The 72,089-nt window shown below is 35.7% G+C and overlaps 3 protein-coding genes across 6 annotated transcripts; 2 read left to right on the top strand and 1 right to left on the bottom strand.

Moving 5' to 3' along the window:
• Positions 1–31,069: 31,069 nt before the first annotated feature.
• On the top strand, positions 31,070–35,249 carry LOC140881413 (probable LRR receptor-like serine/threonine-protein kinase IRK). The gene is made up of 2 exons (XM_073286704.1): positions 31,070–33,168; positions 33,595–35,249. Exons 1-2 carry the CDS (start codon positions 31,709–31,711, stop codon positions 35,042–35,044), a joined length of 2,910 nt encoding a protein of 969 aa, XP_073142805.1. The 5' UTR covers positions 31,070–31,708; the 3' UTR covers positions 35,045–35,249.
• Positions 35,250–49,085: 13,836 nt separating this feature from the next.
• LOC140881240 (U-box domain-containing protein 62) lies at positions 49,086–56,134 on the top strand. Of its 4 annotated transcripts, none has more exons than XM_073286393.1 (8): positions 49,086–49,604; positions 49,707–49,962; positions 52,679–52,760; positions 53,538–53,595; positions 54,015–54,115; positions 54,349–54,444; positions 54,560–54,630; positions 55,792–56,134. In XM_073286393.1, the coding sequence occupies exons 1-8, from the start codon at positions 49,175–49,177 to the stop codon at positions 55,901–55,903; spliced, it is 1,206 nt and encodes a 401-aa protein (XP_073142494.1). In that variant the 5' UTR covers positions 49,086–49,174; the 3' UTR covers positions 55,904–56,134. The 4 variants fall into 4 exon arrangements, with proteins under 4 accessions (XP_073142494.1, XP_073142496.1, XP_073142493.1 ...); XM_073286395.1 differs by having other exon boundaries at positions 54,015–54,103; positions 55,792–56,133; XM_073286392.1 differs by having other exon boundaries at positions 49,704–49,962; positions 55,792–56,132.
• A 647-nt stretch (positions 56,135–56,781) lies between these two features.
• On the bottom strand, positions 56,782–59,179 carry LOC140885504 (B3 domain-containing protein Os02g0598200-like). Its single transcript, XM_073292487.1, has 4 exons — positions 59,070–59,179; positions 58,303–58,636; positions 57,176–57,238; positions 56,782–56,881 (listed from the first exon to the last, which is right to left on the bottom strand). Exons 1-4 carry the CDS (start codon positions 59,097–59,099, stop codon positions 56,865–56,867), a joined length of 444 nt encoding a protein of 147 aa, XP_073148588.1. The 5' UTR covers positions 59,100–59,179; the 3' UTR covers positions 56,782–56,864.
• Between the last annotated feature and the right edge of the window lie 12,910 nt (positions 59,180–72,089).

The following is a 72,089-nucleotide window of genomic DNA, read 5'->3' as shown; positions in this document are numbered from 1 at the left end:
TTATTCCAGAACCTCTATTATAACCGATAGGGCCCTCAAGTGTATATCTCACACTATATAACTGAAGAAGGAAACTCGGGAATTCGTAATTGAAAATGAACTCTGAACGGCCCTATTTATAGCCAAATTTCTCGGCCAGGATCGGAACTTCCGATTTCGGGATCGGAGCTTCCGATCCAGCTCATTGCGTGCATGTCTGCCACGCCAGGATCGGAACTTCCGATCTATGATCGGAACTTTCGATCTGCTCTATGACCGACACTTGTCAAAACTCGCGACTGAGTCATCGATCATTTTTGACAACTGGGGATCGGAACTTCCGTTCCAGGATCGGAGCTTCCGTTCCGATCGGAGCTTACTATCCGGGATCGGAGCTTACTATCCGGCCCAAAATGAAAAAGCCCAAATTTTACTTCTGAAGTCCAATAACACTCCGAAATTGGTTAAATACCAACCCTTAATCATGTTTAACATATTATTATCTTAAAATGGTATCTGGGTTACTACAGCACTACTTTGGAAAATGTAGAAGATGAATGCATTATTCATTATTAAATTATATCACATATGGTGATATTATTCATTGTACAATGACTACAATTACATAACTATATGACATTATAAACTTTAAAGATTGTTGAATATAATATTTAGACATTGATGCTTGATTAGTAAGATTAAACTTATATTTGAACTTCACTATTAAAAGAACATATCTTAACATGTTGTTTGGCACAACACATGAACAATAAGAGTACAAATACAGCTGTGAACAATAAGAGTACAAATACAGCCTAATTCAGCATAAATTATTCTACTTATCAGGATAAAATTTTATACCACCAAGACCAACCTTGCCATGTAAAAATAAATTAAGATAAAATTATCTCGTATTCAGAATCATTCCGTATTAATTTGGAATAATCTCAAACATTTACGGTATAAACAAAGAAATAATTGGGGTATGAGAGAGACTCATTCTCCGCACACACATTCGAAGATGTTATGATTTTGTGCATAACACATATTATACTGTTTACAATAAGTTTTTATTGTCGTATGAATTGTCATAAAATTACGTTGGTGTTAGTCATATAATATCATGTACACTAATTTGGTAAATGTACAAGATGAATGCATTGTTCATTATTCAATTAGATCACATATGGTGATATTATTCATTGTACAAAGACATTAAATTAATGCTAGCTCTTAAATCACAAAGTGCTTTATTAAAATTAGAAGAACCAATAGTGCAAAGAATCGTAAAACTCCCTGGATCTTTTAGTTTTTGTGGTTTCTTCTTTTGAAGGATAACACTACATTCCTCAGTCAGGTTCACTGTATCGGGCTCCTCCAATTTCCACTTCTTAGACATTACATCTTTCAATAATTTGACATAGTTCGGCATTTGCACCAAAGTATAGGCGAATGGGATATTGATATGAAATTTCTTGAAGATCTTAAGAAATTTGCAAACTGTTCATCCAACGCTTTATTCTTGAATCTCTGCGGATAAACATTAGTTATGCAATTTTATAATGAATAATAGCATCATATGTGATATCATTCAATAATGAACAATGTATTCATCTTCTACATTTGTCATAGTAGTGCACATGATATTATATGACTAACACTTATGTAGTTTGACGACAATTCTCAGGACAATGAAAATATATTATAAACATTATAATATGTGTTATGCAGAAAATCATAACATCTTCATGTGTGTGTGTAAGGCCCGGGATTATTTAATTTTAATCCAAGAATATTTAATTTGGGAATATTTAGAGTTTAGAATTAAATTCTAATATTCTTAAATGAATAAGGATTGAAATTGAATTACATCGCTTTTCCGGGGACTGAATTGCAAATAGCCAAATGTTCAGGGACTAAACTGCAAATATGCTTATATTTATCTCTTATACACATGAATCATCAGATTAAAACGAAAGGAAAGGCAGAGAACACGGCTGAAGGGTTCCCAACGCCATTTTCATATTTTTCATTCCGCAAAAGCTTCGATATCTTGCGTTCCGGTTGTCAGAAATTCGAAAAAAATATATATCTGCGATCACCGCTCCGAGACCTTTGTTTTGGTACAAGTTTCATTCATCTTTCTCAGATTTTATTTTTATGTTGAAGATGGAAATTTATGATTTTAAGATATATGCGTATATCAGCTATACCGATCGTGTATTCACAGACGGTTCGAAAAAAGACTATCATTTGGATTTCTTATGAATTTAAGAAGCAAAATTCGAAACCTTTCTAATTCTGAATGTGCTGAACGTGTATGTATGTTATTGATATGGGAAAGAATTATGTTGGATATGATTGATATCTTGTTTTGGATATTGTTTCGGTTGCCGGTTTTTAGCCGTTATGCCGCCGATTCGCAAATTGTCAAGATTTTGCTATTATTGATTGAACAAAGCATGATTAGAGTTGGAATTTGATATGGTTAGATTGTATCTACTATCTTTCAGATTTTATCAAAGTGTTTCCGAACTCGAGATTGTCGATTCGAATCGAGAAAGATTTAGAAGGTTTGAAGTTCTTTAGTTGAAATTTTGTTATGCTTTGGAACAAATTTTGATAGATGTTTTTACTATGATGTTTTCAGACTTGAAGTACTGTCAGTCACGACATCGAAAGGTATAAATGACAGTTATCCAGATGGGATAGAACCCTCGAGATAGCTATTATTCTCGAGTAAATCACATACGTTCTTGCTATTGTTTTGTTATGTGCTACTATGTGATTTATGTGAGTGTTGATGCTTTGTTTGATTATGTGATTACATGTTCAAGATATTTTATAGTCTTTAATGCATACAACTTATGTTGCATTCATCTTGAACTCCATCCTGTAAAGCATAAGGGCAGATTAGCCTAGAGTGCGAAATGACATTTGGAGAATTATAGTTGAGTGGCATGGATTGCAGCCTTCGCTTCCAGAGCCAGAATACTCTCTATAATTGCACCAAAGTCGAAGGATTAAAATTCTTGATGTCGCCTCAATTGGGAGTGTCGGCGGTTTGATAGTTATTTTATTCCTCGGGATCCCAAAGAACCAAACTTTATTGATATCAGCTTTGATAGCCTATTCTTCAAACATGCATTGCATTTATTTTATAGCATTAGATTAGATGCTATTGTTATTCCATGTTTTGTTATTTATACTGGGATTTTATTCTCACCGAAAGTATCCGGCTATTGCTTTGTTTTGTATGTGTGCATGACAATAGGTGGGGCAGGAGCTAGTCAGAAAAGGCAAGGATAGCTCGAGATAGAATCATAGCAAGTGAGGACACGGGTTTAGCAGCAAGACTTGTATTTTGAGTTGATAAATCATGCTAGAATTGATACAAGATCTTTGTATATTAATGTTGAACACATGCTAGTTTATGTATCTTGTATTTGGAAGTTGATAAGAGGTTATGAAACAACATGTATTTGATTTGGTAGCAGTTATAAGAGTTTTGTTTGGTTTTTCATTCTTTGACAGCAAAATTTTAGCAGCATAATTTTCTGCATTTAGAGCTCGCTCGATCGATAGAAGTTCATCGATCGAGCGAGGCCATTATTTGGCTAGGCAGAGAAAGCGAGATTTGTTCTCGCTCGATCGGTAGAAGTTCACCGATCGAGCGAGACCTTGAATATGGAAACAGAACTTTTGAGCTTTTGAGCTCGCTCGATCGGCCAAGTTTCACCGATCGAGCGAGACCCTATTTAAAAAAAAAAAAAATTGGCTCTTGTTTCTATATTTCTTTTGAGTACTTGATTATTGTTATTTATAATTATTTGCCCTAAGATAAGATTAGCAACCCGGGTCCCCACAACAGATGGTATCAGAGCATAAGTTTTTGGATTGAGTTAGAAGTTGATGAGCGGGGTAGATTGAGTTTGTATGATTGTTTGATATTGCATGAGATTACATGTTGTATCTGATTATGTGCATTATATGCTAGCATGCTTATATATAGCAATAATTATGTGATTGCATGATTATGTGCTTTTATTGCTACCGCATGCTATATATGCAATTGTATTCCAGATTATCCTCAGTCAGAACCTGAATTCTCAGGAGAATGCATGAGAATTCTTATCAGAGAAGGATGGAATAAATTGCTGCATATGATATTGTTTATGCACTAATCTGTTTGACAATCAGATATGCCTCCCCGTAAAGCACCGGCCATCAGACAGCCATTAGTGGTTCCTCCAGCTGAACCATCACAAGTACCACCGCCAATTGTTGAACCCCAGAATGCACAGGGTAGTACATCTGCTGATCCTTTGGATCCTACTGCTACTCCAATGGAGACTTTGTTAAAGCGATTTCAGTCATTCAAACCGCCAAAATTGAAAGGAACAGAAAACTCAGTGGATTGTGAGAATTGGCTTGAAGATATAGAACAGCTGTTTGAATCACTCGATTATACAGATGATCGTCGTATCCGACTGGTAATACATCAACTTCATGAAGTTGCCAAAAGTTGGTGGATTACTACCAAACGTGCATTGGAACAACGAGGTACGATTATCACCTGGACTGTATTTAAAACTGAGCTCTATCAACGTTTCTTTCCAGTCTCCTACAGGAAGGATAAGGGTGCTGAATTTGACAATCTAAGGCAAGGCAACTTGAATATTGAAGAATATGTGGCCAAATTTTCAAGTCTTTTGAAGTTTGCACCACATATAGCAGCTACTGATGAAGCAATGGCAGATCAGTTTATCAATGGCCTTAATCCCGATGTGTTTACCTTGGTGAATAGTGGAAGACCAAATACTTTTGCTGACGCCTTGAATAAAGCTAAGGGAGCAGAAGCGGGGTTATTGCGACAAAGAGGAGCACCGTTCATTCTACAGCCAGTACCACAGCCTGTATCAGCATCACTTCCACAGAATCCGCCACAGTTTCAGCAACCATCTCTCAGATTTGAGGGAGGAAGCAGTGGCAGAAAGGATTCTCGTTTCAAGCCTAAAGGGAAACAGTTTAAGCGGGCAGGTAGTAGTTCTTCCAGTTCTAGTGGACAGAGACAGTTTGCTACAGGTCAGAGAACTGGTGAAACAGAAATGTTTTGTGGTAAGTGTGGTGGACGACATACTATCGATCAGTGCAAAGGTGTGTTAGGTAATTGCAATATTTGTCGCCAACCTGGTCACTATGCCAAAGTATGTCCCCAACGAGCAATTGGTGAAAGTTCTTCTCGACTAGAACTTCAATTAAGCAGAAAGGCAATCAGTGCATTCATTCCAGCCTCAGCAACAGCCCAGAGCAGGAGGAAGCCAGACTGTGACTCAACCTCCTAGACAACAGGCTCGAGTCTTTGCACTTACTGAGGAACAGGCTCAGGCAGCACCTGACGATGTCATAGCAGGTAACTGCTTTATTTATGGTTATCCTGCCTATGTTTTGATAGATACAGGTGCATCACATACATTCATATCTGAACAATTTGTTATGATGCATTCTTTATCGTCTGAGCCATTGCCTACTGTTGTTTCTATTTCATCACCTTTGGGTGAAGGTATTATATCTGTTCGAATGATTCGAAATTGTGCGTTGCAATATGACGGGAATGTGATTAATATAGATTGTATAGTACTTGGATTATCAGATTTCGATTGTATTGTTGGTATAGACATGTTAACCAAGTACAGGGCAACTGTAGATTGTTTCCAAAAAGTGGTTCGATTTAGACCAGAAATGGCATCTGAATGGAAATTCTACGGTAAGGGTTCTCGAGCCAAGATCCCTTTGATATCTGTGTTATCTATGACCCGTTTATTGCAGAGAGGGGCGGAAGGATTTTTTATTTATGCAGTCGATGTATTGAAATCCTGTCCAGTAGTAACAGATATTCCAGTTGTACATGAATTTGCTGATGTATTTCCTGATGAAATTCTTGGTTTACCTCCAGTTCGAGAGATAGATTTCAGTATTGATTTAATGCCAGGTACGCAACCAAAATCCAAAGCTCCTTACAGAATGGCACCTATTGAATTGAAGGAGTTGAAGGATCAACTGGAAGATTTGTTGGCTAAGGGGTACATTAGGCCAAGCGTTTCACCTTGGGGCGCTCCGGTACTATTTGTACGAAAGAAAGATGGTTCAATGCGATTATGCATCGATTATCGTCAATTGAGCAAGGTAACAATCAAGAATAAATATCCACTGCCTAGAATAGATTATTTGTTTGATCAACTACAGGGTTCGAGCATCTATTCTAAGATTGATTTGCGATTCGGATATCATCAGCTGAGAGTACGAGATGAAGATATTCCTAAAACTGCTTTCAGAACAAGGTATGAACATTATGAATTCATCGTCATGCCTTTTGGTTTAACCAATGCTCCTGCAGTATTTATGGGATTGATGAATCGGATATTTCAGAAATATTTGGATGACTTTGTCATTATTTTTATCGATGATATCTTGATCTATTCCAAGAATGTACATGAGCATGTTGAACATCTCAAAATCATTTTACAAACTTTGAGAAATGAGAAATTATATGCCAAGTTATCGAAATGTGAATTTTGGTTGCAGAAAGTTGTGTTTTTTGGGCATATTATTTCAGGTGATGGGATTTCAGTGGATCCAAGCAAGGTCGAGGCTGTATTGAATTGACCTAGGCCTACATCAGTGCCAAAAATACGGAGTTTTATGGGCTTGGCAGGTTATTATCGACGTTTTATCAGAGATTTCTCCAGCATTGCGAAGCCTATTACGCAATTGACTCAGAAAAATAAGCCGTATGTCTGGACTGAAGCCTGTGAAACTAGTTTCTTGGAGTTGAAGAAAAGGCTTACAAGTGCACCTGTCTTGACGATTCCATCAGGTACAGGTGATTTTGTTATATATTGTGATGCTTCTCATAAGGGTCTGGGTTGTGTGCTTATGCAGAGAGGGCATATTATTGCTTATGTTTCGAGACAGTTAAAGCCACACGAGACTCGATATCCTATCCATGATCTGGAGCTTGCCGCTATTGTCTTTGCATTGAAGATATGGCGACATTGTCTTTATGGTGAGAAGTTTGAAATCTTTTCGGATCACAAAAGTTTGAAATATCTGTTTTCGCAATCAGAATTGAATATGAGACAGCGTAGATGACTTGATTTATTGAAAGACTTCGATTGCGAGATTAAATATTATCCAGGAAAATCTAATGCAACTGCAGACGTCTTGAGTAGAAAGGTATGTTATTTATCCTTATCTACGATAGGTGTATCTCAATTGGTGGAAGATTGTTGTATTTCTGGATTAATATTTGAAACATATATGCAACCTATCCGTGTTTGTGCTATACGAGCTGAGCTAGAACTGTTAATGAGAATCAAAGAAGCACAGAAAGAGGATCATACTATTCAGAATTCGATTGCTATTGTCAGATCTGGACATCAATCTGAATATCAGGTCAGTGCTGATGATGTGTTATATGTGAATAACAGACTTGTTGTTCCAGATGTTTCAGACTTGAAACAGAAGATATTGAAAGAGGCTCACAACAGTCGATTCAGTATTAATCCTGGTGGCAGGAAAATGTATAATGATCTGAAGACACAGTATTGATGGAAACAGATGAAAGCAAATGTCACAAATTTTGTGTCTAAATGCTTGAATTGCCAACAGGTAAAAGCAGAAAGAAAGAAACCAGGTGGTCTATTGCAGAGTCTATCAGTTCCAGAATGGAAATGGGATCACATTTCCATGGATTTCGTTACACAGCTACCACTTTCATCCAGAGGGTATGATGCCATTTGGGTGATTATCGATCGTTTGACGAAATCAGCATGTTTTATTTCGTACAGAATGACGTATAGACATGATCAGATGGCAGAAATCTACGTCAGAGAAGTGGTAAGATTACATGGTGTGCCTAAATCTATCGTTTCAGATCGAGACCCTAGATTTACATCACACTTTTGGCATAGCTTGCAACAAGCTCTTGGTACTCAATTGCATCTGAGTACAGCTTATCATCCTCAAACAGACGGACAGTCAGAGCGGACTATCCAGACACTTGAGGATATGTTAAGAGCTGTAGTACTAGATTTTGGTACTAGTTGGCAAGATTCATTACCACTTGCAGAATTCTCTTATAATAACAGCTATCAGACGAGCATTGAGATGGCTCCTTTTGAAGCACTGTACGGAAAGAAATGCAGATCACCGTTGTATTGGGATGATATCTCAGACGTACCAGAGGTTGGGCCAGATATGATCCGAGAAATGACATAAAAAGTAAAGCTTATTCAGAAAATAATGAAAACAGCTCAAGACAGACAAGCAAAATATGCAAATATCAGACGACGACCTCTATCTTTTGATCAGGGAGACAGAGTTTTCTTGAAAATTTCTCCGTTTAGAGGTACAGTTAGATTTGGCAAGAGAGGAAAGTTATCTCCACGTTTTATTGGTCCATATGAGATTATCGAGAAGATAGGCGATCTTGCTTATCGACTCGCTCTTCCTCCATCTTTGTCTGGTATTCATGACGTATTCCATGTCTCCATGCTGCGGAAGTATCAGCCTGATCCTTTCCATATTCTTCAGCCTGATGAAGCTGAACTTGACGAGACTCTTAGTTATTTTGAGCAGCCTATTCAGATTCTTGATCGCAAAGATAAACAGCTCAGAAATAAGACAATTCAGCTAGTCAAGATTCAGTGGAGTCGACATGGCACTGAAGAAGCGACTTGGGAGACTGAGTCAGATATGAGACAGAGATTTCCAGAGTTGTTTCATTGATGTGAGTTCTTATTTTGTTTTCAGTTATTCATTCTCTTATGTGTATACAGATTATCTATACAGCTTGCTTATGATTTCGAGGACGAACTCATGTTTTAGTGGGGGAGAAATGTAAGGCCCGGGATTATTTAATTTTAATCCGAGAATATTTAATTTGGGAATATTTAGAGTTTAGAATTAAATTCTAATATTCTTAAATGAATAAGGATTGAAATTGAATTAAATCGCTTTTCCGAGGACTGAATTGCAAATAGCCAAACGTTCAGGGACTAAACTGCAAATATGCTTATATTTATCTCTTATACACATGAATCATCAGATTAAAACAAAAGGAAAGGCAGAGAACACGGCTGAAGGGTTCCCAACGCCATTTTCATATTTTTCATTCCGCAAAATCTTCGATATCTTGCGTTTCGGTTGTCAGAAATTCGAAAGAAATATATATCTGCGATCACCGCTCCGAGACCTTCGTTTTGGTACGAGTTTCATTCATCTTTCTCAGATTTTATTTTTATGTTGAAGATGAAAATTTATGATTTTAAGATATATGCATATATCAGCTATACCGATCGTGTATTCGCAGACGGTTCGAAAAAAGATTATCGTTTGGATTTCTTATGAATTTAAGAAGCAAAATTTGAAACCTTTCTAATTCTGAATGTGCTGAACGTGTATGTATGTTATTGATATGGGAAAGAATTATGTTGGATATGATTGATATCTTGTTTTGGATATTATTTCGGTTGCCGGTTTTTAGCCGTTATACCGCCGATTCGCAAATTGTCAAGATTTTGCTATTATTGATTGAACAAAGCATGATTAGAGTTGGAATTTGATATGGTTAGATTGTATCTACTATCTTTCAGATTTTATCAAAGTGTTTCCGAACTCGAGATTGTCGATTCGAATCGAGAAAGATTTAGAAGGTTTGAAGTTCTTTAGTTGAAATTTTGTTATGCTTTGGAACAGATTTTGATAGATGGTTTTACTATGATGTTTTCAGACTTGAAGTACTGTCAGACACGACATCGAAAAGTATAAATGACAGTTATCCAGATGGGATAGAACCCTCGAGATAGCTATTATTCTCGAGTAAATCACATACGTCCTTGCTATTGTTTTGTTATGTGCTACTATGTGATTTATATGAGTGTTGATGCTTTGTTTGATTATGTGATTACATGTTCAAGATATTTTACAGACTTTAATGCATACAGCTTATGTTGCATTCATCTTGAACTCCAGCCTGTAAAGCATAAGGGCAGATTAGCCTAGAGTGCGAAATGACGTTTGGAGAATTATAGTTGAGTGGCATGGATTGCAGCCTTCACTTTCAGAGCCAGAATACTCTCTATAATTGCACCAAAGTAGGAGGATTAAAATACTTGATGCCGCCTCGATTGGGAGTGTCGGCGGTTTGATAGTTATTTTATTCCTCGGGATCCCAAAGAACCAAGCTTTATTGATATCAGCTTTGATAGCCTATTCTTCAAACATGCATTGCATTTATTTTATAGCATTAGATTAGATGTTATTGTTATTGCATGTTTTGTTATTTATACTGGGATTTTATTCTCACCGGAAGTATCCGGCTATTGCTTTGTTTTGTATGTGTGCATGGCAATAGGTGGGGCAGGAGCTAGTCAGAATAGGCAAGGATAGCTCGAGATAGAATCATAGCAAGTGAGGACACGGGTTTAGCAGCAAGACTTGTATTTTGAGTTGATAAATCATGCTAGAATTGATACAAAATCTTTGTATATTAATGTTGAACACATGCTAGTTTATGTATCTTGTATTTGGAAGTTGATAAGAGGTTATGAAACAACATATATTTGATTTGGTAGCAGTTATAAGAGTTTTTTTTGGTTTTTCATTCTTTGACAGCAAAATTTTAGCGGTAGAATTTTCTGCATTTAGAGCTTGCTCGATCGGTAGAAGTTCACCGATCGAGCGAGACCATTATTTGGCTAGGCAGAGAAAGCGAGATTTGTTCTCGCTCGATCGGTAGAAGTTCACCGATCGAGCGAGGCCTTGAATATGGAAACAGAACTTTTGAGCTTTTGAGCTCGCTCGCACCCTATTTTTAAAAAAAAATAAAAAAATTGGCTCTTGTTTCTATATTTATTTTGAGTACTTGATTATTGTTATTTATAATTATTTGCCCTAAGATAAGATTAGCAACCCGGGTCCCCACAGTGTGTGTGTGTTTGTGTGTGTGTGCAGAGAACGAGTCTCTCTCATACCCAATTGTTTATTTGTTATGCCGTAAATATTCGAGATTGTTCCAAAATAATATGGAATGATTCTGAATCCGGAACAATTTGATCCTAATTTATTTTCACTTGGCAAGGTTGGTCTTGGTGGCCTAAAATTTTATCCCGGTAAGTAAACAATTTATGCTAAATTATGCCGCATTTGTACTCTTATTGTTCATGTGTTGTGCCAAATAACATTATCAAACATGCTCTTTTAATAGTTGATTTCATAAGTTTCGTCTTACTAATTAAGCTAATCAATGTCCAAATATTATATTTTACAATTTTTAAAGTTTATAATGACATCTAGTTATGCAATTGTAGTCATTATACAATAAATAATGTCACCAATATTGATCTCATTCAATAATGAACAATTCATTCATCTTCTTATTTACCAAAGTAGTGCACATGATATTATATGACCAACACCAATTTAATTTGACAAAAATTCATACGATAATGAAAACTTATTATAAACATTATAATACGTGTTATGCATAAAATCATAACATCTTTGTGTGTGTAGAGAATGAGTTTCTCTCATACTTAATTGTTTTTTTGTTTATACCAAGAATATTTGAGATTGTTCTAAATTGTCATCCAATTATATTTATGTTGGTCATTATAATCTATCATGTACACTAATTTGTCAAATGTAAGAGATGAATTCATTGTTCGTTATTCAATGAAATCACATATGGTGATATCGTTCATTGCTCAATGTCTACAATTGCATAATTAAATGTGATTCTGACTTTAAAAACTGTTGAATATGAAATTTTGGCATCGATTACCTCAATTTGTAATACGATACATGTATTTGAACTCTACTATTAAAATAATATGCGTGATCATGCGATCACAACACATGAACTAGAAGAGTACAAATGCATCTTACTTGAGCACATAATGTTCTACTTCTCAGGATAAAATTTCGAGCCATTATGATTGACCTTCTCAAGTGATAGTAAATTAGTTTCGAATTGTCTTTGATTTGAGATAATTTTAAATATATTTAGAACAATCTCGGATAATTTTTGGATAAGCAGATAGACAATTTGGAATATGATACTCATTCTTTACACATGCACAAACTTTGTCAAAATATACGAGACACATGCATTGTCCCTGATTTGGGATAATTTCAAATATATTTGGAATAATCTCATACATTTGTGGAATAAAACAATAGATAATTGAGAATAAAATACTCGTTTTTTTGGCAATATCACACTTTTATGATTCATTCTTTCGAGGCAGTATGAAACTCACTTTTTTGACACTATATGATTGATATTGCCGAGTTAAAATGAATTAAAATGTTCTAACGTGTCAAGTTCTAGGATATATAGACAGAGATCAGTCGCATAAGTGTTAATATGTGATACTCATAGTACGTACATTTAATACAAAAAGTCTATGTGATTTACAATCATAAAATTACATTTTACTCTCACAATACAAACAAAAAGTATCATCATTATGACATGCACCGCATCACCATATACGAAATGTGTCTTAATCAAAAATCAAACATCGATTGTGCCTCAAATCATAAATCAAATATTATAATTTAAATAAAAACTAAATTAAACAAGAAACACGTTTTATAAATTAATCACTGAAAGTACACATCATTCAAGTGTATATCATCATCCATAAACACATAAATATGTTACAACCAAAAAAATTCTAAGTAAACTACAACTTACGAAACAACTTCACCCAATACGACAACACAAAAGAACACGATACATAAGAGTACACTACAAACAAAAATCAAATTAATATAAAACAACAGTGTGTTCCACAAAATCATTAAAACAAACTAAACGAACAATGCTTCCACTGGAACGTGTATATCTCCTTGAAGGTAAGGTCGTGCTCGAGCCAACTTACAATAACCGCTTTCTCATGTGCAAGTGTAAAGATGGAGCATGCGTCGCTTTCTTGATTATGTAAGCCCAATATTTTTTGTTATCTCAGTGGTAATTTGTCAACACCTAAAATGAAAGCAAAATAATTTATATTGAGCTTAAAAATATAAAATCGTGTATGAAAATTTTAATAAAATTGGAGAATATTCACATTTATTTATGTAACACATTACACAAAAAAAAATCACATAATAACAAATTCAAGCAGTTCATTTTTATTTTAATGATAAAATTATCAATATTTAAGTCATAATGTAGAACTAAAATCATTATGATTAGGAATTAAATTGATATAATCAAGAACAAGGAATTTCAGCTACTATATCCCAAAATTGCAATAAATGAGCTTCATTTCCACTCACAGACCGAGAAACTAGAAATTGACCAATAATATGTACAATTCACACGATGACACGAAAATTTAATATAATCACTAAAACCAAGGCAAATCTCTAAATAATAGCTCAATTGCAAATGATAAAAACAATTAAACTACATGTTATTGTATTCATAACAACAAAAAGTGTAAGGTTGTAATAACCACTTTCAGATTTTATTTTATACATAATCAGTAAAAACATAACATACATTCAGTACAATAAGATCAAAAATAAAGATCATGACTTTATTCATAACCCATTCCGCAATAAAAAATATCACAAAATCACATTTCTAAGTAGCAAATTAAAATACTATAAAGACTATCTATATAATATTTATAATCAGTACTAAACTATAAAAATTGGCAATGAAATCGTTATAATCAAGAACAATAACTAATTTCAGGTAATCAATCTATAATTGGTTGAGATGAACCATAAACCCACATAGATACATAAAACCTAAATATTGCCTATCAAATATGTATAATTCAAACGATGTATGAAATTTCACTACACAATAAACACAACCCTCAAAGAATCACTCAATTGAAAAAGATTAAAAAAAGAAAAAATCACCAAAGAATCACTCAATTAAAAAAGATTAAAAAAATCATCAAGATGAAATTGCATCTAAAAAGTTTTTTAATTTTCCAGAAAAAAATAATTGTAATAATAATCATACCTTGAAGTTGTTTCGATGACAGTTCTTCACTTTCAAAATCCGACCATTCTTCACTTTGAACTCCTCTCGCCTCATTTTTTGGCACCTGAATTCAACTTAAATGTACAAATCATTGCTAGTTGCTATTATGGATCAAGTAGAATGAGGTTGGGGAGACGGCATATTGGGAGGTGGAAGAATTGTTATTAAAATATTATTTATTGTTCAAGTAGGCCTTAATGTGTTTTCATATTTTTTTATGGCAATTTCGTAATTTATCTTAAATGAAGAGTTTAAACACATGCAAGTGTTTTGTCAGGGAGTTGCAACACAACAATTTTGACAAGGAAACCGAGAGCAAATCTCAAATTTCTATTAGGGATTTATTGATAATTTCCCCTTAAATATAACAAAAAAATCGATGACAACAAAAAATTAGCTTTCGAAATGCTCATATAAACAAGACAAGAAACTCGCTCTCAGCTTTTCAATTAGGTCCCTGTAACTTTCATTTTCTTGATTGTGCGTGTTTCCCCCCTTTGTCATCATCATTTTCTTGATGTTAAAGGAAATGAAAAGATTTCCCATTAGTACCAAATATGATGAAATATTCCTGAAAAAAAACATCATGATGAAGCCCACATGCAAATGTGAAAGTTGTAATTCAATACGGGCATTTATAGTGCCCACTGCTTAGCACCAGCCCCCTACACTAATATATATTTATTAGGGATGGCAACGGGGCATTCAATTGGCCTGTTTTCGAGCCGTCTAAATCTAGTAAAACGGGTTGTGATGCGTAGAGCTGTCAGACGGATCAATCTATGGCGGGGTGGGTCGGCCCACCAAAAATCTACCTTTTGGCGGGTCGAGGACGGGCCGACCCACCATCTCGGCGGGCTAGAAATCCTCAACCCAACCCAACTCAATCCAAAGTGGGTTGTGGGTTAGACAGACCGGCCCGCGGGTTGTTCATTACAAATAAAAATATATAAAAATTATTAAAATTAATTATAAATATCATTTCATAAATAAAATATTAATAGAAACATATTAATAAAAATTTTAATTATTGATTTCATATATGTAAATTTTATATAAAGTAATTAATACAAAAAAATTCACAATTTTTATTAAAAAATACATTTATCGCAATAAAATTTAAAATAAAATATTAATTTTCCAGGTCAGCGGGCCAACCCGCGCGGATCACGGGCCTAGGTGGGTTGGCCCATCTAGCCCACCTTTTGTTGGGTTGAAAAAATTTCAACTCAACCCACTTAAATTGTATGGCGGGACGGGCCGATCCGACAGGTCTAACCCAAATTGACAGCTCTAGTGATGCGGGTCTACACCACCGACAAGTGGTATATGCTCAAATGTGTAAATTCTTAATGGGTTTACATGTCTAAATCGGATTGAACCTGCAATCTTTTGGGACGAGACGATGTTAGTCCATGTCCAAATTTTTTTTTGATGGGACGAGCCTTGAGATTGATTTAATTAACCTCCCTTATTGAGTTATTGTCATATCTATATACACGCCTACGTGAGGATGAATTGATGTACAGTGAAATGTGTATTATGAATTTATGAGATGTTTGTGTCTTAAAAGGGGAAGTGAGGGGAAAAAAGAAAGGAAGCCGAATAATTGGCTTCCCTCACACCAAATTTGTTGGGCCAAATCATATGTTTATAATCTTGGTGAAATATTAAAAAATAAATAAAAACCCCTTATGTAATTTTAAATTTTTGTTAAAATCCTATACTTTGAAGAGTCGGGTCGTATCTGCCCTATTTGGCTATTTCCATGGGTTTTTACATCGATTTTTTAAAGCACAAAGTTCCAAAAGACCATTGATTTCATGTAGAGGATTTATGAGTTTTTGGATGTTTCACACCAGTGAAAACTCATTTTATCATTAAGTAATATTACGAAGATGGTCTGTTAGATGCTACCTCATGGGGTAGGTGGCAATCACTGGTTAGTTCAAATCATGTGAGTCTCACTGAATTATATAAAGTCCACATAATTTGAACAAATAAAATACATACACCTGTCCATGGGATAATACCCATGGGGTAGGTTGAAATCTTCCCACAAGGATATATCTAAAGATAAACATCTCATCATTTCGATTATATAGACTTTATTTTTTAATTTAAATCGAGATCAATCATTGAAAAAGCAAAAACATACAAACTTCATATATATTTTACTTCTATTTACTTCATTCGAAAAATGATTACACGTTTTTAAATACCATTCAATGGAAGTATATTAAAAAAATAATATTAAAAAAATTACTAAATACACTATAAATCCATACACACAAAAAAGAAGAAAAAAACAGACTAAGGGGTTGATCATTGGAAAAGCAAAAACATACAAACTTCATATTTTACTTATATTTAATTCATTCGAAAAAATATTACATTTTTTTAAATACCATTTAACAAAAGTATATATATTAGTAAAATAATATTAAAAATAATTACTAAATACAATATAAATCTATACTTAAAAGAAACTAAGAGCATGTACAAGGATGTGAGGAAGTTGGTGTGGTGGAGTAATTGGTAACTTGATCGCTTGATAATATCAGCGTTAATAATTTCATTGTACGTTTCTACAGTGATGGAGTGATGTTGTAGTGATGACGTTGAAATATTATTATTTTTATTTAATTTAATAAATTTATATTTAAATTTAAAAATATTAAAATTGCACATAATTGAGAAAAAAATTCAATTACACATAATTAAATGTTAAAAATTACACATAATTTTTAAAAACATAACACAATTGATTTAAAAACACACAAATAATTTGAAAATTACAAATAATTAAAAATCACACATGAGTAAAAAAAATACAAATAATTAAAAATGGCATGATTGTAATTTTTTAAAAAAAATAGATATTTTTTTCATTTTTAAAAAAATTTTAAATTATTTTTGATTTTTAATAATATTTATATAAGTCAGATCAATCTGGTCGTTCATAACTGGTCGTTAATTATGAACGACCAGAATTATTTATAAAAAAATAAAAAAAATATTGTGGGCTTCACTGCGCGAAAAGTCTCCATGCGGGGGCCACAAACTTCACTGCACGGGGAAGTTCAGTTTCCTCGTCCCTTGAAAGGAGCGAGAATAAATTGTATATCATTGGCCATTGTATGTTCTTTAAGAGGTAGTATTTATTTTGTGATATGTAGGATTCACATAAATAAAAAAAAAATAGACTAAGGGGTTGCTCATTGGAAAAGCAAAAACATACAAACTTCATATTTTACTTAGGGAATATAGTCAAAATGGTCATGTAAGTTTGTCTATTTTATGTTTTGGTCCTGTAAGTATTTAATTTTGGGTTTTGGTCCTATAAGTTAATTTATAATTGGTTTTTAGTTCTTTTTTCATAGAGTGTTGACGTGACATCAGAAAATGTCGACGTGACAGCTAAAATTGCTTAAGTGGCATTGAAAAAATAATGATGTGTCTATTGTGGCATCAATAATTATATGTTATGTTTTCAAAACCGAACTGCACCGACTGGTTTAACCGGTTCGATCTAAAACCAGTCACTGATTTGATCTGAAACACTCCCAAAAATCGTTTTAACAGTTGAACCGGCACAACTGGTAAGAACCAAAAAAATTGGTTTTTCGATTTTTTAAAAAAATTAGTTTTTTTTAAACCTTAATTTAATATTTTATTATACATATACATGATTATTTGAATTTTTTTCTTCATTAAAAATATTATTTATTAATATTAGAGTTTATAATTTTTTAATATATTTATATAGTTATTTAGTTTTCAAAATACGATAAATATATATATATTTCTATTTATATAATTTTTTTAGGTTTTTATAATTTAAAACATATTATTAATTAATAACTATATTATATTATATAAACGGTTTTCCGATTCGACCGTCCGGTTAAAACATTCCAATCAGTTGGATCGTTTTTTTAAGTTAGATCGATTTGATCATCGGTCCGGTTATAATTTAAAAAAATTGTTTAAATGAAAAAGGACTAAAAACCAAAATATTATTAAACTTATAGGACCAAAACCCAAAATTGAATACTTACAGAATCAAATCACAAAACAAGCAAATTTACAGGACTATTTTGGCTATTATCCCTTTTACGAAAATACCATTTAACAGAAGTATATATATTAGTAAAATAATATTAAAAAAAATTACTAAATACAATATAAATCTATACCTAAAAAAAAAACTGAGAGGTAGTATTTATTTTCATATGCAGGATTCATTTAAAAAAACAAGGACTACACACATACCGACAAATTAATATCTACTGTGTAAAATACCGTTAGAACAATATACCCTTATTATCATCTAAAATGTTATTTACGCAATTTGTTGGGACACCATGTAAATAATTAAATTTGTCAACCTTCAAATATGATAAGTACGAAATAATTAAATATCAATAAAATAATTAGCTATTTTTGGAAAGATTAAATTTCTAAAAAATAAATAGTTAATTAATTGATATTTTAATATATTTTGTGATCAAATCAAAATTTTTAAATCAAGATTGCATCTTACACAAATTGGAAGAGAATACTAATATTTTTAGTATTTGAAATCAAATATTGCATCAAATAGTAGAAAATACTTATATTTTAGTATTTAAAATCAAATCTTGTGATTAATGGAACATAATCACCAAATGAATCATGAGGAGACAGTCAAATTGCGACATCTCATGAAATCAAAATGGTAGGAATCTGCATGTAGCGACCCAACCCGGATCCACTAACTAATCAGAGTTACGATAAAAGCGCATGCACTTAAAACTTAAAGCGTAAAGGACGGATAATTAAAATACAACAAATCCAATCAGCAGAATACAACCGACGATAACAATCGTGTATAAATATTACTATACAACCAAATCGAAGGTTCAGGGTAAGCAAATCCTTACCCTCTACAACCTCGCACTCTCCCAAGCTCAATCCTGCTAAGAGCCGCCTGGACCGTGCAGCCTCAAACCGGCCCTGCCACAAGGTACACCACAATACCCAAACACAGGGGCGTGAGCTAAAACGCTCAATACGAAGCAATAATATAAATACAAATATGCGCACACAATATGATTTAAAACTCAAGTGAAAATACTTGCTCATGGCGCCGGAAATATACAGTACCGGCTAGAGAGCTACTCCGCGGGGTACTCGTATATTCCATATCAGGGCTGAGCCAACCCCGTCCTGACCCGAATCCAAAACAGGATACAAGTCCCATATGGAAACTGTCATACCTGACTCGAGTCCAATATGAGATCACTATTCCCTATGGAGACTTTCAATGACTCACATCTCTCCGGATGCAGTCACACGTAAAATCATGTATGTGCTAAGATGGTAAAACATGCTAAAACATGATAAGACATATAGCACATACTCATGCAACATACATGCAAATATATCATGCCGGCTATCTCGGTCAGTACTTACGTACCTCTAACACTGCTGGTAAAAAACCTAGCTCCACTGGCCTATACTCCAAGCCTATAGTTCAGTCTACTTCTACTACAATGCAAATATCCATGCATCAACAATAAAGCTCTAAAAGCCTTAACTAAGCTAATGCATACTTCTAAATATTTTTAGGATGCCAAAGCTATACCTGCGTCCGTCGTTAGCCCTTTGCTGTCGATAGCCTCAAAACTAGGCCACAGCTCCGCGACGACGTCTAGATCACTAAGCCACTTTCGGATTTCCCGTAGGACGCTTAGATCTCCCTAGATCTGAGTTAGAAAGCCTAGGAATTGAGAGAGAAGAGAGGAATTGAGCGAGTCACAAATGAACCTCGGCTCCTCTATTTATAGACGAAGTTCGGGCCGTCCGAACTCGGCTTCGGGCCCTCCGAACTACTTCGAATCCTCCGATCATGACTTCGGATCGTCCGAACACGGTTGGATCGTCCGATCCTAGCTTCGGGTCCTCCAAAATCCCATCAGTGACGTCAGTCATGACGTAACCTTGCTGACATAATTGATGACGTAAGCCCTAACCCTGTTCGGGTCCTCCGATTCCACCGACGGAGCCTCCGATCCTCTTCGGATACTCCGAACTCCCCTTCGGAACGTCCGAACTCCTCGGGCCTCCGATCCTGACTTCGATCACGTTCGGGTCCTCCGAACATCAGTTCGGAGCGTTCGAACCTCCCGAGCCATGCCCACTATTTTCGAGTATCCTGGATCTATTTTCGGGCTCCGTTAATCCATTTGGAATTTCTTTAATCATGTTTTATTAAATTTAAACATGATCGCTTGATTAATTACCTATTAATCATTACTTTTGGATACGGGTTACTACATTCTCCTCCACTTAAGAAATTTCGTCCTCGAAATTAAAGTTAGAGGAAAAGTACAGGATTCAACACAAATATTCTTTATTACAACTGAACAAGTACAAACTCTATACACAGAAGTACAAAATCTCAAAATAACTCGAGGTGCTCGACTAACATTCGACTCTCCAACTCCCAAGTATCTTCCTCTGTACCTCTGCGTTGCCACTATACCATCACCAACGGTATACGCTTCTTACGAAGTACCTTGTCCTTCCTGTCTAGAATCCGCAGGGGTTTCTCCACATATGATAGATCCCGATCTACCTTTACCTCGATCGGATGCAAAATATGCGACTCGTCCGCCACGTACTGCCTCAACAAGGACACGTGGAATACATCGTGAATCTCCGAAAGATCGGGTGGCAAGGCCAAACGATAAGCCACATCCCCAACCTTCTCGAGAATTTCGAAAGGACCAATAAATCTCGGTGTCAGCTTACCCTTGCGACCAAATCTCATCACCTTCCGGAAATGTGACACACGCAAGAACACATACTCTCCCACCTCGAAGTGTAACGGTCTCCGGTGAGTGTTCGCGTAGCTAGCTTGTCGATCCTGTGCCGCTTTAATCCTACGTCGGATCAACTCCACTGCATTAGTCATCTGCTGAATCATCTGAGGACCCTCAACCTGATGCTCGCCAACCTCGTCCCAAAACAAAGGTGTATGACAACGACGTCCGTAAAGAGCCTCAAATGGTGCCATGCCAATGCTGCGATGGAAACTATTGTTATAAGCGAACTCCACCAAGGGTAAATGATCATGCCACGCTGGGCCAAAATCCATCACCACTGCGCGAAGCATATCCTCTAAAGTGCGAATAGTACGCTCGGATTGTCTATCCGTCTCTGGATGATAAACCGTACTCAGGCTCAAAGTAGTACCAAGGGCTCGCTGGAAACTACCCCAAAATCTCGAGGTAAATATCGGATCTCTATCGCTGACAATGCTCAACGGAATCCCTTGCAATCGAACAATCTCCCGCACATACAATTGCGTCATCCTATCAAAGGTATAATCGCGGTTATAGGGAAGAAAATGCGCTGACTTCGGCAACCGGTCCACGACAACCCAAATAGCATCACAATTACTGGAAGACATAGGCAAGTGGGTGACAAAGTCCATCATCACATGCTCCCACTTCCACTCAGAAATCTCTAAGCTGTGAAGTAACCCTTCGGGTCGTCTAAACTCTTTCTTGACCTGCTGACACACAAGGCATCGGGACACAAACTGATAAACGCTGCGCTTCATCCCTTTCCACCAAAATCGAGTGCGAAGATCCTTATACATCTTTATGCTGCCTGGATGTACAGAGAATCGACTGCGGTGAGCTTGCGATAAGATCTCATCCCTCAAAGTAGAATCCTCGGGTACAACTACTCGACCAGAAAGACACAACAGGTCGTCTCCTTGCAGATGAAAACCAGAATTATTATCACCCTCAGCCAGACGGGCCAACTTTTGCGTCTTCAGATCAGAACTCTGAGCTTCACGGATTCGTCAATACAACGCTGGCTCTGCAAGCACAGAAGAAACACAAATTCCTTGCTGTTCTTTCTTATGACGGAACGTGAATCCCAAAGAACAACACTCCTACACTGCCTTCGAAACTGAACTGGTACGAAGGGAACTCACATAAACCTTGCGACTAAGCGCATCAGCAACGGGGTTAGAAGAACCTGGATGGTGCTTAATCTCACAATCATAATCTTTCAACAGATCCATCCAACGACGCTGCCGCATGTTCAACTCAGCTTGAGTGAACAGGTACTTCAAACTCTTATGATCGGTAAAGATCTCAAATCGTTCTCCGTACAAATAGTGACGCCATATATTTAAAGCAAAGACAATGGCTGCAAGCTCTAGATCATGTACGGGATAGTTCTCCTCGTGAGTCTTCAACTGTCTGGAAGCATACGCAATCACGTGACCATTCTGAGTCAACACACACCCCAAACCCTGGAGAGAAGCATCAGTGAAGACTACAAAACCACCTGATCCAGACGGCAAAGCAAGAACCGGAGCTGTCGTCAAACAACGTCTCAACTCACGAAAACTGTCTTCACAAGCATCAGACCACACGAAAGAAACATCTTTCTGAGTCAACTGAGTCAAAGGCTTAGCTATCTGAGAGAAGTTCTCCACAAAACATCGGTAGTATCCTGCTAAACCAAGGAAACTACGAATCTCAGAAGCTGTAGTCGGACGCGACCAATTCAGAATAGCCTCTGTCATGCTAGGGTCAACAGATATGCCCTTCTGAGAAATAACATGACCAAGAAACACAACTCGATCAATCCAGAAATCACACTTGCTCAACTTTGCGTACAACTGTCTCTCCCTCAAGACCTGCAATACAGTATAGAGATGGTAGGCATGCTCATCCATGCTGCGAGAATACACCAAAATATCATCGATGAACACCACCATGAACTTATCCTGAAAGTCGCGGAAAACTCTGTTCATCAGATCCATAAAGACAGCTGGATCATTCGTCAGACCAAACGGCATCACTAAAAACTCATAGTGTCCATACCGTGTACGAAATGCTGTCTTAGGAACATCCTCCTGTCGGACTCGCAACTGATGATACCCAGACCGAAGATCAATCTTCGAATAGACAGAAGTACCCTGCAACTGATCAAAGAGATCATCTATCCGCGGAAGAGGATACTTATTCTTCACTGTCGCTTGATTCAACTAACGGTAATCAATACACAACCGCATTGAACCATCCTTCTTCTTGACAAACAGCACTGGGGCTCCCCACGGCGAAACACTAGGTCGAATATAACCCTTTTCAAGAAGATATTGTAATTGCTTCTACAGTTCTTTCATCTCTGAGGGTGCCAAACGATAAGGAGCTCTGGAAATCGGTGCAGTCCCTGGTAGTAACTCGATGCCAAACTCGATCTCCCTCACTGGTGGCAAACCTAAAATCTCCTTCGGGGGAAGTCACGAACCACTGGTATCTCCCGAATATCTGGCTCTCCCAAGGATGCGTCAATGGTGTAGATAAGGTAGCCTTTCCCTCCAGACTCTAAAGCACGTCGGGCCTTTAGAGCAAAAACTACTGGCATCGGAGGTCGTGCTCCCTCACCATAGAAATACCATGACTCGTCATCCTCTGGTCGAAACTGAACAAACCTCTGATAGCAATCCACTATCGCTCAATAGACAGTCAATAGATCTATCCCAATGATGCAATCGAAATCCTCCATCGCTAGAATCATCAGGTTAGCACTAAGCTGATCTCAAAATCCAAAACACAACCCACAACTAGACGCTTGGCTAAAACCTCGCTACCCATAGGAGTAGAAACCACTAATAACACGTCTAGAGGAATATATGATAACTTATACTTCTTAGCAAAACGTGCTGAAACAAAAGAATGCGATGCACCAGCATCAATTAAAACATATGCAGGAAAACCACATAAACTATAGATACCTGCAATCATCCGATCACTGTCAGCCTCTGCCTGCTCCTGGTTAAGCGCAAAGACCTGACCCTGGGCACGTGGCCTCAAAGAAGAATGACCCCGAGAAGGAGTCTGAGTAGGCTGTCGCTGAGACTGCTGCGGCTGCTGGCGCTGCTGCGAAAACTGCTGCTGGAAAGGTGGCTGCTGGTACTGAGGTGGCTGAACAGATGCCTGAGAACCTCCGGAACCACTCGCTGCTCCAACCAGCATCGGACAATCCCTCTTCATGTGACCCTCCTGGCCACACTGGAAACACGCACTGGTCGATCGACCACACTGCCCTGGCGGATGTCTGCGTCTGCACTGACGACAACGGTTCGGCCTCTGACCGCCAAATTTATGCACTCCACCAGATCCAGAGGAAGAAGAAGAAGAAGTACCTCCTGGATTCTTGAAAGACTGTCCCCTAGGGCCCAAAGCACTAGCACTCGTTGACCTGGAAGAAGAAGAGTAAAGTCCCCTGTTCCTCTGAATACTGTCCTCAGCCTGACGAAAACGGTCCACCAAATCCTCATAAGTCCCATCGCCGCCCACAGCAACCATCCGATGAATATCAGGATTCAAATCCTGAAGGAAATGATCAAACTTCGCCATAGAACTATCATCAATGAGGACAAAAAGGTAGCAGATCAAAGAACTTCTGCTGGTACTCCTCGATCGTCATCGTCCCCTGTCGCAAATTCAACAACTCACTGGCTTTCGCCTGACGAAGAGCTGGAGGAAAATACAACCTCTGATAAGCAGCACGGAACTCAGCCCATGTGGCTACTCCTCTAGCTGCTATAAACGGTGCGAAAGTAGATCTCCACCACTTCCTCTCTCGTCCCTCAATCATGAAGGCAAGAATCTCCATCCTATCCTCATCTGTGCAACGGAACTCCTGAAAACACTGCTCCATCCTCTCAAGCCAATCCTCCGCCTCTTCAGCTGTCTCACCTCCCGTCAAAGGCTTCGGGCTAACCTCCTTGAATCTGCGCATGCTTACTCGCTTGCGCTCCTCAGGCTGTCCTTGACGACGTCTACGATCATTCGGATCGCCCCAACGACTGTCGCCTCCGCTATCGTGGCTCTCATCGTAATCTGCCATCTGTTACACAATAACAGATAATAACTTAATCCGCTTTACGAAATTCCCAGTGCAATGCGCTCTGATACCAAAAATGTAGCGACCCAACCCAGATCCACTAACTAATCAGAGTTACGATAAAAGCGCATGCAATTAAAACTTAAAGCGTAAAGGGCGGATAATTAAAATACAACAAATCCAATCGGCAGAATACAACCGACGATAACAATCGTGTATAAATATTATTATACAACCAAATCGAAGGTTCAGGGTAAGCAAATCCCTACCCTCTACAACCTCGCACTCTCCCAAGCTCAATCATGCTGAGAGCCGCCTGGACCGTCCAGCCTCAAACCTGCCCCGCCACAAGGTACACCACAATACCCAAACATAGGGGCGTGAGCTAGAACGCTCAATACGAAGCAATGATATAAATACAAATATGCGCACACAATATGATTTAAAACTCAAGTGAAAATTCTTGCTCATGACGCCGGGAATATACAGTACCGGCTAGAGAGCTACTCCGCGGGGTACTCGTATATTCCATATCAGGGCTGAGCCAACCCCGTCCTGACCCGAATCCAAAACATGATACAAGTCCCATATGAAAACTGTCATACCTGACTCGAGTCCAATATGAGATCACTGTTCCCTATGGAGACTGTCAATGACTCACATCTCTTCGGATGCAGTCACTCGTAAAATCATGTATGTGCTAAGACGGTAAAACATGCTAAACATGATAAGACATATAGCATATACTTATGCAACATACATGCAAATATATCATGCCGGCTATCTCGGTCAGTACTTACGTACCTCTAACACTGCTGGTCAAAAACCTAGCTCCACTGGCCTATACTCCAAGCCTATAGTCCAGTCTACTGCTACTACAATGCAAATATCCATGCATCAACAATAAAGCTCTAAAAGCCTTAACTAAGCTAATGCATACTTCTAAATATTTTTAGGATGCCAAAGATATACCTGCGTCCGTCGTTAGCCCTTTGCTGTCGATAGCCTCAAAACTAGGCCACAGCTCTGCGACGACGTCTAGATCACTAAGCCACTTCCGGATTTCCCATAGGACGCTTAGATCTCCATAGATCTGAGTTAGAATGCCTAGGAATTGAGAGAGAAGAGAGGAATTGAGCGAGTCACAAATGAACCTCGGCTCCTCTATTTATAGACGAAGTTCGGGCCGTCCGAACTCGGCTTCGGGCCCTTCGAACTGCTTCGGATCCTCCGATCATGACTTCGGATCGTCCGAACACGATCGGATCGTCCGATCCTAACTTCGGGTCCTCCGAAATCCCATCAGTGACGTCAGTCATGACGTAACCTTGCTGACGTAATTTATGGCGTAAGCCCTAACCCTGTTCGGGTCCTCCGATTCCACCGACGGAGCCTCCGATCCTCTTCGGATCCTCCGAACTCCCCTTCGGAACATCCAAACTCTCGGGCCTCCGATCCTGACTCCGATCACGTTTGGGTCCTCCGAACACCAGTTCGGAGCGTCCGAACCTCCCGAGCCATGTCCACCATTTTTTAGTATCCTGGATCTATTTTCGGGCTCCGTTAATCCATTTGGAATTTCTTTAATCATGTTTTATTAAATTTAAACACGATCACTTGATTAATTACCTATTAATCATTACTTTTGGATACGGGTTACTACACTGCATCCTTCAGCTATAAATAGGGAGCAGATGACCAACAAAAAACACAACACGGAAGACTGAAGCAAAGGAGTATAAGAATTCAAGAGTTTTTCTCTCAAGTCATATTCAAGAAGTTCAAGACGCAATTCAAGACGTTTTTTTTCAAGTCCATCAAATTGGAGAAGATCAAGGCGTGATTCAAGTGATTAATTGCGTTCTTTTTCAAATATATTTAAATTCATTCAAATTCAAGAAGATCGTGTTCTTCATCAAATTCAAGAAGTTCTTGTTCTTCATCAAACAAATCAAATTCAAGAAGATCGTGTTTTTCATCAAATTCAAGAAGTTCCTGTTCTTTATCAAACAAATCAAATTCAAAAAAATCGTGTTCTTCATCAAATTCAAGAAGTTCCTGTTCTTTATCAAACAAATCAAATTCAAGAAGATCGTGTTCTTCACCAAATTCAAAAAGTTTGTGTTCTTCATCAAACAAATCAAATTCAAGAAGATCGTATTTTTCATCAAATTCAAGAAGTTCTTGTTCTTCATCAAACAAATCAAATTTAAGAAGATCGTATTCTTCATGAAATTCAAGAAGTTCATGTTCTTCATCAAACAAATCAAATTCAAGAAGATCGGGTTCTTCATCAAATTCAAGAAGTTCGTGTTTTTCAACAAATAAATCAAATTCAAGAAGATTGTGTTCTTAATCAAATTCAAGATAACAAATTTCAAGGCGCGATTCAAGGAGTTCATCGCGTTCTTCCCAAATTTTGAAGTTTAATTCGATATCAAGGTGTTAACCTATCGAATTAACTTTATCAAGACATCAAATCAAATCTCAAGACATCAAATCGTCTTCAAAGAATATCAATACTCAGGAAATTCATATCCAATAAGAAATTGTCATTGAAGAGGAGAATCGATGGATTATTTAAAAATTGCATCAACAAATCTTTATTTAATTTCTCAAATTCACTTTGTATCCATTTTTTATTTCTTAATTTCAAGAAATAAAAAATTTTGCGCTACACACCAATTTGTATTTTTAGTTTTTTTAAGCAAAAGGTACCAAAATTAGGTGTATTGCAAATTTGACCCCATGTTGACATTTTAAGAGACACGTACAAAGGCACGAAAAATAATTTCACTCAAACAAACTCACTTCGACAACATATATGATATACTATTATTTGGGTTCTATCCGTCTTCTTTTACCACGATAGCCAAAAAAGAAAAAAGAAAAAAGAAAAAAGAAAAAAGAAAAAAAGAAAGAGGATAGCAAATCTCTTCCTTATCTTATATTATTTCCGTTTAATTATAAATGTCTTTTTTTTGTCCTCCAATATATAGATTTGTACTATATGTATCAATATTACTAATATACTTCTATTAATTATGTATTGAAAAAAAATGCAATATAATTTGATTTCCCAATGGTTTTTCTTTATTTATGTTAAAAAAACAGAGCTTATACAATCGAGGAATAAGGAGTACTGGTTAGTGACTATAGTATATGTATGTATGCGTATTAAATTTCATACTTTTAGGTATTGTTTGGTACGAGTACAATTAGTACTTGTATAACTTATCCTATCCAATCCCGCATTCTTTTTGTTATATTATTTATTCATCTATTAATATTTATTTTACATCAATCAAATCATTAATCATTTATCTTACATCAATCAAATCATTGAATTTAAATTACTATATTACCCTTATAAATAATATTATTCATATTTTATTTAATCTTAAAATGGCAAAATGGTAATTTATATTTTTAATATAAAATTCAATCAATCAAATCAAATAAACTATAATCTATCAATCAAATCAAATATTATATTTACTATCATTTTTTATTTATTTTATATTACATTATATTACTTATCCAAGTATTATTTATCCTATCCTCGAACCAAACGATGTCTTATATAACACAAAAATATAATTAAATGACGTATTTGTAGACAATAATTCAGTGAGCAAGGTAGAAATAGATATTTATTCTGTTTTTTTTAATGCCAATTAAAGAACGAACATAATAAATTAAAGGCGATTTGCTCAAAAATCCCAAAATGCAAACATGTTTTGCTTTGGGGTTCCTAGTCATAAAATGTGGTACAAAACAATACAAAATATGGTACAAAACCATACAAGATGTGGTACAAATTAACAAAAAATATTGTACAAAAAAATGGCTAAAAAGTACAGAGCAAAACATGTTTGCATTGGATATTTTTGAGCAATTTACATTTAAATTAATTGAGTTAGGATCTTTTTTGCTTTTCACCATTTGCTGGCTTTAATGGGTTTTCATTTTCAACGGTACGGTACACCGTGGCCCGTGCTTTGTAATGCTTTGTACACATGGAAAAACATAGATATGGACACACATTAAACACTCAATTTGTTACAAAATGTATCGTAAAAAACTTGTTAAAAATGTAAATTAGGTACAATTTTAGCCACGTTTTTGGATATTATTTTTATGGTTAATGAGATCCTACCCTTTAGATAATACCCAAATCATTCATCTGAAAGCTTACATCTCAACACATATGCATAATTATTATTATAATGCTGACATCGTCCTAGATAAAATAATTCGGAATCAAAGTCTTTTTGTACAATAAAACCATTAATGTAATTAAGTATTTTACACCGATGCACATTTATTTCATCCATAGACCATATATGTTATCGGTGTGTTAATTATTGCCATTTTGATGCACGTAATTAATATGATGCATCGGGTACAAATTTATAAAAAAACCAATTACTACCACATGTCTCCCACCATCACATACATTTTTTTTTTTTAAATATGGATGTATCATTACTAAAAACTATAAATAAATCTGACTTATTAGGGGATAAAATCACACACATAGTACATATATATATATGCTTATTCTAAAAAAAATACATGGATTATTTAAATTGTTTGACTTACTAGATACAAAGATGGATGTTGTGTTATATATTGACGAAACATAATGATTTATACTTTTGGTCCCTTGACCATTTGTTAGGCGATGGAAAAAATGTATGGTTATCTAATGTCTCTTCAGTTATTTGGTGCATACTGAGTACAAACTGACGTGATAGCTTATAAATTATGTAAATCTTATGTGACGAACGTACAAATTAAAAGATTACAATTTACACGCAAACCAAAATATTTTAAAAAAACCCAGAAAATTTATGAGATTTTTTTGGGGGGGTTTGAATGGAGAATTTAAAGCAGCAAGAAAGCTTTAAAGGAAAAGGTAGTCTCCCTCTCCAACCCACCTGCAATATTCTGTGCCCCCTCTCCCTGCTCACATTTATTTATCACTCCCACCTTCTTTATTGCCGCCACCCACTCTATTTATTCCTCCACCAACTTTTTCCCCCGTTTTCAAATTTTAATTAAATTTCATTTGAAATAAGTAGATGATAAAGTTTATAATTTTTTTTTAAAAACAAGAAAAAATCGGAGACCACATATATATATATATTTGAAAGATGAAATAAGTGTACGTACATCATGCTACAATAAGATTAAAATGAGTTTTTAAATTAATTAAACCGACAATGCTAAAACAAATAATTGCATGAGTTTGAGTACAAGGCAAGTCATGAAAATTTCTCGGTTAATTGCACTGTGAAAGTAATTAATTAGTTCCCCATTTTGCCATTCATCATAATTGTCATGTATCATGATTTATGCCCTATCTAAAGCCATTAAAGTGCCACATAAAAGTTGGTGGACAAGGGATCATTGTCATTTATGTAAAGTGTACAATGTAAATAAATGATATCTTCGATAATAAGAAAGTTTAGATCATTCTTCTTTACAATAAATGGATCTTAAATCGGAATATTATTCTCTCGGGCTTGTTCGAGCAAAAACCCACACACCAGAAGTTACTGTAATATTTTCTTTTTTATGTCCCGACATGGCGTCTTAGTTGGTGGAGTAAGTGATAAATTGACCAGATGTCACGAGTTCGATTATTCTTATCAACACTTTCTTGGATTAACCTGTCGCACATAATTTGCTTAGTACGATTTATCTTGAAAACATGATTGACCCCGAAGGGGACTTTATTTCACATGAGTCAGAAGCCAATTGGCTAATGATTTGCTACCGTAGTCTGCGGATTCCCACGTCAAAATAAAAAAAAATATTTTCTTTTAAGAAAATCTTAAGAGGTTTTGTGTAGAATAAAATAATAATAATAATTCATGCAAGATATTCTCATGTATCAATTTTATGACGGAAATATATTCTTTAAATCACTCAAGAAAAAAAAAATCACTTTTATGTTAAAATCTTATTCTTTAAAATTATAAATATGAACATGATTATTTATTACTTTTGGGTTTCCCTCTCTGTTTATTTATTTAAGTTAATAATAAATAAGCCATGTCTAAGAATAAAAAAATGAGAGAGTAGAGCTGGAGTGCTTTAAATGCTTTACTGACTCCTGTCGCCGGAAACTCCCATTCTCTCCACTTTTATCGGCGGGATTTGCCTGTTTTGCACGCCATTCAACTTCACACTCGCGCCATTCACCTTTCATAAAGAGTATTCCGGCGAAGCTCGCCACATTCTTGACTTCATTTTCTTGCTCTTGGGATCGGAACTATTTCTGTTTTGCTGTCCGCTACTTCACTCTCGCTCTTTAATTTCTTCCCGAGTCTGACCTCCATTTTTCATTCGCTTTCTGGTCCTGCTCATTTGGGGTTTTTTTTTTAAGATTCTTTTCTGGGTTTTCTCGTGTTTTTCATCAGGTCTCGATTTCTAGCCGTTAAAGTCATTGCAAACGTAATATTTGTATGTGTATGCTTTGATTCATTTGCAAGTTTTTGTGGAGTTTAGGTAGTATGGTTTGTGTATTGAAGAATTAGAGGGATTTTAAGAATCATCTGCCGTTTTAGCTGCTTTTTTTTTTTTTTTTGTCTCCGCTTACGCTCTCCCTTGAGTCGTTGAGCTACGTTTTTTTCGGTAAACAAGGATTATTCTTCATTGGGTTCCATTAGGCTTAACAATGTCTTAACGTTTTAGGAGCTTCGTGGCAGTTTCTTGAAAATGAGAAATTTGCTCCTTGTTTTCTGTCTCATTTATTTATCTCCATTTTTAGTGACATCTTTTAGCCCTTCTTTAAATGACGATGTTCTGGGGTTAATCGTTTTCAAGGCTGATGTCAAGGATCCTGATGGCAAACTAACTTCTTGGAACGAAGATGATAATACCCCTTGTAATTGGTATGGCGTAAAATGTAACCCCAGATCCAATAGAGTGACTGACCTTGTTCTTGATGGCTGTGGGCTCTCAGGAAAGCTTGGCAGAGGCCTTCTCCGACTGCAGTTTCTTCGAAAGCTTTCGCTTGCTAGAAACAATCTGACAGGTATATTAAGCCTCAGCCTAGCTCAGCTTCCTGATCTTAGGGTCTTGGATTTGAGTTATAATGGCTTCTCCGGATTGATTTCTAGTGATTTCTTTAGCCAATGTGGGTCATTGCGATCTGTTTCCTTGGCTCATAACAAGTTTTCAGGCACGATTCCTGAGAGTTTGAGCTCATGTTCTATGCTTGCTTCCGTCAACTTTTCGACTAATCAGTTTTCTGGGGTGTTGGCTTCTGGGCTCTGGTCATTGCCAGGGCTCAGGTCTCTTGATTTGTCTGATAATATGTTAGAGGGTAAAATTCCTAAGCTCATAGAAGGTTTGAACAATCTGAGGGCATTAAATTTACGTAAGAATCAGTTTACCGGTGAAGTCCCTCATGAAATTGGGAACTGTTTGCTTCTGAGATTAATTGATTTGAGCGAAAATTCGCTGTCTGGATGGCTTCCAAGCACAATGCAGAATCTTACTTTGTGCAATAGTTTAGTTTTACGCAAAAATGGATTTGTGGGGGACGTGCCCCAATGGATTGGAGATATGAGAAGTCTTGAGACCCTTGATCTTTCTGCAAATAGGTTTAGCGGTCAAGTTCCAGATTCGATTGGGAAGCTTCAGTCGTTGAAGATTCTAAATGTATCCAACAATGCCCTGACTGAAAACTTACCCGAATCTATGAGCGTTTTTTTAAACCTTCTAGTGTTTGATTTCAGTCATAATTATTTGACAGGAAATTTCCCTTCTTGGATGTTTAATCTTGGCTTGGAGCAAGTTCTCTTGTCTGATAATAATTTAAGTGGCAGCATTGACAATGCCGTTGATTCTTCAACAGAAAATTCTCGTAAAAAGCTCTTGATTTTGGATGTATCCCAGAATAAGTTTTCTGGTGTAATTCCATCTTCTGTTGGGGATTTTAGCAGCTTGCAGTTCTTGAATATGGCAAGGAATTCATTCATGGGCAGCATACCTGCAGATATTGGACAGTTGAAGACCTTAAGTGTTCTTGATTTGAGCGAGAATCAGTTCAATGGCAGCATTCCTGCTGAAATTGGAGGAGCCATCTCCCTCAATGAATTGAGACTGGAAAGGAACTTGTTGGGGGGAAGCATTCCTTTGACTATTGAGGATTGCTCTTCACTGATGATTTTGTAAGTTTTATGCCGGTTATATAATTTTAATTTATTTATCGTGCAACTTGTCAATATCTTGGCTCTTTTTCAGTATTTTTGTTTAATTGTCTCTGATTTAAACTACTATAGTTATCTTGTTGCTAGCTAAAACTATTTCATAGTTGTGATGAACATTTTTCAGTGGTTAGTTTTTATCCTACTTAAATGATTGAAAATAAATCGCCGAGGTGCTATATATATATAATTGTTGTACAATCTTAGAATGCTATTTAGTTTTGTGAGAACTGTAAGATGATATCTTTAGAGCAAGCCATCCCTGAAATAACCCATCCTTAAGAATTTTCATGGTAAAATATCTTTGATTAAAAACCCAGTAATGGCCAAGTTGTTCAGTCTCTACCATTCTAACATGGGTTCCTTTTGGATGTTGCTGCGTTTTGACAGGTCTCTTGCTCATAACGAAATAATGGGACCGGTTCCTGCTTCTCTTGCCAAGCTTAGCTACCTTCAAATTGTAGATTTATCTTTCAACAAGCTGACAGGAACTCTACCAAAGCAGCTGGCAAATCTTGTTCGCTTGCAGTCGTTTAACATTTCAGAGAACCAACTACAAGGTGAGCTGCCTGCAGGTGGTTTCTTCAACACCATTGCACCATCATCAGTATCAGGAAATCCATCTCTTTGTGGAGCGGCAGTCCATAAAAGTTGCCCTACTGTCCTTCCTAAGCCGCTCGTACTCAATCCCAATTCTACGGATGATGCACCCGGTATCAACCCCCAAAGTTTTCGTCATGGGAAGAAAATTCTTAGCATTTCAGCCTTAATTGCCATCAGTGCAGCCGCTGCTATAGTCATCGGTGTAGTTGCCATAACTGTTCTGAATTTCCGTGTACGGTCTTCCACTTCTAATTCTGCTGTAGCTCTTACATTTTCTGGTGGTAATGAATTTAGCCATTCACCGACTGGAGATGGCGATTCTGGAAAACTTGTTATGTTTTCAGGAGACCCCGATTTTAGCACTGGGACACAAGCTCTGCTCAACAAAGACTGTGAGCTTGGCCGTGGGGGATTTGGCACGGTCTATCGAACTATTCTTAGAGATGGGCGTTCAGTCGCCATCAAGAAACTCACTGCTTCGGGTCTTGTCAAATCCCAAGAAGATTTTGAAAGGGAAATCAAGAAGTTGGGGAGAATTCGTCATGATAACCTGGTGGCACTTGACGGTTATTACTGGACCCCATCACTACAGCTTCTTATATATGAATTTGTCTCGGGTGGAAATTTGTATAAACACCTACATGAAACATGTGCTGGAAATTACCTCTCGTGGAATGAGAGATTCAATATCATTCTTGGCGCAGCGAAAGGCTTAGCTCATTTACACCTGAAGAACACAATCCACTACAACTTGAAGTCAAGCAATATCTTAATTGACAGCTCTGGTGAACCTAAGGTTGCAGATTATGGCTTAGCAAGACTATTACCTATGCTGGATCGATACGTTTTAAGCAGCAAGATTCAGAGTGCCTTAGGCTACATGGCGCCGGAGTTTGCCTGCAAAACAGTGAAAATAACCGAAAAATGTGATGTTTATGGATTCGGTGTATTGGTCTTGGAGATAGTGACCGGCAAGAGGCCTGTCGAGTACATGGATGATGATGTTGTGGTGCTATGTGATATGGTTCGAGGAGCATTAGAAGAAGGCAAAGTGGAGGAATGTGTGGACAATAGGTTGGAGGGGGCATTTCCCATGGACGAGGCGATTCCGGTGATGAAACTAGGCCTAATCTGCACGTCCCAGGTGCCGTCGAACAGGCCCGACATGGCAGAAGTGGTTAACATACTGGAGCTGATTAGATGCCCTTCAGAAAGCCAGGATGATTCTAACTTCTAGGATTTCAGGAGATGCATTAACGAAGACTGATCTTGCCCAATCAAGAATCCCGGTTAGCTTATTTTTCAAGAAGTGATCAGATGTAATTCTTGGAATTATTTTGATCCCATTATGTTGCTTTCACCACCAAAAACAGGGAAAAAAAACTCCTGGATTTTGTAATTTATTGTCAAATTTGAACTCCATTACTTGTTCTTTTTGTTGATTCCAACTCGGGGCCTTTAAAAACATTGCTAAATCTTGAGCCATTACTGATACCATCCTTCCACTTCAAAAGCATAAATTCACACACTCAACTGTACAAATTGAGACAGATGTCATGTCAATTATAATATTGGTTTTGCAAGTCAAAAGCAGAAATCGATAGTCTGGCCGCAGGGCTATCAAGATTCTGATATCCCCACTCCCCCAAGCGAATAAATCTAAGTTATGAATATTAAAATTACACAACCAAAGAGAATGGAGAAAACCCATAATAAAGAATGGAAATAAAATATAAGGTGCTGTCAGTGTGTGTATGCAACTTTTTAACATATAATTTGGTCAAACATGTTTAAATTATTTCTTTTGATGCCAAAATAAGTTTTAATTATAATTTTATTGAAAGTATTAATAGATTTAAAGATTCTTCATTTTCGGCTCCATGAGTTTCCATCTATGGCTTACTGCTAACAATATAGCTCTATGTAATTTTATTTTATTTTATTTTTTGTCTTTTCTTTGTAGAGAGTTTTTATTTGTTTATAAAAAAATTATTTTCGATAGAATAAGACAGATTGTTAGGTTTTTATGCCATCGAAATTCACGTGCTTTCTCCTTTCTTCTTCATGTCATTTTCTCAGATTGAAACCCATCTGTTTGTTTTTTTTGTCATTTCTTCAAGATTTGTACTCTTGTGTGTGTACTTTACAAACTTTTAACAATATAAATATATTACACACAATATAAACGAATATATTATATATTACATACACGTACACCACCCAAAATATTTTCAAGACGTTTTTTTTTCTCTGTTTTTCTCCATTGTTATTATATATAATATTTCATTTATATGCTACAACTGGACATTTAAAGTGAAAGTGTTTAATGATAATGTTTTTTGGAATGAAATTGTTTGTAGCATGTGCATGGGGTAACTCAAATGAGTTGTCCCCAACCCTAATACTAATTTGGGGAAATTTTATTGGCAAGATTGTGTTGGGCCCTAAATTTACCTAATCGATTTGACCAGCACATAGGAGGCAGCATTTTATCAAGTACACTTGAGTACTACTCACCCAAATTTCTTACCCAAATCTTTGTTCTATGCCTATGTTACTCTATTTTTCCATTAACAATCCATCGAGGTGAGAATCTGGCCGGTTCGATTTGTTTGGTTTGAACTCATATGTTTTGTGGAAAATCAACTCGATCTTAACTTACATATATATGTACGACTCACAATGCATCGGATACGCTCCATTTTTTTTCGAAATTCGTCCGACGAATCGAAATTTTTAATACCAACGATTCGTCGGTGTGTATAGTTAAACTGAATTAGTGACTTTTGGATAATATAATTTTACATTATATATATGATAGTATAGCTTGTTCATCATTGTTGGATTTCTTGGGCCACCTAAAATATGGCACGAACTCTAGCACTTGTGCAACATAATCATGGTATATTTGTCGAGCCATGAACAATTGGCATGCCCACATATAATAATAACAATTTGAAATATATTATAGTTTTGAAATTAACATGCAAAAAATAGTGCGCGGGGGGGGGACAAGAAAGTTGATAAAAGTCTGATTGTGAATATTTCGGAAAAATAAAGGGTGACAAGAAGAATAATATTCATACTAAATGAAGAGAAAGTTGGCCCAAGGATAATAAAAGGTGGCTTAAGATGTCCACATTTTATTACCTTTTTTTGTAAAAAATAAATAAAAAATTATCGAGAGATGCAACCATATTCATGCAACACAATGAATGCCCATGATGTTGTATTTGAAGTGCACCACTTCCAAAATATACTTATTTTGACTTAAAATATCAAAAAATATTTATAGTGACCATAGAGATGTGTTTTCTTGAGATATGCAATCATGGTCCGTTAATTTATATTTACAACATAATTTTATTACATTTTGACACATTCTTAAAATTATTTTTAAAAAAATTTTAATAAGCCTCATAAGTCCATGTTTGTTCAAAATTTAATATTTTTATAGGTTGCAATTGGCTTATTTAATAAAATATTGTAGAATATGTATACATTTAATTTAATGATAAAATGATTATGTTGAATGTTGAATGTAAATTTTGAAAAAGTTACATCGATTGTTAAGTGGTTGATACCTAAATATTGTGTACTACTCAAGTGCATGTATATATGTGCATTGTTAGATATTTTTCCCAAACAAAAATAATGATCATTTACATTTCCTTCTATAAAGGAGACATAATGTTTGACCTAAAAAATAGATTATTTAATTAATTTAGAAACCAACTAATTAATGTCTAAATTATTTATTTGAATGATAGTATTCTGCAGTTCCAATCATAGTTCATGTCGAAAGTCAAGGAATCAACTCGGGGAACCTTGGGTGCGTGAGGAACCAGCTTGAGGAACTAAATGAACATAAAGGAAAAGACCAAGTCAAAATAGTTACACGTTAGTGGAGTGAAATCGGGTACTCGGAGAACCATGTCGAGGAACTAATTAGAGACAGACGAGATAACAAGACTAGGTCAAATTCAATTACAAGAAAGTGAGGCATGTTGAAGTTAGTGGGACAGTTAGTGGAGCAAGTGAAATGGTGCATCAGTTCGAGGAACTCGACAATTAAAGCAAGACTTTAGAAATATTTTGAATATAGGCCTTGAATTGAAAGTTACAATAGTAGACCAAGTCAAGTAAGACAAAAGTGGAGAAAATGAGGAAAATTCGGTCCTACCCCATAGGATAGGTGAAAACATGTGATTGGTCCAAATGATGTGGACCTCACATGATTGATGTGGGGCCCACATGATTGGACCAATGAGGGAGTTCCACCTACCCCATGGGTAATACCCATGGGATATGGTCGAACTTACCAGAAAATGGAGAGGTGACATGACTCATGTTGCTGATTTTGTGGGACGACAGTTATAATGAACCCGCAAATTAAAAGGAAGAAACAAAGCTCTAAAAAAACACAATAATTCAACAATCAACACAAATCAAATTCAAAAAGCTCTCGATTTTTACAATAGCAATACTGCAGATTTCTAAGTTTTCATTTTTATTTCATATTTTCAGAAACTTGAAGTCTATATTTTCAATTGTATTTTCGTAATTCCTCATGATTTTCAGCAGCTTATTTTAATTTCTCTTATTGTAAATTTTATGCATATTTTCTTTCAATCAATGACGAAGTTAATTTGATTGTCATTATTGAATCTTTCAATTTTATTGCCATCACTTTTACAAATTATTTTCCTTAGTTTTCGATGCTTAATCGGAGAGACTGAGACCGACGGTTGAACCAGAGCTCATATTCTTTTGATTTAGAAGTCAGATTTTGTTTTTCACTTTTTTCGTATTTTGACACGTATGTGCCTGACACGCCCCAACACACTCACTCGTCATTTTTTGTGTGCAAACAATAATATAAATGATTTACAAGCAAAAATAATCATACATTTCGTTTGGAGCTCGTATGAAAATTTTGGATTGGAAAACAGTTAATATTGCATTTTCTGTGTTAGTTTATTTTTGTAAGGTTAATATAATTTTCTCTTCATTGTTTTAATAACAAAATTTTATGAATTTTTCAATAAATATATATTACAGAAATCTGGCTACAAAATTTGTCGTATGATAATAGTCATACTCATCATTGTCTGATATGATTTACTTGGAGTTGATGACTATTATACTTCAAAATTCATTGAAATAACAATGTATTATGATCTTTTGAGAAGCAAATGAATATCGAGTTTAATTGACGGATTTCTTTTTTAAGCAAAACGGGTGACTTTCTTTCTTAATTTTTTTAAATAAATTTAAAAAAATTGATTAAAGTCTTTCAAATCATATTTGATGAAAACTAAATTTGATTTTTAAAAAAGTACTGCAAGTATGTGTGTACACACACAACAAATGGGGCGACTGTCGGTGCAAATATTCAAGAATTTAGTTTGAGAAAATATAATAATTATTACGATATATCTATATTATATATTAAGCAAGATCACCTTAATTGATCTCTTGGTATGCTCAATCTTAAATTTAAAAAAAACCATACAAGTGTTAATTAGTTACAAAAAATGTATATATATCCTATTAAATCAAAAAATTTTAAAAATAAATGCTATATTATATACACACTAAACATTATATTTATATATTATGTTACATATACATGCAATGTCTGTGCGTTATCGCTAGTATTAATTTATGTGAAGAAACTATTTGAGGGAACAATTTTGGATTTTAAGGATAATATATTGTCCAGTTTCTCTCCAACGTTAGCTGAAACTACGGGCATGAGAGGAATTCTTAGTTAGTTTAAAAGCTCAAATTTGACGCATGTTATAGCCGAATGATCTGATGTTCACCCGATCATTGAAAGTGCTAAATATTCCGAAGTTCGATTCCTCAAGTTTGGGCTTTGACTGTCGAATATTGTAAATCCCAGCCTTGGATGTAGCATTTTCCAGTTTTGTTTTTGTAAATCGACATCAAATTAAACTGTCCATATTTTTATCCTGAGTTATTCTTATGTCGGTGTGATATGATTGATATCTATTACTCCTACAATTATTTAACTTTGTGTTGTAGTTTTTCTTCATATGGTATAATATAAATCTCATGATTATTAAAATATATATATATATATATATATATATATATATATATATATTGTGGGAGTAATCGTAGTATCAGTGTCTAGTGATAAAATTGAGTCAAAAACTTATTGGGCCTTCTCGGTTAAATTGGCAATGATAGTAGCTTAGTTATATAATTTTATAACTTATGATGTACACATTCTATTCTTATAAACCTATCATATCAGTATCATCTCAATGTTCCAAGTTCTAAACTCATGGATTTGAGAAGTAAACACACGAGTCAGTTAACCATGTTTGGTTTGACAAAGAAGTATTTCAATAGAGCAGAAAACCAGACAACTTTTTAAAATCAAAACGTGGATTTATGATCTTAAGTATGCGATGCAGCGACTCATGTCCTCAAGCCGACGTTCGTAATCCATCCATAACTTTGGACTTTGTCATGATGAATAACATTTCTAGAAATATTTTTTCCCCAAAAATTCCACGATGGTGTTGATAAGAAATATTAATTAACGGTTAATTGTTAAAAAATAGGCAAATTATTTTAAACTCCCCACTACCAAACTTTTCTTTAACTAACTTCCTACACACCCCTTTCTTTATTTTAAGTCCCTAATGGTCCCCATATTTGAATTAAAATATAATTAAAACTAATCCTTTGTACGTGGCTTTGTTATACCTATCGAACTAGTCCCGGCCATGCAAGACTATTAGTTACGCAAGGTTTTCAGCCGATATACTCCAGATTAGGGTCCAACATGCTTCCGTAAGATGAATTAAATTTAAATACCTTTTTGACCATAATGTCGTCGGGTCATACCTGCCGAGTTTTACGAAGTGCTCCTCACACTCCAACCACGCAGTCGCAACAGATGGTTTCTACACAAGCTCCTTCAACGACACCCAGCACAGCCTTAATTCGTTTTCTACCTTAAGGCGTATGGTATATAAATTTAATTATAAAATATGAACATGAAAGAACGAGAGATTTAGGAAATTTATTCAGACATAATATTATTACATAAATCAACTCCTTTGAAGATGAGAAGACAACTTGTTTAGCTACTCATAGTAGCCTTGTTCTTGAAATACATAAAAAAAAACTTAATAAAAAGAGAGAGAAATATTACAACAATTTATTTGTAAGAAAACTGAAGGGAATGATCGATATCTTCAGCTTCCTCAAATGCCTGTATTTATAGCTGTAGTTCCACTCGTTTCACCGAGAAATTTCAGGGAATCTCACAGCTGTCTTGTATTTATTTATGCCATTATTGATGACATCTTTTACTAGTGGAGGAGGCAGCTGTCTTGAATTTTTTATGCCATTATTGATGACATCTTTTACTAGTGGAGGAATCACATGTCTGCCACTTTTTTTTGGCTTTATTATCCTCACATGCCTGCTTTATTGTTGTTGGGGCATCTTTTGCTTTTGAAGTATGCCCCTGTGAAAACGCATCTTCGGTGGTTCTTGTCCACCTTTGCTTGTCTCGGAAAAATCCTTTCGATCCGTTCGGGGTCTAAAGGTTTTTCCAAATTCTGGCTCTTTCTGATTTGGGCATTCTAGGCAGATATTCTCTGACCATCGTCCAATATGAGCCATGTTACAGAATTTTCGGCGAGTTTCTTTACTCCCCGACAGCTTGTTGTTCCACAAAAGATTTCTCTTCTTTTCGAAGAGTTTTTCCGCGAAAGCCGTAGTTTTTCTTGTCATTGTGTTTAACAGGAACGATCCATTCATAGAATTCTGATAAAATTTGAATGGAAACTTGACTTTATCCATCTCAGTAAGATAGACCCAAATACCCCATGCCCTTCTGGTTGAGATCTCATTTTCCCCGAAAGTGGACACCAAGGATATTTCTTCAGTTTTAGGATCCTTGATAAATTTATGACTGTTTATATCAGGTCTCCTCAGCTTGATAAAATGAAAGGGTTCGTGTGATCCTTTCACTGTTGGTTCTGGAGTTGCACTGAAAAAGTATAACTCAAGCACATCTCCTCTAGCCAAATGATCATTATTTGCCCATGTTTTTTGGACTGCTTCCTGGATCCATTTTGGTAACTGTGATATCTCCGGAAAGCTTGGTGATGTTGTATAAACCGAGGCCAAAGCCTCAAATTCATACCAGAGTTTTACATCTTTAGGATTGACATTATTTTTTAGCCAAACCCTTGGATATATTCCTGCAACATCAACCCTGCAAGTGTTCGGGTTGATTTCACTCCTTGTATTCAATTTTTCCCACCTTTGTTGATAAACCTGGAATGGAGAAATAATAGATGGATTAGTATCAATCTTAGATTTGCACTTGCCAGTGTTGGGCCTAAGATTGATCTCTTCCTCTTTTACCCCAGAGGCGAAAGGTTGACTTGATAAGTTATCCTCATCAATTATTGCTTCATCCAGATCATCAAAGGCTGATGATAGATTAGCACTTGTTTCTTGAGTTTTAGATTCCTCAACATCTTGTTTCACAACCGGTGGCTGTATTTCTTGTTCTTGTAAAACCAATGGTTTTAGCATATCTTGTTTATGAGAAACCAATGGTTTCTCTATAGCCTTCATAATTGGCCCTTGAATAGCAGCCCATAGTTGTGTTTGAGCTTGCATACATCCTGTAATTCGATTAGATACTTTGATCCGATCAGCTTGTTGTAACCTGCCGGCCATTTCAGCATTAATGACTAACTGGTTGAACTCGTTTTGAAGCAACCCAAGGTGTTCCCTGAGATGCCTCTGCATTTTCATGATGGAATCCACGTCACTGCCTTCCATCTCTTGTTAAGAAATCTGCAAGAATATTTTTATGAGATTTAATAATAACAATATCAAAAATATAATTTTGACATAATTCTTGCTATCTTAATAACCTAGTTTTCTCAGGTTTAGATTCAATCTTATTTTTCAGGAAAGCTTTTACCTGGGTGTTATCAACCTTCAGAGTGAATTTTTTAGCAAGTAAAAATAATGACCATTTTTCAAAAACCCTTCTAACTGCATAAAATTCCTTCTCGTTGATATGTCATCTAATGCCCTCAGATTCTGAAAAAAGACCGCTACAGTATCTGCATGGTATTTTCCCATCTGGAGTGATCTTGGTAAGGACTTCTGCCCACCAATCGTCACTGGCATCCGTAAATAATACCAGATCATCTTCATCTACGGGTATAGCCATTTTTGGGAGATTCTTACATATCTCTTTTAATTGGTTTACCCCTTTAGTATGGTCATCGGTTCATATAAACCTAACATCCTTTTTTAACAAAGGACTGAATACCTTTCTGTATATTGCTAGATTGTTAATGAACATCCCTGCAAAATTAACTACTCCAAGAAAACTCTGGAGTTGTTTTACATCTTTGAGTTTATCTGAAAAATTCTTTACCTTTTCCACAATATGGGGTTGTAGAATTATTCCAATTTCATCAATCTCAATACCGAGAAATTCAATTTTCCTCGTTGCTATGACTGCTTTCTTTTCAGATAAAACCAGTCCTTCTTGTTTACAAATTTTAGAGAAAATCTCTAAGTGTTTAACGTGTTCGTCTATATTTTTTGATGCTATAAGAATATCATCAATATAAACAAACATAAAGTTGAAATAATCTTTAAAAAGGTTATCCATTTTCTTTGAAATATCTGGGGTGCATTAGCTAATCTCATAGGCATAACTTCCCAAATATAGTGTCCTTGTGGAGTAGAGAAGGTTGTGAATTTCTTACTTCCTTCTTTCATTCGAATCTAGTAAAATTCGGACTTACAATCAAATTTTGAGAACACTCTAGCATTTTTTACACAGCTAATTAGGTGTTCTCTACTCGGTATGAAGTACCCATCAAACTCAAGAATTTTATTAATATCTTGGTAGTTAATAACTAGCCTGAGTTTCCCTTTTTTTATTTCACCATAATTTCTAACCAGAAAACCTGGGCTGCTATATGGTGAAACTCCTTCTTTGATTAAACCAATGTCCAAATGTTCCTTGATAATCATTCTCATATCCCTTTGATCTGTTATGTTCATCGAGATAGGCTTATATCTGACGAATTCATACTATTTGTCTTCCTTTAGAGTAAGACTGGCTTTGAGTTGATTTCTATCCCACCATGCCAAAGGATGCTCGTTGTAACTTTCTTTGAGCCTCTTTTTGACATCTTCAAGGGATACTTTATTCTCTAACTCTATATCTCTGTGATTTAGAGTTACCTTGAGAAGCTCCATATCCTCTGTCTGGAGTTCTTGTTCTGTTGTTATTTTCAACATGGTTTCTCCAAACCTTCTTGGATCTTTCATTTTTGGGTGAAAAAGTTGTTTTTTATCACCACGCTGGCTGCGAAATATTATCGGCAATTATCGATAAAAAGCAACCTTGAGTCTTTGAACGATAATTTTATGATCACAAATTGTAGTGAACATAAGTCTTCTTAACTCATTGTCTTGTGTGTACTTCTTAAACATTTGTAAGAAGTTATTTTCTAACAGGATATCAGCTCCTGTATCATGAAAATAGATTGGTGGTGTTTTTACCTTGAACCAAGGTATTTGACCTGCACCTCCCATAAGGATCTCTGCTTGTTTTATTCATTTGCAAAGAATTAAAATTCTTCGAGAGAAATCTCGTCCAACAATTTTTGGCAATTCCTCTTCACATTCTTCAGGGAAGACTCATCTTTTTGCTGTACAAATTCCTGCTCCCGAGTCAATATAAGCTGCAAAATACTCAGCCTTATATTGTTCATATAACATCCCTATCGGAATGTATATGAAGAAAGGACTTGTTGTCATTTTTTAAAGGGATTACTAAATGGCCCCGCCATTTATAACAGACTGTGTTGTAACTCAGTAATCCGATTAAGACTATTTACCTTTAGTTTCCCTAAGGCCTCAGAAGGTAGAGTATGGTTACTTCTTTCTACTTCTTCAATACGTTCTAGTAAATCATGTTCATGACTTACTAATTTCAAATGTTGCTTCTTCCTCTGTCTGTGAACATAGTTCTCGAATCTGATTAAGGGATTGTCCCTTATCCAATTCTCTTGGTTTTCCATTTCGTAAAATTCTTATTGAATCCTCCAAGTCTTTTCTTTTGCCATGAACTCTATTCCTTTTTCAAGGCGTTTCCATGGTTTATGGTCCTCCAGGAATTCTAGACCAAGAATAAGTTGATCCATTTCTTTTCCTGGAATTCCCCATATTTGAACTTCCAATTCTCCAATATTTATCACACCTTGGTAAGTTCCTTTTTCCTGTTGTTCCAAATAGTAAATCGAGTTACAAGGGAACAAGTTTCGATGACTTGTAATTTTGAATACTATTTTCACTTCTTTCCATCCTTCTGGAGATCTAAGTTTTCCTATTATAAAAAACTCTTTTTCTTCTGGTGGAATTTCTTGAATAGGAGATTTGTCTTATCTCCTGCTTGTCATTCTGTCTCCTTGGAAAGATAACCTTCGGGGTTCTATTTTAAAGTCTCTGTATAGAACTGGTCTGTCTTGAATTTGAATGTCTGTTTCCTGAATTAAAGGAAACTCGATTCTTTCTGGGTATATTGCTTGAGCAACTTTCCCAAAGATCTCTGGAATTTTAATGAACTCATTTCTAATAAATAATTCAGAATGATGAGTATTAGAAAGAACATATGAAATTTAATACGTAATAGAATATGACTATTACCTTCCTTTATTAGTCTTTTTTTCTTGAAGTTTTGATGCAAAGTCAAGGCTCGACTAAATTCTCTATCAGCTAAATTGTAGGATATTTTTGGATAAATAACTCCCATAATTTTGTCTGCACATAAATTTCCCGAGATAGTTTCTAGAACCGCATCTTGTATATTCCCCATTCTTTTATCGCATACTACGATATCTATGGGTGAATCTATTTACTATTTAAAAGTAGCCTTGATCATAATCTGGATTGCTCCAATATGAATCCAAAACATTGTCTTTGCTACTTCTGCTTTTAATTTCTGTAATTCTTCTCGAATTTCTTCAAAGGGAATTAATTGTATTTCAATTTGATTAATGGTTAGTTCCATAGGGATCGCAATTTCACTTTTGGATACCTTATAAATCAAATTATGTCTTCTTTGTCTTAGCCCTAGGTTTTCTAAGACTCTTTCAACTTGTCCTGCCGAAAATCCTTGGTACTTCTGTAATGTTGGATTTTCTCTCATAATCCTTTGGATCATATTATGAGATATCGTGGTTTGACTAAAGAACCCAGCCAAACTTTCATGTGTTCCATGGCGAAACACTTTCTCTTTACTCTGATTCTGATTCTGATTCAGCTTCAAAAACTTCTCGACTAAACAATATCTCTTCTTCGTATATGCTTTCATCTGAGGGGATATCCTAAAATTGATATACTTGGACTAGATCTTGAAAAAATACCGCATCATCTATATCTGGTGTTGCTTCAAAGAGTTTAACTCTTTTTTTCTCGTTTTCTGGATAATTTGTAGATATATGTCATCTTGCTCCACATGTCCAGCAGTTGCAATCCTTGAAACTTTCACTTGCTCTTGTATGAGTTTTTCTGAAAGTTCTTCTTGATGGTGTTCTTCCCCTGCTTTGTGATAAGCCTGTTGCTGGGGATGTTCTTGTAGGTCCACTTCTTCTACCTGATCTATAGGATCTGGCCTTTTGTTTGGACCAAAATGTTCTTGGTTTCCAAGAACTTTTCATTCTTTTATTATAGAGATTATTTCTGAATTTCTTCCTTTTAAATCCATGTGATCTGTTTCCAATGATCGTTGGAAGATCATTTTCTCTACAACACAAAGGTGTACGCTTATCTATATCCCTTATTTTCTTGTAGTTCTTCTGTAATGCTGCCATATGACACCATTCTGCTAATTTTTCTTTCAAAAAGGAGGCACGTCTTGCCAATGTATCAAGATTGTCTGGAACATATTCTTTAATCAGCATTTCTCTCCAGGGACTTGGCATTTTTGCAAAAAATAGCTGAATAGCTATATTTTCCTCGACTCCCGAATTCCATCTGTGTTTAGTGAATAACATAATGTATTCATCAACTAAGAAGATATCATGTAACTCGAGGCTATAAAGAGCTTGAGTATATTTTCTTTTTTTTTTGTATCTTGATTATTGAAATAGTCTACCCCTATGAATTGTGCTTTAAATAGGGTGACCATTCTTTCTCCAATCTCGCTGAGGGATTCTCCTGCTAAGATTGATTCCTTAGTTTCTGGCATAGTCATCTCCCATGCGATCTTAACAGATCCCATTAGACTCATTTCTAGAAGTTTAATGAATCCTTCTTTATTGAGATCTAATGTCCCTGCTGCTATTCTCATAGCTGACGTCCAATCATCTATAAGATCTTCTCTGTTTTTGAAGTCCAAAACATCAAGGTTTAACATAACCCCGTAAGGATGTATTGGATCTAAAACAGTTTTTCCGTAAGGAGTTTGATGGAGTGGGATTTTACTCCTTCTTGATCTAGTTTCTGCTGGATGTGAATTTTCTCCAACTTGGAACTCACTATGTGGTTCTTCTGTTTTAACCACATATCTTGGGGGATTCCCTATGGGTTGTTCACCCTCAGGGGAATTCATTTTTAAATCTACTACTTTGAGATTCGCAAAAGAATCCGCAAGATCTTGTAGATCCTCGAGATTTAATCTTTCTAAAGTAGTCATCAGATAGTGTTTTTCTCTGATGCTGCTTTTATAAGATTAATCATCATTTCATCATTGGTTAAAGGTTTTTGAACCATTTTGGTTTTACCTTTCTGATGTAACAAAGGTTCGGTACCAAATGAGAGTGGTAACCTTTCTCCTGTATTTTCTTTTCTAGAACCCGAAGTGTGTTCTAGATTTATGATTTTATTTTGAAGATCCTTTAGGTTTCCAAGAATTTCTTCTTGTTTCTTAAGGATTTCTTCAATTTTTCCGAGGTATTTCATACAGCTGATTGCTGTAATATTGTACCGTCTTTTGAATTTCTCTAAGATCTCCGGAGAGTTTAGAGGAATCTGGGGTAATCTCTAAAAATTGAGAGTTAGAAATCATTTTTCTTTATCTCTTCAAAATTAAGAGCATTAATCACAACCTGTTGTAAGTAATCTATTGTGAATATATTAACTTGTTTATAGGATTTCATATGAATAAAATCCCCTTGATTCAAACCTTCGTTTGAAGTCATCTTAAAAAAAAAAATCTTCTCCTCAATAAAGAAAAACATGAATTAACGAATAATATTATGTCTGAATAATTAACCTAAGGCTCTGATACCATTTTTACGGATAATTCTTTTGTACCATGAATAAGCACAAAATCTTCAGATTTTAGTATAAAGTCTTTAGATTTTAAGCATAAAAAAACATAAATCCAGTACAAGAATTAAACAATTAAATATTCAAGTTTTGTGGTCCTAGGGAGCTATTGCAAAGAATCTTATGGGTAGGGAGCTAGGGCAAAGTCAAGTTTGGGTTTGGGGATTTATCACCAATTTGCTCTTAAAAAATCCCTCCATCACATGTTTTATTATAATTCAGTCCCTGTCAGGTTATTTTTTTTGTGCACTCCCTGATCCATTAAAAGTTTGTGTCTACTCACTGGGCCCACAAATCAGTCTCTGTATCATGATTTTGTACTCAATTTGAAATAATTAATGCCAAAAATATATAAATCAATACGTAAATTAAATATTTTTGTACTCAAATATCTTAAATTAATACCAAAAGAATTGTTAATTTTTATGATTTTTAAAATACTAATATATGTCAAAAAAATTGATGAACACATATTTTAATATAAATTTTTTGTACATTTTTTTTTGAAATAAAAATAAATATTTTGTACATAAACATGTATGTATAATAAGTTTTGGTAGTAATAAAGTAATTCAAATGTTATACTCAAAATCTTGATTTTTGTACTAGATCTGAAACTATGAGTACTCAAATATTATATATTAGTACCGTATATTTAAATTTTTGTACTATTTTTTATCCATGAAAAAAAAGTGAGATCGGGGAGTTCAAACAAAAATTCCTAACACAATGACTGATTCTTAATTTATACTTGATATTAGGAACTGATTCCCAAATAACCCATTAATTAAACCTAGAATTATATACCGGTCAGAGTCAAAAGTCAACGTAGATTGATGTTGACCTTAGCCTTCGGTCACATCATAATCCCTTGACCTGGAAGAACATCACCTGAAACCTGAAACGTCGTCGCTTCCTTTTCCCACACCCTAACCCTAATTCAATTTCCACCTCTCCGGGGTTCCTCTTTCTACCATTGTTCTTCTAAATTCCGGAAATGGCTTCTGAAAAAATCGGTACGGTCCCGCCTCGGCAAGCCCTAAGCTCACTCCCTCAACCGCAGCTTGTGTTCCCGGAAGCTTTCGCGTGTGCCCCGCAGCCTCCTCACATCCGTGCCGCCACCGTTGGTGACCCTAAGACATCCACCCGTGAGCTTACTTCCAGCTTCATCGATCACCAGCCCAACTACTTTCATACCCCCTCACTTCAAGCCGCCGGGTTCCGCCACCATTGGAATGCTAACTACCGCGACTCAGGTGGAAACGCTTCTGTGGATGATGACGAAGACGATGACTACGACGGCGACGAAGAAGAGGAAGAAAATAACGTGGATAATATTGTCACCGTGGCCAAAATCAGTGACGGAAACCAAGAAAGGTTTAGTGCTAACTTTAGTAGTCACAAAAACAGAGACACTTCTGCCGTGGGTGAGTTATGAATAACTTTATAAAAATGAAACCTTTATACGATTCTTAGAAATTCGAATTTATACGGTTTATTTCTGAAATTTTAAATACTGTTTATAGTAGAAATCAAAGAAGGGAATGCCGGGAGGAGTGGAAAGGAAAACAATAATGAGATTCAACGTATTTGTGAAATGAGAAATGCTGGAGGGGAAATTTACTACTCAGCATACTTGAACCAGGGAGATGGTCCGAGTTCTTCGTCAGGACAAAAAGATACTGTGGGGATGGAGAATGGATGTACATTTAGTGGGAGAAAGGATAACTTGTGTTTGAGTGAATCTGGGGAGTCCTTGAGGGGAATTCTATCTGACCCTCTAACGTAAGAGTATTTTTCTTTCATGTTCAAAATTGGTACTTGCGTTTGACCTGGAAGTTTCTTTAGTGTATGTGTGTGATTGAAGGATATATAAAACTTTGTAATTTCTGTGTTTCCTAATTTTTTTCATTTAGAGATAATGATGCCTTTATGTGTCAAATGATGCCTTATTGTATCATCTATGCAATTTGGAGTATGAGGTGGAAAACATTTTGCATCTGCTTTTTTATGGTATTTATTTATGTATTGAGAGGTTAATTATTTTGGAAAGTAGGAGTACACAACAAAAGTATAGGCCTTTAAAAGGTTAGATTAGACGAGATGAGATTTCATTTTTCGTGCATGCATGGTCTTGCTCTGATCGATAGGATGAATTAGTATGATGATTGATACCTGAGTTTATCCTGTTATGTTTGTCTCTTTATAGATTCGGTTGAGTGAATTAGATATGACGGTTGATACCCGAGACCATGCTTGTTTGATTGTTCTATAGACTCGGTATTAACTTGGTACTGTTAGTGCATAAGCCCTATATGAGAGCTCAAAGTGAATAGACTAGCTCGTTTCATGGTCGAGTCACTCGAGCTTATTAATTGCTAAACAATTATCTATACAAATGATGTGGGTCATGTAGAAGTCCCCACCTCTTGAAAGCCCACACCGACGTGGTGCAAGCACTTTAATACATGTTATGATGCTGTCCGGTTAGAGGTTAACTTGATGGTAGTTTTTACCTTGATTGTCCGTTCTGTCGCGCCTGCTCAACCAGAGCAATCAAGTTAGTGTCAAGTCAACCAAAACAATAACCTTTGAGCCCAAGATAAAAAGGAAAATTCAAACCCTGAAAACTAGTTTTTTAGGTGGGAGGACATCTTCAACTTTTTACATTCCATAATTGTTTGCGGAATCAATATGAGTAATGTCTAACTTATCCAAAAAAGAGAACAGTTTTAGACTAGGTAGAGCCGTTGAGATAAGAACATCCGTGAATTATCTGCACCCCTCCTGTTAGACATATATGCAATGATTTTACACCCCAAGAATGCACAGATTTGGTAGATTTTTCATTGGCAATAATGAATGTAGGCTTGTCTGGCACAACACCGACACACACGTCTGACATGTCTTCAGGTGTCCAAAAGAAAAAAAGAAATCAAATTCTGAAAGTGCGTCGGAGTTGGCCAAATTTGTTTCTGAAATATTTTCAGATTACGAAAATGATAACATATACATACATTCATATAATTAAATAAATTAATGAATTTATCAGTATTCGGTATGAACTTCGATGATCATGAAATAGTAATATCAGATCTAGACTTCCCTCTTTTATTTCGTCTTCTATCTTTAAAAGTTCAAGCAACCACGTCTGAATATTCACATCATTCCATGATTGCTAGTCTTATGCTCAATTGGAAGTGAAGAGCACTAAGAGAAAGGGAAATGAGAGTTTCAGATTTAAGTGAAAGTAAAAGTATGAGGCGGAAGAAGATGGTGGCACGAATGATAGAGCGGAGTGGTATAAGAATAGGGTTTTAGGATTTTTAACTTGTTGGCTAATGGACTGGAGGTTGAGAATTTCTAATGAATAAAAAAACATGGGCTTTGGCCTTTCAGCCATTAAAGTGTTAAAATTTTTAATAGTAGTAACAATAACTAATTGTTTCAAGTCGGTTGAAATGCTAAATATTTTGGGATGTATGTTGGTCAACTATGTGTTCGTAATGCCTCTAGTCCGTTATAAACAGAATTTCCAGAAGCAAGTAATGAAACAGATCGATGAAACAATACACAACACAAGGTATTACTGATGTTTGCTAAGGTTGTGTTTACATTCCGGAATAGGATTGTGTAGGTATTATCGATAAATAACAATATGATTTGTTTGATTGATTAAAAGTGGGATTAAACGAAAAATCCCAAATCTGTCCTTTTCTTTCCATTTATACAAACCAAAGATTCTGAAGGAAGGGTATATTCATACTTGTTTCCATTTATATATACCAAATATGTTTTTATCCTCGGTCAAATTAAGGACTAAAAATCATGCCCAAATCCAATTATTAACGGGCCTTTGGAACTAAGAAAATTTTCATTTTTGTTAGTAAACACTGAATGGGTTGGGATTAATAGCCCTATCTCATTTTAATCACCCCAAGTAATCACAACCTAAAAGTTTATAACAAATAAGGAAGATTTACAAAAGAAAATATATGGACACTCCTAATCGAGAACATACTCTTCTTTCGCTGGTAAAAACTAGCACACACATAATAGTATTTTCCCATAACTGCTATCTGCCACTTTTAGACGCTAGTAAAATCGAGCACTCTCTTCTTGCTACTAAAACTGAACTCGTATCAGTTTAACTAAAAAGCAGGAGCCTTCAACATTTGTGCTCTGAAATTGACAGTGATAAGTAATGTGAGACTGGACTTGGTGAATGTTTCATTATTTGTGCACTTTTGGACATGTACTCTGAATTTTTATTTTTTCTGAATGATCTCATTGCCTCTATGTTTATTCTCGTCTTTTGAGCTATTAGCTTGGTTGTGTAATGCTTATGATAGTTATGAGGAAACGGAATCTCAACTTTTCTGCAGTATATGTCTTAAATGATCCATTTCATTAAGGAGATTTGCCATGTGATATTCTGAAAAACCACCGTATCTGATTTCAAGTTACTTTATATATTTAATGTTACATCATCTCTTCACAGCGGCAAACTTATGGATGATGCGATGATATTACCTTGTGGACATTCCTTTGGTAGTGGTGGTATTGAACAAATAATTAGACTGGTAAGTTCTTAATTACTTTATTCTGTTTTCTTGTGTTAGAGAATGGTTTTCATTCTACTTCATTGAATTCTAACCTCAACTATTGCAAAATATGCAATAGCCGTGTTTCGAACTATTTTATTGGCAATTAGAAAATAAGGCCCTCTTCATGTCGAAGTCGCTTGTCATTGCTAATCCAGAGACTCACTCCTACTTGATGAACTTAAGTTCTAGGAATGACTATTCTCATTAGCTTCTTTTAGATACATTTTATAGTAAATTTCTTGCGCTGACATTTTTTTATTTCAATAATTTGTTTGGATAAAACCAGTGACATGAATTTGATGGATGAATTTCAGATGCACACCTTTTCTCGGGTTGGGTGATGACTGATGGGACTTAGTGTGATGGTTATCAGGGATCACTCTAACTGTGACACTAGGATCCTAATTTCTGATCTTACCATTCTAGTGGCCTTGCAACTTGCAAGGCTTCATTTTGCTACCAAAGCTAACTGCTTAAAATGGCTTTTTTTGCATGATGTCTGATTGATATTTTGAATTTCTCAAAGAATTCATCATCTTATCTGTTCTTGTTTGTAATAAAGTAATAGTGGCTATGCTCTCAACTCTTATTTACTTTGATCATGTTATTGTTGTTTAGGTCTGAGATTCCTTTTCAGTTTTCTATTTATTTTTTGTTTGTTGAAAAGGAATCAAATAAAATTTTTAATCATTTTTTCAAGATCGGGGTAAATAAATAAATGACTTCCAATTATTATTCTAAATGTATTTTCAGAAAGCTTGCTGCACATGTTCGCAACCAGTATCTGAGAACTCAATTGCTCCGAATTTGTGTAAGCTGAACTATTCATTGTTTATTTCAAAAAAGTTCAATCTAATTTGATGAGAAGTACCGATTCTGTGTTCTCTTCTTATAGCATGTGTTGTAGTCTTGTTGATCTGTGCATAAGGCTCGGAGATGTTATTTTGTACAGTAGTTTGAAATACCTACACCACTTGATACTTTCCTGGCAGGTTTCGACGCACAAATTGTGTACTCATCTGTCAAATTAAAATTATTTTTATTTTATTTATTCTACTTAGATTCAGAATATTTATCCATTTTCCAACATTAATTTACATACTTATATTTGTAATTTTCTTCTCAGAGATCTCGGAAAGCTAAAGTTTCTGTGCTCTACTAATTGTATCAACTGGCTACAATGAAACAATGATTATGTTGTGATTTTGTTTTTGTTTTTGTTTTGTGTAGCTTTACGCATAGCTGTCCAGGCATTCCAACGGGAAGAAGAATTGCAAGTTAGCCGAACTTCAAAACGAAGAAAGGAAAGATATGACATGGTTTGTCAGAATGTCTGTTGTCCTGACTCTGCATTATTTTTCTTTCTTTGATATTTGTTTTTTGAAAAAGAAAAGCTCCTTAAATTTGATTCTGGATATTGTGAAACCAATCTTTTTATGGATTGGATTATGGAAAAAAAGGGAGGCCTAGCTGATTTGATTATTCATATTTTTCCGTGATTATGCCTGTGTTTCCTAGTAATGCTGTTGTTTCTAACTGATGTTTATTTCATTTGCTTTTGTAGGACAAGGGAACCTATGGAGACACTATGCTTGCAGATCACTTGAGAGGAAGAGGTGTTCAGTTTCCTTTCTCGGTGACTGACAGGGTTATTATAAAGGTCTTGGGAAAGTGCTCTTTCTTTCTTTCTTTTTGTTTTTTTTTTAAAGGTTAAAATTTCATATAAACCTCTTGATGAGCTATGTCTAACTACTAACAGAGAAAAATTGAATCAGGGTAACAAGAGAACACCTCCACGTTTTGTAGGACGTGAGGCAATTGTTACCGCACAATGCTTGAATGGATGGTAATTCTCTTTCTTAATAATGCGATCTCTCTCTTACTGGAAAGTTTAATACAGTATATGCATTTCTTGTTATGACTTGTTTGGATAATTGCATGTTCTTTATAAATTTGTTTAATCTGATTCCTAAGAAGTTAAAATTTTAATTCATTCTTGATGCCAATCCTAATTTTGTTTCTCAAAGGAAAGAGTGGGGTAGAAAAGGGAGCAAGAGAGAATTAGAATTTATTGTTATGCCTATATGTGCTGCATTCTAAACTTTAAAGAATTTATTGTCGTGTAGTCTTCAATTCGTGTTGGTGGGTGATTTGGTAAGCTTTCTTCTGTTTTTTCTACATGAACTTCGATTTTAAAGCATCAAATTTTAGAAACCCTCTTTACTTTGTGTTACCACACTTTAATATTTGTTATGGAAAAATGTAACATAGTAAAACCATTACCTTTTAAACTCTTCTCCGGAACTTGGGAACAAATTCTTAAGCGACAATTCTAATCGGATCGAAATACACTTTTAAGATGTTTTCGAGGTTGCCTGAAGAAAAGTTCTACATAGGGAAAAATCATTTCAGGTGTATGCTAAAACGATTGATTGAGAATAAGAAGTTTGGCGAGTTGGGCATCACTGGTCTTTATATAGATCATGCACAAAAGATATTTGTTCATCACCTTGACCTGAAGACGTTTAACTTAAATGTTAATGATTCGACAAGTGATCTTCAGATCATCAGATTTTGTTTGGACAAGTTTGTGCTCCTTAAAACTTTATTCAGTAAGTGCAAGCCAATCACCAATGTACTTGCTAACCTGGTTTGTAGGCGATTACGGTAGATATATGTGTATGCAAGTAATCCTAATTTGGGACAGAAACATGATTTTGAAACCGTGATAGGGCGGAAGTGTGTCAATTAGGTTAAATAAGCAGGGGGACAGTTGAGGTGCATGTACGTGGTATGCCTGTTTTTTCAGTTGGGTCGGGTATAAAGAAATTTGTTTTGTTTTGTTTTAAAAAAGTTGTCTCTGTGGAAGATTTCTCTCGTGTCAGTCAGAGTCAATTGTTTTACTTCGTTTGATTTGGAAAAGCACATTTTACTCTCTGTCCGTCCCATTTACCTCATTTGAGTTTGAAGAGCTCATTTTAGACATTGTCTACTTTGAAACCGACAGGTACGTAGTGAAGACTTTGGATAATGCAGAAAGTGTGAAACTGCAGTACCGCTCGCTCGCCAAAGTTGCTGAAAATCCATTGCCCGGCAAGACTAAGCCCAACTGGCTGTAGAGTCGAGGTCGTAAAAAAACATACATATATGTATATCACAATGTACATATTGGATTCAAACTTATGATAGGTCGTGCGGCAATTTTGATGCTGACAAAGGGGCTGTAACTTGTAGAAACCATCCTGATTCAGTAAACTACATATATAGTAGTTCTGCTGACCCTTGGGTTATTGGTATCAGTTACTCTTTCAAGATGAAGTCTATTTATGGTGCCTTCGCTCTAGTTTGCCTAAATATGAGGTAATGAGATGCTACTCTCAGAGTAGTACCTTTTAGGCATCGCTTGGTTCATGAATTGGATGATGATAGATTAATAATATAAAGATTTTAAATCCATATATTTGAATTAGATAATGATGTATGTCACTAATCTTTGGAAGAATTTGAGCCAAACATTGGACAAAACAATGATGATTAATAAATTAACGTGTTATATATCTAACAATAGACATTTATCAATGCATATGAGGTACATTATTAAACATCAACCGTTAGATACAACATTCGGGATATCATGCTAAATTTCTCCCGAACCTATGTTCTGATAAAGAAGGAAGTTGCAAGTAGGAATAGATGAGGGAGCAGAACACTAGATCAAAACTAATAATAGTTTTAGCTTGTTTAAGCTCGAACATAGGGATCAAAACTCAAATTTGGATAAGCGATTCGAACGTTCTGAATCGAATTCAAGATTGAATTTAAATCTGAATGTGATGGTATGTTCTAAAATTCGGATTGATTTGATTGCGTTCCAAATAACCCGACATGTAGAAAACCAAGCAAAAAAACGAAGCTGAAAGTATATATGTCTTGTAAAATTCAAATGCAGAATTGTAAAATTCAAATGCAGAATAACAAACAGCACTAGTTAATCTGAAATATGTATGGTCCCTAGTCTTGAAGCCGAAATCCAAAATCCAAATGATCCAGTCCTGCTCACCAATATTCTTCATTCAATAATTATTTCTTACGTATTTCTGCACAGCCAAAATCAAATCGGTGGTTAGGATAAAGCAAAATTGTTATGACACAAGTCGAAACAAACAACAAAAGGCAAAACAAATAGCAAAAGGCCCGACTTGAAAAATTTTATTTCAGAATGATTGTACGTAAAATGACGCAAAAGGTCGAGGATTTAAAATAATTCTTTCTTGTACCTCAATTGACATTTTAAAGAAAATTGATGTCATGTGTGGAGGAACAACCAAATACCAGAATTTTACACCATATAAGAAGAGAAAAAGTGGATATCATTTCACCAATAAACGCACCAGGAAAGAGAATTTCAGCTTCATTGGCAAGAGGAGAATTTGCAGTCTTCTCTTCATTTTTTCCTACAGTTTCATCATGTAAATATGTTAGAATATTCACGTCTCTGCCTGCTAACTTAAATAACGATTAAAATAAAATCAGCAAATACAACTGACGCTTCTCTTTAAAAGCGTCGCTAAATAAACAACCACATCGACATCGAAATTGACGCGACATGTAGCGACGGTTGGTTGTATGACCTGTCGTCAAGCTCAGCAGAAATTAATCCGCCGTGTTGATGGAACCGTCGCTAATGTTGCGTCGCAAACGTTACCAACCGTAATAATGCGTTTCTGATATATGATGGTAACCGTAATAGTGTGTTTCTGATATATGATGATATATTCTCTATAAAAAAAAAAAACGTGTTACGGTGTGTTTGATAGCAAATAATTGGATAAAATTTGGTGGGATATAGATATCCTAATACTATTTTAGTTTTTAAGAAAACGAGATTTTAAAATATGATTGATATTTGAATGCTATTTCATGTGATTTCAATTAAATTCTTACTAAAAATGGTAAAATTTTAATGAGATTTGAGTTTAAAAGATTTAAAAAATAAATTTTATCCAAATTCTGTAATCTATTCACACGGCACGATCATATTCTAATAAAAAATATTTTTATATAACTTAATAAATTCTATAAATTATTTCTTTCTCTTAAAAAAACTATTTTTTTATTAATAAAAAACCTAAGTTATCAAAATCGATAACTTTATTTAATTTCATAATGATTAAATTTATAGTTTTACATGTTCAAAAATAATCAGTTGTTAAGAGTAGTGATATACGTATTATTATTTAAAAAAAAATTTAAATAAGGAATACAAATTTTTTTAATATAAAATAAAATTATTTTTAACTTGTCAAATTAATTCCAAATCATATTTCAAATTTTTGTCAAACACCAAAGAAATTCTAAAATCCATTTATTTCAAATCCAAATCAAAATCTTCAAACACATTGCAAAAATAATTTAAACGACATAAATTACCATCAGTAAATTCAAATATGCGATTGTTTTATGACGTTTTAATCGTCAGAAGATGCCGGTTTTTTTAGTGGTTGAGAAACCTCCTCACCTGTGTCACAATTGGATGACATCTCTTCACCAACATCTTCATCTTCATTTTTATCGGTCTCACAAATTTCTTGATCAAAATCCAGCGTTTCACACGCATCAGTGTCGTATATTCTCACATTAAAGCATAACGATCCCTCTTCATGCTCGAATACCACTATTTGTCCGATGGATAAATGGTGTTGTATGAAAAATTCATCCCACCCCTTGTGGAATGCCAGGAGACTATTGACATATGAGATCGAAACAGGCCATGTTTTTCTTGTCGAATCTTGGAGTCGAATGTCTTCACCAACCAAGTGTTTCATTGTTGGAGCAATTTGGGGAGGCAAGAACTATATAACATAATTATATGCAATAATCTCAAATCAATGATTTCCTTATGGAACTAACCGGTGATGAGATATTAGCACAAGAATAGTATTTTTACAGTTATGATTTATATGCATTTAATGGTTCAATTTTAATTTGGCTCTATGGTTCATATCCCACATGCCCAAATCAGTAATAGACCATTGGATTCCGCATTAACGTACTACTTTTATGCTAGCATGAACTCAACTGGAAAGAAACTATTTTTTTTCGAGAGAGTTGAAAGGGGAAAAAAATTGGTTTTGAAATATAAATCAAGTAAATGACAACTCAAAATTATTGATCTGATTTTGAAAATGAAGATACAAACCCAATTTGAAAAATTGTATTTATCCAAAAAGGAAAAGAAAAAAAAAACTTGAAACATTCAAAACATTAAAAATGAATTTATATTACCATATATTCCGAGAAGCCCTCGCCAAACATAGGCTTGAAAAAACGAGAGACATCGGGCGACGAAGCGTTTTCCGATTGTTTTATATTTTTTGTAGATTTTTTCGGATCTTGATTCATATTCGTCACGTCTCAAATATTGTTCTGCAAATATTAAAGATCAAAGTTACTAGGACACAAATTAAAATTAACATGCATAAATAAACAAGAACAAATACTAGAGAAATTAAAGGGATAACAAAATGTACTTTGTAGTTTCTAGAGAAAAATAAATCCCTATGACAAAAATTTTGAATTATAAGTAAAACATTACCGAATGGATGGAGGAAAATTTTTATTCATGAAACTCATGAAGAAACATGTGGCCCCTTTTATAGTCATTTGGGTAGGTCCCACAGTAGGTGTAATATGCATGTAATCTTGAAATCTGATTGCCTAAATAAAATTTTATTCAATTTGAAACAACAAAAATTCTTAAATTTTTATAATCTCATTAAGTATTGTACCAGTAGTGGCCATAATATACATGTAATCTTGAAATTTGATTGTCTATATAAAACTTTATTCAATTTGAAACAACATAAAATCTAAAAATTTTATAATCTCATTGAAATAGTATATTATTTTGACCCCTTTACCATAAAATCTTGTAAATATCAAGATTATCTCGTTACATTAAATTTCAAGATTATATTTTATTTAGACCATAAAAATATATACATAATATGTTTCAATTATATAGACCATTTTTTTGCCTCAGAGATGTATAGGCTTCTACTATATTTAATAATATATTTTTTATTTTTTATTAATATATTTCGATTAACTATGTCTTGAAAAAATACAGTCATATCTTGAATAAATTTGAAAGGAATATTAATTCCTTGAAAATCTTTTTCTTAAGCGTGCTAATTAGAATAATGAATTTTGCCTTCTAGACAAAAGATTTGATATGATATGGTTAAATATTCTATGATCTCGATAATATATTTAGGATAGATATTTAACTTAATTATTTCTTGATATCGAATTGAAAGGATTTATGTTTATGAAATATTATCAAGATATGAATTGATATGATAGGGTAAATATTTATGTGTTATTATCGAAAATATTGAGATAAAATATTTACCTAGATTTAGTATTATCTTGATAAGGAAATATTGTGTATTATTGTTATCATATATTATCAAGATGTTATCAAAAGAGTCTAATTCATAACAAAGACTTATTTCCTTATTTATGTAGGACTCTACAAGGAATCCTTTCTCTGCTTGGACTCTCATCTATAAGTAAAGGATAATGCGCACAAACAATCGTACACTTCAGAGGAGAATTCAGAAGAGCTTTCAAAGAAAATCACATAGAAGAATTCGAAGATTCTGAAGAAGTTTTGCAACTATCGTTGTTGCTTGTCCCCGTGCTGTCGTTCGTGTTGAAGACATCAGAGACAATACTGTGGGAACTGTGTTGATCGAAGATCTTTTCTGCCTCTTCAATTTAGGCTACGAGAGTTGCATCTGATTTTTTTTATATTCTGATTATTTAGGATGCAAGTTTGATTTCTCAACTTGTTGAGAAATTTAGAATTTAATGACTTTTCGTAAAATCACTAGAATTATTTTTGTAAGACTGATCTTACGTTTACTAGTGATATTTAGCCCTAAGGCACCCGCACGAGTTTTTATACTCGTGCAAAATTAATTTCTTGTGTTATTTATTTTTGTTTATTTTCCGCTGCACTGTGTTGTCGTTGATGTTGTGACACCGCGGACAACACTGACTCTTTATTTTAACCTACAATTACAATACGATTTCTATCAAGTGGCATCAGAGCCAACTCTTGACCTTACTAAGAGAGATTCTGGTTATTTTTGTTTTGTAGGTTTATCATGGACGTGCCGGTTGTTGACGTCAGATTCCGACCACCGGAAGTCAATAATTCAGATTTATGTGAAGATTCAATTTCTTTGATCACCCAAAAGTTTGAAAATTATTTGAAAAGAAGAAAAAAACAAAAATTTGGACAACAATTTAAGCACCCTAATTTTCCTGCTCCTGAAAATCTGTTGAGGGTGTCACCTACTCGAGAACCATCTCGACCAAGGTATGTTGTTAATCATGAATCTAATACCAAGTATTTTGATTATGTGCAATGCAGGGAATGCAAAGGATATGGACACTATGCAATTGAATGTGCAAATCGATTCCACAAAGGTATGACTATGTTCTTGAGTGATGATGACTCTGACAGAGATCAAGAACAGAATGATGAAGAAGATCATACCTCCCTGGCTGCATTGTTGAAAGCAAAGAAATGTTTTCAAGTCAACCCACTGGGTGTTGCCTCCGGTGTTGCAACACCAAGTCGCAACACCAGTGAAAAATCAGTTTACTTGAATACATCTACTCTTGGTAATTTTGGTGATCAGGAAGCTGTCAATGATGATATAACTCTAGAGTGTGTACATGAACTTTATGAGGAGTTGTATGCTGATCGGATCAAACTGAATAATTTGAACACAACTCTCTCTAAATAAAATTCTGATTTGAAGTATGCCATGGCCAAGCTTGAAGTGATTCTAGGTAAGAAAAATCTTGAATTCTGCAAGGATAAGGAAGATCTTGAAAAGGTAACTCTAAATCTTGCTAAGTATAATTCAAGTACATCTAAGCTTGATTTTATAATAGGTAAAGATGGTAAGGCTGGTCTAGGGTTAGTAAACAGAGTGTTTGAAGTTGGAGAATCATCAAAACCAATTGTGTTTGTGAAAGAAGGTAGCAATACTTCTAGCACATCTATTGTCGCTCCGCCATTCAAGAATTTTCCATCAAAAGAGCGTGTTCCTCCTCAAAAGCCAAAGCAATGGAAGCTCCATTTTATGTCTCATTACTGTTTCAAGCCAGATCACATTAGGTCTTTTTGTTTTAATTAAGCTTAGGTATGACTGGATGTATTGGGAGTCAAAGCTGGTGTTGCCTCTTGTATTGCACAACACCAAGCACAACACCACCAAAAACAGACCCACAACAAAGAAAATCTGGGTACCAAAGTTTAATTTTCAGTGTTTTGATATTTATACTTCCTTGAAAACTAACTTTGCAGGTTACTGGTACTTTAATAGAGGAAGCTCACAGCACATTGCAAGTTCGAAAAAACATCTCATGGACTGCATTGAACAAAAATGTGATAAAGTGACTTATGGAGGTGGTGCAAAAGGAAGGTTTGTTGGCAAAAAAACACTGGACGTGGAAGGACTTCTAAAGTTTCACAATGTGCTACATGTCAAGGGACTAAACTCAAACTTGATTTCTTTTAGTCAATTGTGTGATGATGATTTTCATGTCAAGTTTGATAAAAATACTTGTGAAGTTTTTTATAATGCTAACATATGTGTTTTGATAGGTACAAGATCAGCAGATTATTATCCACTTGGAGAGGAACGTGTCTGCAACCACATGAAAGTGGATGATCTTGATTTATGGCACCAAAAGTTATGTCATGTAAATTTGGAGACATTGAAAATCTGTGTAAGTATGAAGCTATCCAAGGCATGTCTATTTTGGATTCTGGAGTTCCATATGTTTGTGGTGCATGCCAAGTAAGTAAGAAAACTCTCGTGTTGCACCTCGTGTTACAACACTTTGGGACAACACGGTGCCTTAAAATTTTGCACATGGAGTTAATGGGTCCTACTGAATTGGAAAGCTATGGAGGTAAGAAGTTTTCTTGTGTGTGTATTGATGACTTCTCACGTTTTACATGTGTAAGATTCATCAGAGAGAAGTTGGATACATTTGATATTTTTAAGAATTTACTCACAAAGATTACTAACCTGCATAACTTGAAGGTTGGAAAGATCAAGACAGACTATGGTAAGGAATTTGAGAAATATTCATTTTCATCTTTGAGTGATAAGAAAGACATATCACATGAGTTTTCTGCCCCAAAAACTCCTCAATACAATGGCATGGCCAAAAGAAAGAATATGACGTTATAGGAGATGGCTAGGGTGATGCTGATCTCAAAGAATATCTCAAAAAGATTTTGGGCAGAAGTCGTGGATACAACTTATCGTGTATTGAATCGAGTATACTTAAGGAGTGGTTCTACTATGACTTCCTATGAGATTCTCATGGGAAAAGGCCAAACCTTAAATTCTTTCATGTTTTTGGCTGTATTTGTTTTGTTTTGAATGAAAGAGATCACCTAGCCAAATTTGATTCCAAAAGTGAAAAATATTTGTTTCTTGGATATGCTTTGAATAGTCATGCATGTAGAATATGTAATCTGAGAACTGGAGCAGTTATGGAATCTATTAATGTAGATTTTGATGATTTTGCAGATATCGAAGGAAAAATTACTAAGGATGATCTGCTGGAAATTTTCAGTCCATTGAAAGATCCAAGTGTTGTCTCTGATGTTGCAACATCAAGCACAACACTGGGTCTAACAGTGACTGAAACTGAGGATAATCAACCAAGAAATGATTATGTTGTTTTGATAAATGATGGTAAGGACATTTCAAGAAAAATACAAAAGAACCATCCATCATCACAGACTTTTGAAGATGCTTCTGGAACAATGCAAACTCGGATGAAGGACAAAGTGGACTACCTCAAGGTAATTGGGTTAGTATGCGTGAGTTTCATGTCCACAAATGAGGTAAGGTTGATTGAACATCTTCTTGAAATTGGCTTCAAACGAGGTAAGTTTGATAAAACTTTTTTTATTCAAAAGTCCAAAGGTGAAATACCTGTTTGCCAAGTTTTTGTGGATGACATCATTTTTTGTGCTTCTTATCAAAAGCATGTTGATGATTTTGTTGAATGCATGTCTTCCATCTTTGAATTGAGCATGATAGTTGAGTTGAGTTATTTTTTTGGTTTTAATGTTAAGAAAATGCATGATGGTATTTTTCTGTCCCAAAGCAAGTATGTCAAAATTTTGTTGAAAAATTTCTGTAATGAGAACACTAAAAGCATGAAAACATCAATAGGATCTAGTGAAAAGTTGGGTAAGAATGGTGTTGCGGCCGGTGTTGCCAACACCATGTACTACATCGTGATTGGAAGTTTTTTGTACTTAACTGCAATTCATGCTGATATCATGTTTAGTGTGTATTTATGTGCTAGGTACCAATCTGATCCTAAGGTCACACTTTTAAAAAAAGTAAAATGTATCTTAAGATACACCTTCGACACCTTGGATTTGAGATTGTGGTACACTAGGGAGACAAATACCATTCTTGTTGGTTTTACAGTGTGTTTATGTGCTGGGGTTTTGAATGATAGAACATGCACTATGAGAGGGTGTTTTTATCATGGAAATAGAAGTTTTTGTTCACAACTCCTTTGGATGAACCAAATGGTAGAGGATTATGAATTTAAAAGTGAACCCCCCATTTTTTATTGTGATAATTTGAGTGCGATTGACATTTCAGAAAACCCAGTTCAACACTCTTGCACAAAACTCATTGACATTCGACGTCACTTTATTCGAGATTTGGTAGAAAAAAATGTGATCCGAATGGATTTTGTTGGAACTAATAACCAACTGACAGTTATATTCACAAAAGCTTTAGATTTCGAGGGATTCTCAACTCTTCGGAGGTCTCTCAGCATGTGTGCATTATAATCCTTTGCCGGTGTTGTCGCCGGTGTTACAACACCATAGACAACACTGTTGTTTTTCTTTTTCATGCATATTTAGGATTTTAGGCATTCTGCATTCACTTTGTGATGTGTAGTGTTTTAATCCGTGTTACAATTATTCGATTGACGCCAAGTTTTTCTGCAGAACATTTTTTTAAAAACACACTGGCCCTTGTTTATGGAACTCTGACTAAACCACTAAGTAGTTGAGGGATGTACGTGTATTTCATGTTCTTGTCCCATGTGAAATGTGGTTTTTCAAATTCAGTGTTCAACTTTTTAATAAGTTTGATGACTAATGTCATATGTACAAACTTTATCAATAATCAGAAGAAAATGGAAAGCTACCTAATTGAGTCCAATGAAGACTGTTTTTTAGTGTGCAGGCTACCACTTCTGGAAATTTTCTGAAATCAAGGGTAATCAAGTTTTTAAGTTTCAAATACTTTGTAAAAAACTATGGTGTTGTTGATGATGTTGTCAACACGAGAGACAACACTACACTTGTGAACATATCATGTACATGTGGTTGCATTTTATTTTATGTTACATTCTGTTTTGGGCATAAAATAAGACATGCATACACATTCAGAATTGTGAATATTTTCTGTTCAGGGTTTGACGTTCTAAACGAACAAATTTGGTGAAATACTCTATCTACTGAAAATTGAATTTTTGTGATTAACAATGATTTAGTGGAGTTGAGCCGATGTGGAGTTATTTATGGGAATTTTGATTGCTTTCAATCTCGTATTATTTTCATAATTGGGTTGGGTTTTATTTCCTCGATTTGAAAAGTTTTAATCACAAGAATTTTCGTTGGTAAGTGTTTCTGGATGAATTTGTTAAAAGGCGAATGTTTGAATTCTGAATTTCTTTTTACTGTCCAATGGATTTCTTTTAAGCATATATTACTCATTGATTTGATCATTCTTATGCTTAATTGGCCTTTGCAGTCATCAAATTGCCTTCCTACATTCTTTCGCTTTGATTATATTTAAGCTTATCTGCTTTTTGTGCTAATCAGATTGTCTTTTTGTTTTGGTTTTTCCAAACATGTGTCTAATTCTGCTGTCCTTGAGGAAGAAACTAATGTAGATATGCAACAGAAACTTGCAGAAAAGAGGCCAAATATTTCTGGTAGTTCATCTTTCATCTCTGAGGATGATGCATTTGAGGAAGCGAATACTAAAGATTTTGCTGGTGATGATGTTGTGAATGGAGTTGCCAACAATGGAGGAAACACTGTTTATGCAGATTGTGACATGTCACTTTCCTTATCTCACAATTTATATTCAGAAGCTTCTACTGTTGATTGACATCTGTATGTCAACCATGAGTTCATTGAAGAGAAGAAGATTGATCTGGATGCTTGCAAGAGACATAATTTGGTTGAATTTGTTCAAGACTCGAGGTCTTTTTGCTACTGTCTTTGCTTTTGTTCATCACAATCGAAAGCCTGTTTTGAAACTCTTTACAAACCTCGCTGCTGGTGTAGATGCTGTGCAATCTACCAATTTTGACAGAGTGTCTGTGCATGAGCGAATAGATGTTTGATTCAGTTGTTATCACTGCTCTATATCGCACTTTTGATCTTGAAGAGAAAGGAGTTCTGGTGAAAATCAATTAGTGTTGTGAAGAACGAGACTCCTTGAACCAAATCTACTGTGGTAACCAAGTACAAGGTGTGGTACTTTTTGCAGTTGGAACTTGATGTCCTTTCAAGTTTGGTGAAGTTGATATTCCAGTTCATATTTCAATTTGCTGATTGAGGTTGATAAAGTCCACAAATTTGCCTTTTCCATCCCTCATCTTTGGGATTCTGGAATAATATGGCTTTATCCGAGACATTGATGAGTCTTTGTCTCTGGTTGGTTAAGAATTGAAGGATGCTCATATTTTGCTGAAAGGGGAAATAGACCTAACTTGGTCTGAATCTGATGTTGTGCCTCGTGTTGCCAACACTGCGCGCAACACTGCTCCCACAACTTATTTTTTGCAGATTACTCATGCTGTTGTACAATCTTTGATGGATCATGTAGTGAAGAAAATAAGAGAGGAGAAGGAAGACAGTGTATACTATGAAGCCTTATTGGCCGAGTATTGATTGATGATTGAATTTGATGTTTTTATTCCTCCTATTGCTATTGAGGACATTGTCTTTTATGATGATGATGAAGATTCCTTGACTTAAGTTCTGGACATTCTAAAGCAAGGGAAGGATGATATTTCTATGATTTTTTTTACTCATACTTCCGATGACGAGCTTGATAAAGAGATGCTGGAATAATTTGCTGCAATGAGGCTCAATGTATCTGATAATTCCTCCACATCTAAGATGAGTATGATGCTTAAGCTAGTGAGGAATCAAGCCTTCTTAGGAAGATGATGCAAATGCTGGTGTTGCTGATGGTGTTGCCAACATCACAGACAACACGGATGCTGCTGATTTTTATTTGACTACTATTTTTTTCCACAAGTTATACTCTGGAGAAGATGCTGCTGTATGGCTCTTGTATGTGAATCGAGGCTGATTGATGAGAAGAATATCGATGTGAATGCCTATGGAAGGATCAATTTGGTTGAATTTTTGAAGGATCAAAAGCTATTTTTATTGCAGTGGTGCCCTACAGTAGAAAACCAGTGCTGGAATTTTTGTGAGAAAAAAGCTTTTTGAGTTCAACCCTGCCACAATCAAGACACACCGGATGTTGAAGAGAGGAACCACCTTGATATTCATGAAGTTACTGCTTACTCATCGGTGTTTGCTCAAAAGTTTCCTGGACAACTCATTGTTTCACAGCTCACATCCTTTTACTCTATCTTACACAAAACAACTATACGAAATTGGATGCTTTCTACATGCTCCACTGTGGTGACTCGACCACAAGCGTTTGTGTAATTTTCTATAGAGACTGAGAGCACTTTCCTTTTTTAGAAAAGCTCGTATTCAAGTGTAGTAGCCCGGTTCCATTTTACAAGATTAAGTGATTTTAAACATGTTAGAAGATGACATATAATTTTAAAAGTGTCAAAACATGTTTAAAGAGTCCTTATTTGGCAAAAATAAGTGGAAAATCAGATTCGGAACGTCCGAAAATGGTAGGGTAGGTCCCGGGGGTCCAAAAATGAGTTCAGAAGGACCAAAATAGTTTGGAGCACCCGGAACAGTTCGGGCCCTCCGAACCCGAGTTCGGACCGTCCGAACTCAGCAGAGACAGATGTTTTAAAGGCTCGGACAAGTGGCAGTTCGGACCGTCCGAACCCCTGTTCGAATCGTCCGAACTTCGCCTATAAATAGGCCATCCGAGAGCCTCATTTTCACATGCAATTTCATATTCTCTCTCGGCCTTTAGTGCTTTCTAGGGGTTTTGGGGTGTTTCCAGCCTTCCTAGGCTTGGTCCGGAGGTTGGCCAGGTGATCCGGGGTTGCGACGGAGCGGTGCCCAAGTTCTGGGGCAGTCGTCATCGGCGGGCTGACGACGGACGCAGGTATAGCTCTGACTTCTTATAGTAAATATGGAGTATGCTATAGCGTAGTTAAGACTTTTAGAATAAGGTTATAATGCATGAATATTTTGCATTGTAGTGCGGATTATAGGCTTGGACTTTAGAGCTGGTATAGCTTGCCTAGTAGAACTAAGGTATGTAAGTAAAGACTGAAATAGCCAGCTGAATATACATGTTTATGTGTTGCATAATTATGTGTTGCATTAGTATCTATCATGATATGCATGATTTATTGTTCATGATTTGTATGCGGCATTTGCATACCATGTTGAGTCTGTTATCCTTTTGAGATAGCCAGTTGTTCTAGGGTCGCTCAACCCTAGGGTTATTGTTATTATACGATCGGGTACCGTGTGACACCCACTTGACCGACGGGGCAGTGTGTGCGGTTTTACCTAGGATAGTGATAGTCCAAGATCAGGTTCAGTATGTGTGGCACCCACTGGATCTTCGGAGCAGCGTGCACATATTGGAGGCGCCTGTGTACTGAGCAAGATTTTCCAAATATGATCCCAGTTACCCAGAGCATTCATAGTTCATGTTGCATGCATCATATAGACCTGTATATTCAATACTTTACGTACTGGGCGTTAGCGCTCACGTCCCTGCTTTTATCTCGGACACCCCATTCGACGGGGCAGGTTTGCAAGTGGATCAGGAGCGAGAGATGTAGTTGGTCGGTGACCAGGGCTTGGTAGAAAGAGTTTTCAGAAGAGTTTTAGATTAAGATTTTATTTGGTATATTCGATTTGGTTGTATCATTATTTGAGGATTTATTTATGATTTTCCGCTGTTATTTTCTGATAATTTTATTAATTAAGTTAAATGCATGCTTAAGCTTCTGATTAGTAGGTGATTACGGTGCGGGTCACTACATTTATGGTATCAGAGCATGCATAGTAATCTTGGGATCTAGATTGTTGGAATTGGGTTTAACATTTTGATCATGGTATAGATGGGGGGACTTGGTGACGAAAGTAGCCATAGTAGCGTGGGTGGATGCTGGGGTGATCAGGACGATCTAGAGCATCGTCGGGTCATCATCACCATCGCCATGATGATCGTAGGCGTTTTAGTATTAATAGATATTTGCATAACAAGGGGTTAGAGTTGTGCTGGTGATCAGTTCTAGGCTTTCTCCTGTAACGATTCAGAAAGTCAGTGGTTTGACATAGTGTCTGAGATGGCTCAGTGTTTGTGTCATTAGTTATTGATGATGGATTTTCATCATAAATTCAGTGATAGATTATACTAGGTGCTGAGGACTGTGCAGGGTTGTTCAAGACGGGATAGGAAGCGCGACCTATGCCGGTGTTTTCTGGGAAGTTTATTCCAGATAGGCTATTGGGGGAGGCTACCTGAGTCTTGATATTTTGCACAGTTATAGCAAGGGGTATAATTATCAAAAGGAATGTTTTTATGAATTTGATATTGGTACTGAATTAGTGCCAAGAGATTTGAACGCTATCATCTGACTTTATCAGAGATACAGATTTTAGTTTCCATTGATAGAATAGTCTTGGAAAGAATTCCTTGACAAGTGTACATTCTGGATTGATAGTTTTCGTTGGTGGTACTGTGGGAGAACCATGAAATTCGATCAGTATTGTCTGGCCTTATCAGAGTTGCAGATAGAGATCAGGGACATGATCAGCATGATGATTTGGGTTTCTTATTAAATGATTGCAAGATTGATTTGGGTGGTTTCCATTATTGCTCTGGAAGTCTTTTGTACTTCAGACAGGTCATTGGAAAGTTACCCCAGTCTGGAGACCATGATGTTTCTAGTGATTATTTGGATTCAGTGAGGTCTTGTAAAATAATATGAGAGAATAAAGAACTTGTTGTTCTTATTCAAGTCCATATCGGTACTTAAGATGTATTTCGAGGACGAAATTATCTTAAGTGGGGGAGAATGTAGTAGCCCGGTTCTATTTTACAAGATTAAGTGATTTTAAACATGTTAGAAGATGACATATAATTTTAAAAGTGTCAAAACATATTTAAGTAGTCCTTATTTGGTAAAAATAAGTGGAAAATCAGATCCGAAACGCCCGAAAATGGTAGGTTAGGTCCCGAGGATCCAAAAATTAATTCAGAAGGACCAAAATAGTTCGGAGCACCCGGAATAGTTCGGGCCCTCCGAACCCGAGTTCGGACCGTCCGAACTCAGCAGAGACAGATTTCTTAAAGGCTCGGACAAGTGGCAGTTCGAACCGTCCGAACCCCAGTTCGGATCGTCCGAACTTCGCCTATAAATAGGCCATCCGAGAGCCTCATTTTCACACCCAATTTCATATTCTCTCTCGGCCTTTAGTTCTTTCTAAGGGTTTTGGGGTGTTTCCAGCCTTCCTAGGCTTGGTCCGGAGGTTGGCCAGGTGCTCTGGGGTTGCGGCGGAGCGGTGCCCAAGTTCTGGGGCAGTCGTCATCAGCGGGCTGACGACGGATGCAGGTATAACTATGGATCCTTATAGTAAATAGGGAGTATGCTATAACGTAGTTAAGGCTTTTTGAATAAGGTTATAATGCATGCGTATTTTGCATTGTAGTACGGATTATAGGCTTGGACTTTAGAGCTGGTATAGCTTGCCTAGTAGAACTAAGGTACGTAAGTACAGACTGAGATAGCCAGCTGAATATACATGTTTATGTGTTGCATTATTATCTGTCATGATTTGCATGATTTACTTTTCATGATTTGTATGCGGCATTTGCATACCATGTTAAGCCTGTTATCCTTTTGAGATAGCCAGTTGTTCTAGGGTCGCTCGACCCTAGGGTTATTGTTATTATACGATCGGATACCGTGTGACACCCACTAGACCGATGGGGCAGTGTGTGCGGTTTTACCCAGGACGGTGATAGTCCAAGATCGGGTTCAGTATGTCTGGCACCCACTGGATCTTCGGAGCAGCATGCACATATTGAAGGCGCCTGTGTACTGAGCAAGATTTTCCAGATATGATCCCAGTTACCCAGAGCATTCATAGTTAATGTTGCATGCATCATATAGACCTATATATTCAATACTTTACGTACTGGGCGTTAGCGCTCACGTCACTGCTTTTATCTCGGACACCACATTCGACGGGGCAGGTTTGCAGGTGGATCAGGAGCGAGAGATGTAGTTGGTCGGTGACCAGGGCTTGGTAGCAAGAGTTTTCAAAAGAGTTTTAGATTAAGATTTTATTCGGTATATTCGATTTGGTTGTATCATTATTTTAGGATTTATTTATGATTTACCGCTGTTATTTTCTGATAATTTTATTAATTAAGTTAAATACATGCTTAAGCTTCTGATTAGTAGGTGATCACGGTGCGGGTCACTACATTTATGGTATCAGAGCATGTATAGTAATCTTGGGATCTAGATTGTTGGAATTGGGTTTAACATTTTGATCATCGTATAGATGGCGGGACTTGGTGACGAAAGTAGCCATAGTAGCGTGGGTGGATGCTGGGGTGATCAGGACGATCTAGAGCATCGTTGGGTCGTCATCACCATCACCATGATGATCGTAGGAATTTTATTATTAATAGATATTTGCATAACAAGGGGTTAGAGTTGTGCTGGTGATCAGTTCTAGGCTTTCTCCTGTAATGATTCAGAAAGTCAGTGGTTTGACATAGTGTCTGAGATGACTCAGTGTTAGGGTCATTGGTTATTGATGATGGATTTTCATCATAAATCCAGTAATAGATTATAACAGGTGCTGCGGACTGTGCAGGGTTGTTCAAGATGGGATAGGAAGCACGACCTACGCCGGTGTTTTCGGGGAAGTTTATTCCAGATAGGCTATTGGGGGAGGCTACCTGAGTCTTGATATTTTGCACAGTTATAGCAAGGGTATAATTATCA

The sequence above is a fragment of the Henckelia pumila genome, chromosome 2 (assembly GCF_033568475.1).
Source record: "Henckelia pumila isolate YLH828 chromosome 2, ASM3356847v2, whole genome shotgun sequence".
Lineage (NCBI taxonomy): Eukaryota > Viridiplantae > Streptophyta > Magnoliopsida > Lamiales > Gesneriaceae > Henckelia > Henckelia pumila.
Note: the sequence above shows the minus strand (reverse complement) of the source record. Positions and strands in the feature narration are given on the sequence as shown.

Excerpts from the sequence above, each read along its gene's own strand:
- LOC140885504 (XM_073292487.1), bottom strand. The coding sequence starts at position 59,099 with ATGTTTGGCGAGGGCTTCTCGGAATATATG. Across the intron at positions 58,637-59,069 it reads AGGGCTTCTCGGAATATATG|TTCTTGCCTCCCCAAATTGC; the intron begins GTAATATAAATT and ends TATGTTATATAG. Across the intron at positions 57,239-58,302 it reads GTCATCCAATTGTGACACAG|GAAAAAATGAAGAGAAGACT; the intron begins GTGAGGAGGTTT and ends ATGAAACTGTAG.
- LOC140881413 (XM_073286704.1), top strand. The coding sequence starts at position 31,709 with ATGAGAAATTTGCTCCTTGTTTTCTGTCTCATTTATTTATCTCCATTT. Across the intron at positions 33,169-33,594 it reads TGCTCTTCACTGATGATTTT|GTCTCTTGCTCATAACGAAA; the intron begins GTAAGTTTTATG and ends GCGTTTTGACAG.
- LOC140881240 (XM_073286392.1), top strand. The coding sequence starts at position 49,175 with ATGGCTTCTGAAAAAATCGGTACGGTCCCGCCTCGGCAAGCCCTAAGC. Across the intron at positions 52,761-53,537 it reads TTGAACAAATAATTAGACTG|AAAGCTTGCTGCACATGTTC; the intron begins GTAAGTTCTTAA and ends ATGTATTTTCAG. Across the intron at positions 54,631-55,791 it reads GCACAATGCTTGAATGGATG|GTACGTAGTGAAGACTTTGG; the intron begins GTAATTCTCTTT and ends TGAAACCGACAG.